Below are 72,089 nucleotides of genomic sequence, written 5' to 3' on the forward strand. Positions count from 1 at the left end.
GTTCATTTGCATAACTTTAGAATGACTCTGTCCTTTTTATTAATAGAATAAAAGTGGAACCATTTCTCATACTAACAACACTTTGGTTCAAATGTCCTAGTTCAGACTGATGCCCACTGAATCAAAAATAACCTCAGTCTTAATGAAGCTAATTTTGACTTGATGATCATATTGGTATTTTTTGGAAAACAGGGCATCACCCAAAAGTAGGGTTACTGCAGGTGAGGTGTGAGGGTGAAACTTCCTAACATCAAGAGGCTGTTAAAAGCTCCATGTTATGTGTAATAGAAAAACTTGCTTCACAGCAAACTAAGTGGTGAATATCAGTCCTTCTTCACTTCAGTAAATGATCCAGGACAATGCAAATTACAGCAGCCATGTCGTAGGATACAGAATGCCCTTGTTTGTTTGAATGATATGTGAACAAAAACAAAAAAAAAACAATAAAATGTGAGTGCAGAGATATGTAAAAGTTCAGGATTCTGGGAGATGCAATCCTGGCTCTGTTCAAGGACTCTCAGCTATTTTGCACCTGTGCCTACATTGGTAGGAACTGACACCTCTTGATAAATAGCAGACAAAGATGGAGATGCAAACCGGCTCTTGGCTGCAAGAGCTTTAGTCATCGGTCCCTCCACTGTGAAGAAGCCATTTGGGTCATGATGTAGAGACCCTATTGTTCCCTCAAAGCTCAGAATCTTATCACATGTTATTTCTGACTGTAGGCCTCTGAAATCTGTCTCTCTCCCTTTTTTTAGACCATTTCACTACAAATCTAATTGCAATTTGGTTATTCACAATTTTTTATCTGGTCTTTTGAATCATACCTAGGGGGGTTTGGAATCTTCTTACCAATATTGAGAACCAAAGACTGTCTGCCTTCAAGACTGGTCCCATTACTTTGATTTTTAATCTTCCTGGTGTGCCAGTCTGTGAGGAAGAGCACAAACCTACCTTAGTTGAAGAACTTTGCAGCCAAAACATAAAAGCACCTCCTGTTAAGGTTTTATGTCTAGTTTTGTTTTTCTTTGTCTAAAGTCAGTTACCAAACACACATTCCCATCATTCCTTTAGTTGTAAAACCTTCCAGGCTTTGTATCAGGAGTGTCTAGTTCTTTTTCACTGCCCTATTGCCTTTTCTTTAATAAAGTCTTATCTTTATTTTTAACTGGTTCCATGCAAGTTTCTCTTTAACATAGCCTCCCTGTCCCAGCTCATCAGGATATTTTACTAAAAGTGCCAACCCTTAACATATTTTCAAATCTTCCAATGTTTTCCTTAGCTTGTTAATTTTTTTTTAAACAGTTTGCAACTGTCTCACTCTCTTCTGAGTTGATGTTCACAGCAGGAGATGACCTGACTTCCCAGGTTTTTCTTGGACTCAGGTTGCATCTAATCAACCTTTCCTCAGAATCCAGGAGGACTTGCCAGCATGAAAGGGCAGATTTCCACAGTGCCCTTAGTATCAACAGTGCATTCATTCCACATATGTCTTCAAGAAAGGAGATTACAGAGATTTGAAAAGATATTCTGCCATTAACCTTAACTACTCTAGTGAACATGCAGGTCTCTGTATGTCAGACACCCACAGGCATGTACTGAATGAGCCTCCCTCAAGCCCTCTTCAATGTGCAGCTCAGGGCAGACATCAGAGTCCTCATTATTTGTGGGGGATTTTCTGTTGTTCTTTTTACAAATTGCTTGTGCCTGTCCTAAAATCCTGCCAGCATGGTTATGAAATTGAAAATAAATCTCTTCTCTGTTTTTCTTCCTTTCCTGATCCCTGTGGCCTCTGGTGTATTTGGGTGAGATCCTTGGGGACCTCTCCACAGGTGGACTGTGTGTGAGCAGAGGTGAACACCAAGTGAAGTCATGGAGGAATGGGGTCTGCTCAGAGTCAGATAAGAAATTATGAAGATTGCTATGTGTTAGTGTAACCGGAAAAGACACTGGCATTCAGGATGCCCATCACTACCAAATCCAATAAGCAATGACAGCAATTGAATCTTTTATGGAGCTTTATTCAGATAATGGCTGGTGACCCGAGAAGATGGAGGATTCATACCCTAACAAGCCATCCTATCTTCTCTTTCTTGGCAAGATTTTTTTTTTTTTATGAAGGATGTAGGGGAGGACAAACAAGGTGTGGTGAGGGATTTGAAATTCAGGGAGAATTAGATGAGCAAAGCTGCAGCCTTCCTGTTCTGGGCAGTTAGTTGTTCCCAAGGGCAGGGGTTGGTCACACAAAAGGCCAGGATGCCTCCAACATGTTCCCAGGCAGTAATAGGCTACTTTTCCTAGGAGCCAGGATGGGCCTTATCTGTAGTTTCTGAAACAAAAGCTAAACATACACATTACTTTTTAGACTTACAGCTTTTTACCTTAAGCTAAAATTTTGTATGTCTTGAGTCTGCTATAAATCTGACACATGAATCAGGGTCACAGGGCCCCTAGTTTTATCTCAATGGTCATGGATAAGATCATAACACATGTGTTCAGTTACTTCCCAGGAATTAATTCCCCAGGAGAATGAAGCTGTGAACACCATAGAATGAAACATTTTTATTAGCAGATTCAAATGTATCTTTTATATTTTCTGCAATAAGAATTCATAAGTGAATACACTTAGGTTGACAAAACAATGCCAATATTTTAACTGGTTTGGTAATATTTTATTTATTTTTTATCATTTTTTATTGTTCAAATTCAGGTGTCTCCATTTTGCCTCCACCACTTTCCCCCACCTCACCTATCCCCTCTTCCCACCCTCAATCCTATTTCCTTTGGCTTTGTCCATGGGTCCTTTATTTATGTTCCTTGAAGACCATTTCCCCTTTTCTTGCCCTCCTATCCCACATTACCTTTCTGGTCCCTCCCCTCTGGTTGCTGTCAGTTTGTTCTTTATTTCAAAGTCCCTGGTGATATCTTGCTTGCACATTTGTTTTGTTAATTAGGTTCCACTTATAGGGGAGATCATATGTTATATGTCTTTCACAGACTGGCTTATTTCACTTAGCATTTCATCCATGATGTCATGAAGGGTAGGAGCTCTTTCTTTCTTTCTTCTGCGTAGTATTCCACTGGGTAAATGTACCACAGTTTTTTGAGTAAACTGAAGATGGATACAAGACTTCAATATATGTGATACCATAAAAGCTGTACAGGAGAATAATGACAGGTAAATCTCATAAATTCCACAGAGCAATATTTTCCCTGATATGTCCCCTAGAGCTTGGGACATACAGGAAAGAATAAAAAAAATGGGATCAGATCAATGCAAAAAGCTTCTGCATGGTGAAAGAAAAAAAAATAGCAAAATGAAAAGGGAACTAACTGCATGGGAAAACATAGTTGTCAATGACAGCTCGGATACAGTTTTTTCTCCAGAATAAAAAGCTCACAAGACTCCACTCGACAAAGACAAGAGACCCAGTTAAAATGTGGGTAAAGGACCTGAACAGCTACTTCTCCAAGGTGGACATACTGAGGGTACCAGAAACATATGAATGGATGGTCAGCATCACTAGCCATCAGAGAGATGTATCTTAAAGATTTGGTGCTCACTAAGTTTAATTTATAACTAGATGTACTAGAACTGAGCTTTCAGTTTCAGTCTTATCCCAGACCCCACAAGAAGAAGGAGTGAATTTTCATTCACAGAGTTCATGGTCTGGGGGACACCTGCCTGTGGTTTCTGAATCCATCCGTCTAGGTCATGATGCTCTGGGGAACAAGACAAATGTCCTGTGCTGAAAGGAACAGGAAAACCCAGAATATGTTGTTGCTTTCATCTCAGAGGGGCTGAGATTTCTACAAGAAACGTTCTTCCCTTAACAGAACACACAAGATCCCTGAATGAGTATTCATCTGAAGATTCTCTAGCTCTTGAGCCTTGTGGGAAGACAGGGACACAGCTATGACTTATATGCTACATCTCAATATAGTGATGGTGGACACACAGGCCATTTTGGGGATCAGCCTTCCAGGAAAGTACCTTCCTCCAAAAGCCTCAGAAGAATCTTCACCAGGCCCTTCCTTTGAACATTTGAAAGCACAGAGCTCTGTCTGAAACAGTATATCTCCCTGGAGGGGCAGTTCTGACAATGGACTCATAATATTCGAAACAATGCCTGCCTTTTCACAGGCTCATCCTGCACTGGTAAAAAACCTGTGCATCACCTGACATTGGCTACAAGTCTACCTCTGTTCTCTAGGGAGCAACATCAAAACACACATGAAATAGACACATGAAAATGGCTTTGGCTAAGAAGATGAAGGAGGTTGATTTTCATCCTCTTCTTCAAGAGACATTTCTTGGGTCTTCTCTCCTGCCTGCTCTGTCCAGTCTGCTACTTCTAAAAACTGTTAACAAAAGGGGACTGTGTAGCTATTGGGAAATGCCCTGCCTGGTATCAGAAGCTGTAACCTCTGCCAAGGCTAAGGCTGAGGGAGCTACCTTGGACCATAAGCCACCAAGGAGACAAAAGCTTACCTCCCTGGCGGGAGCACCACTTCTGCTCCTTTTACTTCACCCTGTCTGGCTTCCAATGCTTGGTCAGTTAACCAATGATGGGTAAGATTCCCCAAGGGGGGAATGATCTAAGACAGGCACAATCATGTGAGAGGCCCCAAGGAAGGACTTAGGTGAGTACAGCAAAAGGGGATGATGGACCCTCACCCCTCAGCTTTGTCATAGTCTGAGTCCTCACTGTCTGTGAGAAAATCTCCTAATCTCTTGGCGGCCTTACTTCTCTTGCTCCACCTAAACCTGAAACAATGACAGAGGGTGGTGTAGCCCTGTGCTGGAAAGGGCAGGTTCCCCAGGTGGTCAGGCCTAAGAAAGAATATGTAAAATCCCATGAAACCTGCTTTGTTTAGAATGATCTCAATTATCTGATAAGGGTCCAAAGAAGGAGTAAGTTTGTTCCTTAAAGTTTTTTACAGCTCTTTAGCTATCTGACTTTGACTCAAAATAGGTCTTCAGAGTTCCTTGTTATTTGGTACTTACTTCATGGCAATAAGTAATGAGCTTTACCTGAATTCCTGTGTAAACGAACCCAATATAAGCCATTGAGGAAAAGGCTTTTGGTCCTTCTCCTGGGAGAGATCGACCACCTTTCCTCCCTAAGCAGATCATGTCTTGGTACACTTATTCTCATCCAAGGCAGAGAGGGGGCCCTGGGGGCAGAGCTCCCCTACATGTAGCAACACTCGCAAGCTCAGGGACCCACATGGAAGGTCTGTGAATCATCACATTATAATCTAATCTGAAGTTTCTAACTGGGCAGGGGATGGCAGGTTGCCACATTCCAGGCCTTCATTTTCCTTAGCACAAGTCAGTCTTTACCTTCAATGAGCACTGATGTCTTCTTTTATTCTTCTTCTTCTTCTTTTCCTATTGGATAGTATAACTTTGAAACATCAGAGGGATTTTATTTGCTGGGCCCTTCAAAAGCACAGAGTCTGCGACAAATGCATGAGAACACAGACTCTTTATGTTATCTGGTATCCCACACACCTTCTCTGTGTCCTGTAAAGGTGAATTAACCTGTACCCAACAATGAAAACAAACAAACAAACAAACAAACAAACAAATACATAGTAAATAAATAAATAAATATTTCTCCATTTTGTATTTTACCCAGTTCTAGAAATTTCTCTGCTATTTTTTTCTCTCACCTTCTAATCGATTTTATGCATCCTTGTTCACCTTCTACTTTGATTAAAATGTATAAAATAAGCTACAACACTGCCTTCACAGTATTTGATTTGACTTCAATTCCAGATATATGAGGTCAGTTTGGCTCAGATAATCTCATTAAATTGATCTATAGGTTGAGAATTTTTTTTTATTTTGACAGACTTTAGAGCACCTCCTCCTTCATGGGGTTCTGTGATGCTCCTTTCCTCATGACTGCCATCACCCATGGAAGAGAAGGTCGCCCAAGGAGAAATTAGAAAGCCATCCAAGGAGAAATTAGAGGTTCTTCCAACAGCCAGGCAGCACAAGGACAGGTCCGACAAATAGACATGGAGCTGGGTCATGTCCATGAAACTGTCCCCTAGAAAACAGGAGGCCCATCAACACTTAAATACCCCCACAGTCCTTTTTTTTTCCTGGGACATGCAGGACACGTCCCACTTCACAGCAAAAATCTGCAGGCCTTACCTAGACTCCTGGGTTTGCATGATTGTCCTGGGAAGCAAAAGCCAGTCTGGCGACAACTTGAGATAAAAGAAGGGTCCCCTCTGTAATTATCAGCAAGTGTGACACTTACTCACAGACAGAGTCATGTGTGTGACCTTCCTGCTAGGAGGAAAAAACACCTCAGAGCATCAGAACATGGAGAGGACCTAGGGCCCAGCTGGGTTTCTGTGTCACAAACAGAAATAATCCAGACTTTTTAGAACAACTGTGGCTCTCTGAGTGGTGCTGATAGTCCCAAGACCAAGTCTCAGCAGTGGTCAATGTTGGCCTTAGTGTGTCATACTCTCAGGGACACATGTGACCCCAACAGCATTGCTATTGCAAGTGTACCCTACAGGTAAATTGGATTAACCTCTCCTGACAGCTTCTCAGATGCAGAGTCATTAATCCACTGCACCTCAGAATCTGTAGTAAAACAGGATATGGAGACTTTCCCTGTGCACAGGAGAGTAGGAGAAGTTGTTCTAACTTCATATCAAGCCATCACAATTTGAAGGGGCACCCACATTACCTAGAGATCTGCTGAAGCTTCATTTTTAAGATTTCACCAGGAAATGGACATGTTGAAAAAGTTTCACAGAAGATCTAATGCACAGGATGTGTGACATCATTTTGACAGCTTTTTTCAGAGTTAGCTCTAGAAATCCTGCTCTGAAGGGAAAAATCAAATGTGAAAGAAAGAAGACTGTGGGGGAGGCTATTGTACACCTCAGAGGGAGCTGTGGGAAATGCTTGAAACCCACACACTCCAGGCTTTTGCTTTTCATAACACAACATGGGATTGGGTGTTTGTGTATGTGTGGTATTGAGAGACCTTAGAAGTTCCCAGGGAACAAAAATATAGGGGAGCATTACTGGTTAAAAGGTACAAGGGTGGCAAAAAGGAGGGCTGGGAGAGGGAGGGTAATGTGCACAAACCCCGCCCCTAGCCCACATGACAAGAATAGTAACATGCCCCAGAATAAAACTCAGCACAAATGTAGGATACACAGCACATTGCACCATTCTAGACAGAGGTGCCTGTGAGCCTTACACAACCACAAGCTTCTCTCAAAGAGGCAGCCACAGAAGGGACAACATACACCATGGGGTCTCTTTCAATCTCTACCCACAGAGGATTTGTCCACTGGCAAGGGCTCCTGCTGGTTGGTAAGTAGGAGACAATTCCTTGGGGTAGACTAAGGATCTGACACAGAGTTTGGCTGAGATCTGCTGAAGAGACCAGTGCTCTGAGAAAAGAGGGAGGCTTCTGATTGAACCTGAAGCTGAAGGACAAAGGAGCAGAGTAAGATGAGGAAGGGGGCTCATCTAGAGGGATATCTCATAATCTGGAAATGGAGAGATGTGGTGGGGGGAGGCCTCTGCCTGCAGGGCCCCTCTTCTAGCACAGATGAGAATAAGTCTACCAAGACATAATCTTCTTTGGGAGGAAAGGTGTCTCATCTCTCACAGGAGAAGGACCAAAAGCCTTTTCCTCAACGGCTTTTATTGGGTTCCTTTACACAGGAATTCAGGTGAAGCTCATTAATCATTGCCAAGAAGTAAGGATCAAAAAAATAGATAACAAAGAGCTCTGAGGACCTATTTTGAGTCAGGGTCAGATAGCTGAAGAGCTATAAAACTTTGAGGAACAAACTTACTCCTTCTTTGGACCCTTATCAGATAATTGAGAGCATTCTAAACAAAGCAGGTTTCACAGGGTTTTACATATTCTTTCTTAGGCCTGACCACCTGGGAAACCTGCCCTTTCCAGCACAGGGCTACACCACCCTCTGTCATTGTTTCAGGTTTAGGTGGAGCAAGGGAAGTAAGGCCACCAAGAGATTAGGAGATTTTCTCACAGACAATGAGGACTCAGACTATGACAAAGCTGAGGGGTGAGGGTCCATCATCCCCTTTTGCTGTACTCACCTAAGTCCTTCCTTGGGGGCCTCCCATGTGATTGTGCCTGTCTTAGGTCATTCCCCCCTTGGGGAATCTTACCTATCATTAGTTAACTGACCAAGCATTGGAGGCCTGGCAGGATGAAGTAAAAGGAGCAGAAGTGGTGCTCCTGCCAGGGTGATAAGCTTTTGTCTCCTTGGTGGCTTATGGTCCAAGGTAGCTCCCTCAGCCTTAGCGTTGGCAGAGGTTACAGCTTCTGAAACCAGGCAGAGTGGTTCCCAAAAATGAGAGGTAGAAAACCCTCATTTGCTGTGCATTTCCTGTTATATGTCATGCTGACATACAGATGTATCAGGAAGCACCAGAAAAATTTAACAAGGAGTGTTAGACATTGTCTTTATCACCAACCTTTGTAATGGGCCAATAAATCCCAGGATGTACAGGACACTGGAATCACGAATTGACTCACCCTAATGTATTTCCAGGCTGTTGCAGTCACTGGAGGTAGAAGACGAGACAAGCCCTGTTCTCATGGAGCCCATGTAGTATCTAGGAGAGAGGGACAAGGATGTATCTAGATGGGTCAGGGATCCACAATAGCCAGGAAAAAAGGGAGTAGGGGCAGGTAAGAAAGTGAAGGCAAAGAATCTTTAGATAAGATGGTCATCAAAGATGCCTTTCAAAAATGCCTGTGAGTACCACGTGGTGTCTGAGCACAGTGAAGGGGTAAGCAAGAGAAACATCTAGGAAAGAGTATTTGAAACTAAAATAATTAAAGCTTCAGAGGTGCTGAAGTAAAAAAGGCCATGTCTCTGACCTTGACCTGAGAGAAACAAACTCACCTATAGACCAAGGCTGAGACATAAACAGACTTGCTCAGGATTCAGGGACTCATCTTTCCATCCGAAAATGTAGATACTAATAATGATGCTTTTTTTTTAAATTTCCTAGTCTCACTCTTCAACTTCTGGAGCCACCCCACCACAGCCCAAGTGGCAGTTGAGTCAATTGATGCTCTCGAGGGGATGGATGTGGTTCTGAATATCCACCAGAGGCCACTGAATGCAGAATACTTCCTGTGGTTCAGGGGAACAACCGTGGACAGTTATACTAATATTGCTTATCTTGTAATAAGACCAGGAAGCCGTGTGAGAGGTGCTGTACGTAGAGAATTAAGAGTACAGGATGATGGGTCCTTGTTGTTAAAGAATGTCACCATGAACCATTCAGGATCCTACACCATAATGGTCCTACTTCAAGGCTGCCAAAAAATGATAGCATGTGGATACCTTACTGTATACCGTGAGTGATTGGTCTCTGACCTCTGGGTGTCAGGTGGGGTGAATTCAACTTCACATGCAGGACTGATGTACCCTGGACACTACCTCTATTCCTCTTGACACTTTGTTTCCGGGGTGAATTTTAGTGCTTCATGCGGCATACACAGATAATGCAGACAAACTTTCTAAGACCTCAGTTCCCTTTCGTATTTCAGCCTTGCAGACTGTCAATGAAGACAGAAGGATCGGGTTTATAGGAGTAACTTAGCAAAGGGAGACCAGATTCATTTTAGCTTCCTGAGCACCTGCCTATTCACTTGACCTTGAGATTGAATTTTGTACTTCATCAGAGAACACTCTGAGAAGTCCCCTGAAATTCTGACATAGCTCAGCCCAGAAAGTCCTCCTAAGAATCCTATCCCACTAATCTTTACTCCTAGGACCCTGGTGAGCCTGTGCTAGGTTGGGTTTGACCTCCTCAGAAGGGCTGAGTTGTAACAGTTTAATGGGTGCCCAAGTCACAAGGCTACTGAGGAAGTAACCAGTGAGGGCTCCTGACCAAGTCCTGCATCTCGCCAGAAATGGAGTTTGGTCTATCATCAACTGAGTTTTGTGTGAAGAGCAGAGGGACACAATGTCCTTGTAGAGAACTGGCTATCTTGGGGGTCTCAGGAAAGTTCAGAAGAAGGCCAGCATTCCCTAAAAGAAACTGAGAAAAAAAGATTTTCCTGAAAGCTCCTCATTCACCAGGGATTTGCCAGTGGATCTCTCTGGGAGTTGATCAATAACAGATTCCTCTTTTGAGCAGTTCTTCTATTTCGAGATTTAGATCACATCCTCTAAATATTTTACAGTCATTACACTGACACCGTGGCAGCCAAATATTCATTGAGAAGAAACTGAAAAACTGGGATATACGATCACTATGAGAGTCAAAAAGACTGTGAGCAGGTGATCAGGGCCACTAGAGTTCTGTTGTAGACACAGATTAAATTTGTCTACCTCTGGGGACTTATGAGGGAGTCTTCAGACTCCTAAACCAAAACAAAATAGTTCAGACCCTTTTCTCTTAGGTGTCTTCAGTCATAAGAATACATTTTGATCTGTGAATGGAAAAAAAATGTAGTCAATCTACTTTTACTCTAGAAAAACATTATCTTCAATAACAGAGTCACTACATAGATTACCCAGGCATCCCCCTCAAGTGGCCCATCCACACCTCCCTGCACTGGACTTGACATCACTTACTTGTTTCCTGTTCTGGTGCAGACTCTCCCAGCAGATGTAAAGGAAAGGACTTCTCTGTTTCATTCTCCACTGTACACCTGAAACCAACCCAGGAAGAACTTTTATCAAGCACTGAGTTGTTTTTGATAAGTTAGGAAGAACTAAATGGTAATTTAATGGACAAATGAATGAATGATCCACAATCTCTTCAGAGCCTGGAACCTGGATTCAGATTCCTTGGAATCCTCACCATTGGGAATGGGGTTTACTGGACCCAGGAACTAAGACCATCATCTCAGATCCTTCCTTTTCTCTAATAAAATAGGACTTGCTATTGGTCTTAGGCCCTGGAGTATTAATAATAATTTTTACATATAGAAAAATTTTAAGTTTTTTTTTCCAATTTCTGTCTCATAGTCACTGAACACAAATTGTCCACAAGTGCTAAAATTTCAGCGAGTCTATGCTTCCCATTTGCTCTAAGACACTGATTTTGCATTTGCACAAGTGCTCACCTGCCTTCAGTAGAGACAGAATGGCTTTTATGGTCAAGGGCAGAGCACATGATTCTGCTGCCATTATCAGCTTCTGCCTGTCTTTTTTCCTCTTTGCTAAATCATTTCTTGGACCCTGCTCTATCATTCATTGCGTCACTGGCTAATTTTAGTCTCATTCACCTGGAAAGGCCTGACCTATCTCTTTGTCCAGGGCCTGAGTAGTCAGCTTATCACTGGCTTGCTTCTGGTCTCTATATGTTATTTCTGCTCAAACCCAACCCAGTGTCTAGGATGTCCTGAAAAATAGTGCTTCATAGAAACACACCTCAGTTGGGCAATAGATGTCTGTGCAGCTGGAAGGAATGGCTTCTGGTGACACAGGCAACCAGAAGGTGGTCAGGGAAGAACCAGGAGAATTGCAGTGGTCTCTTTGAATCTCTTTCTTATGTCTTTCCTTAACCAACAGTAACACTGAACTGACACCTGAGAAAGTCTGTAGTTCCCCCTGACATATAGCTGGAGGAAATGCATTCTCTGAGTGCTCTGATTCCCAAACATGTTCTTGTGATATGCTGACCTGCCTTGTTAGTTCTAAGACTCAAGTTGACTAAGAGGAGAGAGGTACCAACTGTGCTTAAAGAAGCTTTTGGAGATATCAAAAGTGCCACACAGGGCATTTTTTTTTTCTCTTTCCTGCAAAGCAGAGTAAACCACAACCAACTTTACAAGCAACAAATTCAATCATGGGAGTTTTGATTTTCATTTGTGTACATAATAGTGGTGTTGAGCATTTTCTGCTGTAACTATGTGCCATCTGTATATATTCTTTGGAGAAATGTCTATTAAAGTGTTTTGTTCCATTTTTAAATAAGATCATTTGGTTTTGTGGTTGTTGTTGAATATAGATGTTTTGTATATTTTAGATATTAACTTTTAATTTTTCATATGATTTGCAAAATATCTTCTCACACTTTATGGGTCACCTTTTAACATGTTACATCTTTTTTTGATGAAGAGACTTTTTTCATTTTGAGAATATGCAAATTGTCTATTTTTTTACCTGTCTTCTTAGTGTCACATTTACAAAATCATTGCCAAATTCAATGTCATAATGCTTCCCTTGATACATTTTTAAGCATTTTAAAGGGTTAGATCTACCTTTTAGAATTTGATACGATTTGACTTATTTTTATTAGTTTTGCCTTGAATATGAAATTAATTTTTATACAATTTTGACTTAATTCTGTGTAGTATCAGTCAGGGATACACATCATTAATTTTCATGTGGATATTGGTGTTCAACACCATTCATTGTTAAGATGGCATTTTCCCAATTGAAATCCTGGCCTTTTCTCTTTTCAAAATTAATTATTTTTTATTGTTGTTCAAGTATGTCTCTCTATTTTCCTGCCACCACTTTCACCCACCCTATCTATCCCCAGCTCCAACCCACAATCCTTACCCCCTTTGGCTTTCTCCATGGGTTCTTATACATGTTCCTTGATGACCCTTTCCCTCTTGTTCCCCTGTTATTCCCCTCTTCCTTCCCCTCTTGTTACTGTCAATTTGTCTCTATTTCAGTGTCTCTGGGTATATTTTCCCTGAGGTAATCTGGGAACAGAGAGTGGTTGCAGCTCTTTCCTTAATATTGTTAACTGAACTTAGACAATTGTCCTCCAAATGCCTGGACCACACTCTGGTGAGCTTTACCTAAGTCACTGTGGCCTGTGAGTGGCTGAGGTCTCTGAGCAAGCTATGTGGCTGCATGTCTGAAGCCCATTCTCAATGAGTTACTTTCTCTGCTTCTCCACAGGACCTGTGAGTGTGCCCATCCTCCGAGCTAGCAAAACCACAGTTACAGAGAATAAAGATGCTGTGGTCTTCACCTGTGACACAAACAGTGAAAACATTGACTGGTTTTTCAAAGATGCACGTCTGCCACTCACAGAGAGAAGGAAGATGTCACTTGACCGCAGAAACCTCACCATAGACCCTGTCCTGAGATGGGATGCTGGTGTTTATCACTGTAAAGCCTCTAACCCCAGAAGTTCTGGCACAAGTGCTCCACTTAAGCTGAATGTGGAAGTTGAGTGACTCTTCTTTCCTCCTCCATGATGTTAAACTCTAAATAAAGTATTTTGGAACATCATAATTGATTCATTATGAGGGTGAATAGTTTTTAAAGATTTGCATTGAGTCAATAAACAGTAGAAAAAGTAAGCTGATGTGGTCATTATTCTTGACATAAGATAACATTTCAGACCACCCCCCACCTTGGTTTGGTTTCATGTGTACCATATCCACAGGGAGGGGTCATTGTGACACTGTGTCACTCAGGTGATGAGCAGTAGTTGTTTGATAACAAATGAGGAAAGGTAAGGAGCTTAGAGAATATGAGCTCTGTGTCTTGTCCCTGAACACATGTGGAGGGGACCTGTTGTAGACAATGGGAATGGACAAGAGGACAACAGTGTGAGTAACAGCACTAATTTTTGTGTTTTTCTTTGAGGTATCTCAAAATATTTCTAAAGTCTCTTGAGTATTCTTCCTTTTATGCCAATAAAATTATTTGCATGAGTTCAGTACATTTCTGTTCCATTCGTTAATGAGGTATATTTGGAAAATTTGGTAGTAAAACCAAAGCTTTAGTTCAAATGTTGTAGTTCACCCTGATGCCCATAGAATTTGAAATGACCTCATACTTTATAGAGCTAAGCTTGACATCTTCAGACTTTTGGTATCTCTTGCAGAAAAGACATCACCCAAAGTGAGCGAACTGGAGGTGAAGTGTTTGGGTAAAGCTTCCTAACTTCAAGAGGCTATTAAAACTCCCATCATATTTTTCATGAAAAAACCTCATCAGAGCAAACTATGGGGTGAATGTCATTTCCTCTGCACTTAGGTAACTAACTAAGCAGGCTAAATCAGGTGACACCAGCCATGTTGTAGGGTCAGGAACCCATTTCTCCCTTAGTGATTAATTTTGATGAATGGGATAGAAACTGCAGAGATAAATACAATGCCTGAATGGAATTCTCCAGAGGTAGAGTCTTACTAAGATATCAGGTTCTGGCTGTGTTCAGGATGTCTCAGTTATTTTGCACCTCTTTATAAATTGCAGGAACTAATGCAGATGCAAATTACGTCTTGGCCTCAAGAGATTTAGTTGTGTTTCCCTCCACTGTGCAGAAATCAGTTTGGTTATGACCCATAGACCTTCATGTTCCCTCAGAGTCCTTAGCTTCAGACAAGTTCTTCCTGTTTGCAGGACTTTGACCTCCAAATTTTAGAGAATTCTCTTTAGAAATGGAATTGCAGTTTGCAATTACTGATTTTTTGCCATTTGGAATATACATGAGTCCCCTTAAAATTATCTTGCTAGATATGATTCAGACAGTATCAATCAAAAAGGCCTATATCCATCTCATAAAATTTAATCATCCCGCTGTCCCTGTGTCTCAACTTCTGTGGGTCATACAAGTGTAACTTGGGTGAGGATGTGTACAACCATGATGTAAGAAGACCTGTGAAGATTTTATGAGGAGTTTTACGTTTATATTTTCTTTTAACTGTGGCTCAGTTTGCTTAAAATTATTTTAATTACTGACATCTTATCTCTAAACATTTTCTTTGATCTTGTTTTAATTATTGTTCACGTACAGTTGTCTCCATTTTCCTGACACCACTCCTCCCAGGCCACACATATCTTCTCTTTTACCCTCAAAACTAAACCTCTTTGTCTTTGCCCATGTATCCTTCATAAGTGTTTCCTGATGACCCTTCCTATTTTTACCCCATTACACCCCTCTCCCCTGCCCTCTGGTTACTATCACTTTGCTCTTTATTTGAGAATCTCTGGTTATATATTGCTCACTTGTTTATTTTGTTGATTAGCTTCCACTTATAGGTGACATCAAATGGTATTTGTCATTCATGGACTAGCCTATTTCACTTAGCATAAATGCTCTCCAGTTCCATCCATGATGTCATGAAGTGTAGGGGCTAATTCTTTCTGCTGTGTAGTACTCCATATCTTTAGAAATCTTTGGTAGTTTCAGTGTATACATCTTCCACCGCCTTCATTGAGCTTATTGCAAAGTATTCTAGTCTTTGTATTGGTATTGTAAATGGAACTGTTTTCTTAATTTATTTTTGAGATATTTGTTGTTGATACATAGAAAAGAAATGAGGCTGTTTTTCTCCTGCAACTGCACTGAATTTATTAGTTTTAAGATTTTTTGGTGGTGGGGAATGAAATCTTTAATGTTTTCTACATGTAACATTATGTTGCCTATTAAAATAGATAATTTTCTTTTTCACTTTCCAGTTTTGATACCTTTATTTTACCTTTCTGGCTAATAGTTTCAGCCAGACTTCCAGTACAATGTTGAATAAGTGGGGAAAGAAGCATTTTTCATATGGTTCATGATCTTACTAACATTTTTGGTGTTTCTCCTTACCACATTGTGCTACCTGTAGGCTTTCAAGCATGACATTTAACATATAGAGTAGATTCCTTCTGTGCTTACAGTGTTTGTCTCATATCAAAACCATAACCACTTATCTCTAGTGATTTTACTTGATGGTGACATTCAGTTTGTAGGCCCAGAAAGTAAAGTCATGTAGGATTGAGAAATTATTTAGATGAAACTTCTCAAAATCCAAGATTATGAATATTGGGTTGGTTCATCTTCTTTCCTCATAAAGTATTTAATGAGAGGTAAATGTCTTTTCAGTTACAGTGAAGTTTCATTGGTCCCAGAGACTCATAGTGGAGGTAAGCCTTCCCTCTTTGACATTCATGGAAGTTCACATGAGGAGAGTGACTTGCATAATTTTGAAGTCTAAGAAACATCTAGGAAAGAATCAATAAAAGCTTATGAGAAGAAAATTTTGTGTGATAATGTGGATGACACATGGGCCAGGAAGTGTTTTCCTGTGCTGGTACTACAGAGATGTTCACAGAACAAATCAGAAGTCACCCTGGAGTAATCTGGCATCAGAGAAAAGGTGCTGTCCACTTTGTATACATTGTTATCTCAATGATGACAATGGTCATTCTGCACAGGTCAGGACCATGCCCTGGTGAACTTTAAAGAGCCTACAATATACTATGAGTGGGTGACTTCTCTGAGGAAACTGCATGGCCCCAGGTCCCAAGCCCACTCTCAAAACGTTACATCATATGTATCTCTATAGAATCCATGGAAATGACTATCCTCCTAGGCAGCAACACTACAGTCAGAGATTACAAGGATGCCATGGTCCTGACCTGAGACATAAATGTGATCTCCACACAGTGATTATTCAGTGGCATGAGTCTTCAGTTCTGGGAGGGAATTAATCCGTCCTGGTGTTACAGACACAACCCCCACAGGGTCTTTTGTTACTCTAGGTTCTTCTCACTACTATATTCATGACTGTGGCTCTCAATGCCATAGTATGGTAAAAAGGAAAAGAATTGCTTAATTAAAAGACATACAGGTTTAGAATAATGTCAGAATTCTGCTACTAAATATCACTCCCTTCAGAAAGCACAGAGAGAATCACAAACACACCTTTGTACCCTCTTCCCTTTGTCTAGTGGGGCCATTCTCAGAGCATGCTAGTCAGAAGTACTGGCTTTCAGAAGAAAAAGAACAAAACAAAACTGAAGTCAGCAGATCACTTCTCCTGGTTCCTCCCCCTAATCGTGCTTGGCTGGGCAGGTATCCCTCAGTTTCCAATACCATCAGCTATGTCACTGAGATCTCCAGTTTTTAATCCAAAACTATGTGGGATTTCCTCTTGGCTGGCTGTCGAGAATCTTTTTCACCTGTTCCCCCCACCCCATGGTCCTGTCAGGTCTCTCCTTTTCCGTGTCATACATGGTAGACCCTCTTTTATTTAAATCCCAGCCTGGACCCTCCTCCATAACCTGATTTCCAAGTAGGTCCACGATTGCCTGCACCTGCTACCACTCTCATACTTTCTACCTTTCTCAGCTGTCATAGTTAATCCTGGCATGCCTAGCCTCATGACGCAGAACCTGACCCTTAGCTGCTGTCACAGGCTCACAAAGTCCCTCTGGCTACATGGAATAATGACTTAGCATCATGCCCATCTCTCTGGTTCTGCCAAGGCAATAGTTTTAATATTATTTCAACTTGGCCAAGTTACCCTGTTACACTGGCAATTCAGAAAATTTATCATAGACCCTGTCAATAAATAATGCTAAGATTTACCAGTGTGACATTTGCACACATCTGTTTCTTCCAATTAGATGTAATATATGAGTGACACACCTCCCTCCTCCATGTTATTGAACTCAGAATTCTTTTATCAGCAACTTTAATATATTTTTTGTTGAGATGGAAAGTCCTTAGGAGACTTTCACTGAACCAATAAATACTCAAAAATGTGAGCTGACATCGTCATTATAACTGACTGAAAGTCATATTCTACATTTAAGATGATCTTCACCATGGAAGTGACACTGTGTTCCTCCAAGGACATGCAGTGGTCTTGAGATGACTGGTAGGAGCACATGATAAGCTGACAGGAATTTGACCTCAGACCCTGCTGCTTGTGGATGTGTGGAGGGCACCTGGACACCATTTTAAACAATGGAAATGGACTAAAGGACACCCATGTGGGTAGAGACACTGATCTTTGTTTCAGTATTTGATTTCCCTCCAAATTTTCTAGTCTGCTTGAGGATTTGTTTTCACAGCAATGGAATTATTTGCATGAGTTCACCATGACTCTGTCCTCTTTGTGTCCTCTTTAGTTGTGTTCATGTACATTGTATGAAAAGCTGTTGTGTTAGGACCTAGATGGTTGAGTATTCTCTCAGATTTCCTAATCAATTGACAGGTACTTTCTGTCTATCAGCCTCTGAGTTCTCATTTTAAAGCATTCTCTTTGGAAACATACATGCAATTGGTAATTGCAGATTCTTGCTCTGCCCTTCTGAAATACACACAGGTATCTTTCAAAGCTTCTTGTTATTTTATCTGTTTAGAAGGTTTAGGTTCATTCTTCTGAAATGAATTCTGCTGGTGTCCCTCTGTCCCATTCTCTGAAAAAACAGAGAAGTCTAACTTATTTAGGAAACTTTACAACCAAGATGTTAAATGACCTTATGTCAGGGTTTCACAGGAAATTTTAATGTGTTTTTTTTTTGTGTGTGTGTGTGTGTGTAGAGACAGTTAAGAAACACAGATGCCTATGTTTCTTCTTAAATCCCTTAAATCCCTCTTCTTAAATCCCTTCCAGGCTTCTGTTTCAGAAATTTTGAGTTCATTCTCAGTGCCATATTGAGTGGGTTTGAATAATATTTTTCTTCAATTTTTAAATTGTTTTTTCTCCTGTTAAACTTGGGCAACACCTACCTGCAATTAGCTAACTCTGTCATCTTGCTCACTGTGTCAATCCTTCCTGTATTTTTCAACCTCCCATTTAATTTTTTCATCAGCCTACAATCTTTCAAATAAATGATTTCCATTTTCTTCCTTCACCTTTGACTTGGCATCCATATCAGGAAATATCCTATCAGCCCACATTCTTCTGCTGCCTCAGGTTTCCTCAAAGAAGACTTGGTGCCAGAATCTGAGAAGAGGCAGAAGCTGACATGGTGCACCTCCATGGGGACTAACCATCAACGGTGTTCTCATTTGAGATCAGTGTTCACTGCACCTTCAAGAATCAAGATTATAGGAATTTTAAACACTATTCTGTCACAAAACTCCACAAATCTAATGAAAATGTGCATCCCTGTGTTGTCAGCTGTCCTCATGCCCCAAGTAGGTGACCCCATTTTGATCTCTCTCTCTCACCAGGAGTTTAGGACAGTCATCAGTGTCCTCATTCTTTTTTGTTTCCCTTGTTTGTTTCACAAACCACATGCCTGTCCTTACATAGATCAAAACCAGAACTTGGGAAATGGGAACTAAATCTCTTGCTTTTTTTTTCTGGTTTCTTTCCTGCTTCTCATCACCTATGGAATGTTTGACTGAAATCCTTGGAGGTGCAGCAAGAAGTGGATTGTGGGTAAGCAGAGGTGGGTAGAAATAAGGGCCATATGTGGGTGGCCTCTTCAGAGACAGGATTAGATATTGTAAAATCTGAAGAGTTTGGGAGTTTTAGACACCATATAGGTTTAACAGGATGAAAGAATGCTATGCAAAAGAGCTCTTTGGGGGTTCAATTTGTTTTTGAAAAATATGAATTATTAACTGAGTACCTGTTGATCAAGGAGCAGCTGGAGCCGGTGTAGGAAAGTGGAGGTGCCCATCTTGCAGACTTGGATGGTGTGAGGTGTGAAACAGTTTTTAAATACAATGTGATACATTCTGTCATGGAACTAAATATTTCTAGTAAATAAGTCAATCCTTGTCACAGCACCCATGGGTAGGCCTGCAATTAAAAGACCCTATTTTAGACTCTCCATCATGGGGTGCTCAGACCAGAGATGAGTGTTTTGATTCTTTGTTGTTTTCACACACTCCTCATGCTTCTTCCTTAGAGTGTCAGAATGAGAACCTGGTAATAGGGAATGAATCTCTTCTGTAGCTCTGTTTTTTTCCTGCTTCCTGAGGCATCTGAGTTACTTGGCTGAAATTATTGAAGATCCACCCAAAGGTGGGTAGTTGGTTAGCAGATATATTCATAAAGGGGGGCTCCTGGAGGATGAGTTCCACATATAGTCAGGATGAGAATTGCAAACCCTGGCATGTTGAGGTTGTGAGGCAGTATAAGTTGAAGACAACTTCAGGGAACCACAAAGAAGGGATTCAAGGAGCCTTAGGATGAAGCTAAAAAGTGAGTAAGGGTCTGATGTATGGAGATGGTGCATTGAAATAGGGGTGCTATTGCCCCAAGTTTGGATGGGCATGAAGGTTGAGACACAATGTTGGGAGAAAAGGTAATGTCTTGGAAAGTCAGACAAATTCCCTGAAATTGGGACAAAATGAATCATCAGATGTACAGGTTGGTAGGAGACATGAGACAAGTGGGAGATGAAAATGAGCATTCTGTGGAGTGCAAGGAGTGTGGAAGGCAATAAAATGTTGTAGGAAGGGGGCAATCGAATACCTGCAAAGGAAGTTTGGGAATTTGGTTCTGGAATGTGGTTAGAGTGAAGGATAGTCAGACTACAAAAGGCATTGAAAAGTTGACTAAACAAGGTGGGGACCACAGGGCAGCCTTTGGGGTGAAAACCAAATTAGAAGGCAGAAGTGTTCATTTTCTATGTCTGGCCCAGTAGAGATGTGTGCTCGTGGCTATCACAGAAGCCCTGAGGACTGCAGTTGTTCCATGGACTGGGAAGCTTTGAAAACCCGAATTTCAGCCTTGTACCTCAAGACACCACCAAGCTGAGGAAAAAAGCTAACCATGTCCTAGAAAGTTTGTGTGTCAAGGACAAAGTCTGACTAGAAACCTAGGGACAACCAAGGAGGGGGCTGATGGATTGTGCATGTGAGGTGTGAGATTGAGGGTAAGGACAAACTTAAAGTGAGTTTAAGGATCCACTTTGAGTGGATCCTTTTTCTTCCAGTCAGAGTGGACTGCCTGTGATTCTACACAGAAGAGCTACAGGACAGGTCACAGTGCTAGAGAGGTCAAGCACAGCCACTTGTTGGTTACTCTGGAGGGTAAGTGCAGAATGTCCCATGCTATTGGAGCCATAAAAGTCTCATAGATGTAGCAAGTCCCTGAATGGTCATGGATGTGGTTGTTGATACAGCTCAAACTTTGCTTAAACTTCTGATCATGAGAGCTGATGTTGTCACTGGTGTCACTATCATCACTGATGTCATTTTCTCTATAGCATCATCATTAGCAAGAATCCATTTTTTTCTTTGAGAGAATATGTCTAAGGAATTTAAGAAACTACTTTTTGACATCTTTAGTAGGAAGGCATCTAGTTTGCACCATTAAGGATGACATCAATTGTAGGTGTGTAGGTGTTTTGTGGCAGTTTTGGGGACCAAATATTGATAGAGGTTGAACACATCCATTTCTAGTGCTGGAAAAGTCCAGCTTCATAGACTTATAGTCAGTGAAGTCACATAGAACAGGTTGTAGTAGGTTTAATCTCTGCTTCTGTCATCATACAATTTGTCATGATTTTGAACAAAGAGCCCTGGATTTTGGTTTGGTGCTTATTTTTTTCTGGTTCTGCTTCAAGGAGTTATCCTGGTGTGAAAAAAGATGGTTGGAGTTCAGCTGTGAGTGCAATTTGCAATGTGACCTCCAGAGGGTGATATGAACACAAGGAAACATGGAGGGAGTGTGAACGAATGTGGAGGAACATTTTGCTTTCCACTGTATTTTTGTCATTACAGGTGAAAACATTTTCAATGTTATTGTTATCATATTGATTTACTGCTAACTCTACTGTATCCATCAATGTAAACAGCTTATGTCTATTGTTTTTTTTTTTTATTTAGTCCCAGGTTTTTCATCTATTTTTCTTTCTCCAGACTCCCTAATCCATCACCAATAAATTTAGTGTAACCCCTATGATTTTTCCTTTGACTGAAATGTATAAAATGAGGTACAAAAGTGCCATTCTCTGGAGCACTTTATTGATTCATTGAGATATTTTTTAAAGTAAACTACTAAAATTTTTCTACATATTTAAACATTTCTTACATTAACATTTACTTCGCACATTGTGGCAGGATTCCAGAGAAATCCACCCAGGACCACCTTGCTAGACATCAGCTGGGGACTCATTGTGTCTCACTAGCTGTTGGAATTGTATTAAGTGAGCTTGTGGGAGTTTTCTCTCAGAATTCTGCACCTCCTTTTTTTAAAATAAAAGGCCTAAATTTCTTTGAGCATTTTTTAAAGTCCTCAATATGAACCTAAAAGTTAAGAGTTGAAAGAAACCAGGCTAACACTAAGAGTTGAAAACTCAGACAAAACAAAACAAAAAATAAAACAAATGATGGCTGTTTTTTTCACTTTGGCTTTCAAGTGGAATTGCTCTTTGAGAGTATGAAGAAAACATTTTGCTGGATAAATGGGAGACCACACTTCTTTGGCTCTGAAGACAAAAGGCACTTTTTTCAGCTCCATGTGTCCCTTCCCCCAACTCATAACTGTGGGGGGTGGTGAAGACATCCTATATATCTTTCTAATATTTCCTGGGCATGTTGAGTTCTGGACCCTCTTACAAATTCTTCTTTTGGGGCCTCCTGGCTTCACCCTCCTACAAAAATATAGAGGAGCAGTACCAGTAAGAAGGGACAAGGGTGGCACAAATGAGGGAAAATACTAGGAGAGTCTTATGCACATTCTCTGCCCCCAGCTCACATGACAAGAATGATAACCTTGTCCCAGAATAAAGCTCAGCGCAAAGGTAGGACCATTGCACCATTCCAGACACAGTTGCCTGTGAGCCTTACACAACCTCAAGCTTCTCTCAAAAAGGCAGCCGCAAAAGAGACCACATACACCATGGGGTCTCTTTCAATCTCTACCCACAGAGGGCCTGCTCACTGGCAAGGGGTCCTGCTGGTTGGTGAGTAGGACACAATTCCTTGGGGTAGACTAAGGATCTTACCCAGAGACTGTTTGGGATCTGCTGAAGACACCAGTGCTCTGAGAAAAGACGGAAGGCATCTGATAGGGCCTGAAGCTAAAGTACAAAAGAGCAGAGCAGGATGAGAAAGGCAGCCCAGAAAGAGGAAAATCTCATAATCTGGAAGTGGTGAATGACAGGAAAACCTCAATTGCTGCTCTCTTCCTATTATTCATCATTAAATATTAAATTATGAAAACAGAAAATAATAATAATGATTTATGTCAGGAAACACAGGAAAAATATTTAACCAGGGATGCTAGAAATTGTCTTTACCACAAACCTAAGAAATGGGTAAATAAACCCCAGGAGTCATTCATCCAACACCATGTACTTCTGTAGAAGGGCACAGCCAGGGGGCCCCAAAAAGAAGGATTTGTAATGGGTCCAGAACTCAAGGTTTCCAAGAAATATTAGAAAAATATATAGGATGTCTTCACCACCCCCCACAGGTATGAGTTGGGGGAAGAGACACATGGAGCTAAGCCATTGAGAACTGTTTTGCATAGCAACAGCTTTACAGCTAACCTCTGTTATGGTCATTTAACATATGGATAACCTTTAACTGGGTTCATAGGTATGTTAAATAGCTGTGGCCAAGCTTTGAGTCAGGGAGAAGGGTGTGACTTCCACCCAAGATGTAACTGGCAGACAACTACCCCTGGTTACAGCACCTGCGTGATAGCTTGGAGATGTTTGGCTCCATACCATGGGGCCATGCCTGCCCAGACTCACTATGGCTGCCCAGTAACACTGGAAAGATATGGGAGTGCTGGCAAATGTAGTCAATTGTGGGTGGAATCGGAAATCTGCCTGCAAAGGAAGATTGGCCGGGGGATTTAAACCCAGATGTGGCAGCCATTGCTAAGGATAACCACGTGCCTTTGGCACAGTGGGGCCCCCGCAGCCTTGGTGAGGGAGAACCACGTGTTTTTTGGCCAGAGTGGGGACCCCCCCACAACCATAAGAAGAATCACCACACAGCTTTAGTGGAGAACCACCACGTTGGGAACAAGGAAATTAAGAACTAAATTTAACCTTAATAGACAAGAACCACATTGTAGCTAAAAAGAAATGATAAAAGAGACAAAGTACAGTTAAGCAAACATCCTGTGTCTAGCAGATGCTCTCTCCTGGATAGGCTAGATAAGCAGTGCTTTGTAGTTTTTAATGAGAAAATAGAAAACTAGCTAGCTAGAGCCAGGAGATTACTAGGTTAATGAACAAACAGCCTGCCTTCCCACCTTATGCAAGAATGCTTGGTTTGAAATTCCCACACGCGGTCTCTGTAAGTGAATTGCTAACTGCCACGTCTGCTTCTGTATAATGCTTGCTTGCCCGCCCATATATAAGAACGTAGTGTAAGCACTCGGTGCGGCTCTCGTTTGCAGCTCCTTGTGGGCACTGTGTCACTGGACACTTTGAGAGTTCACCCCTGCGCAGGTTAAACTTGGCCAATAAAGTAACATCTTTGATACCCTGAAAGTCTCCGATATTTGTTCTCGCGTTTGCTGGATGCTACATTTGGAGGCCCCAGAGAGATCTCCCTTATAGGTGGAGATTCGGTTCGGAGACTGGACGGGCAGCTCAGCTGAGTAAGTATGTACCGAGGATCCTCTTTTGGTTTCTGGTTTCTGGGGTCCGGAGCAAATAACCCTGAGGTAGTAGGCGGGACGCTGCCAGTAGCCTACCCAGGGACTTCCAGAGGCGGGATGCCACCCCTGGAATTTGGTTTTGGAAATTAAGTAGTGACTGGTCACATCAGGTTCCCTTCCCTCTTGCACCGCCCCGCGCTGCGATTGAAATATTTAAGTGTGTGAGTGAACAAGCTCTTGAGTGACTGTGTTTGTAGCCCCCTGGGGAAACCTACGGGGCATGAGAGGGCCCTAACCTGCGGATCCTGTGTCAGATCATATGGCATAAAAGTTGGCAGTCTAACCCAGACTCTGATCCGGCAACCTTAGCCAAGATCGACATCACCTCGTGAGAGGACAGGCCAGGCGGGTGAGCGACTGTGTTCTGTGTCTTGTTTTGTCTGCACGTTGTGTCACAAGTTGACTTCTGGTCCCGAAAGGGCGTCTGTTTGGAGCTCCGTGGAGTTCCGTCTGGTAATATGGGGGGGAAACCCTCCGTTCTGAAAAACAGCCCACTGGGGTGGGTTCTGGTAAATTGATCGACATATAATCGTATATCGAAGGTGTGTGTTGTTTTGTTGTAGTACTGTTCTGTTTGTGTCCTGTATAATTTAGACTCAGGAGAGTGCTGGTCATGGAATGGGTCTTTAAATTACTGTATTATACTGAAACTAAAGTTGTTTTGTCAAAATCAGGGAAGTAGGACAAATTGCCTTACCTAGAAGTGTTTGGGTTTACATGATAAAGATACATGCAGAGTTAAAAAAGAGAGAAAAAAAGAGGAAAGTCAGTTAATGGCTCAGAGAAAAGCAAATTTACATATGAAAGATAGAAGGTCAGAGGAGAGGGGCCAAGAAGATCTAGGTATTAAGACTCCTGCAGGCTGGTCAGAGTTCCTGCAGTCCCAGGGGATCTACTCCTGTGAGTGAAATGGGAAAAGTGCGCCTGAACTGGCATCGCCATCTTGAATCGGTCAAGAAACCAGATTCAGTGGAGGAAAAACCCCTACCGGGGCAGGGCAATATCTTTTTTGGAGACTTTTTTAGTGAGAGTAAGGCCAGAAGGCCAGTCTGCTAGATGTTATCTGGCACATACTCTGTTTTGTACATTAGATCAGTTAAACTGGACAAGCTCAAACCCTTCTTATGGACATAACCCTGCTAAAATGACTGATTTGATTGTGTCAGTTTTTTGCCACTTATCTTCTCAATTGGGTAGACATAGGAGCCTTATTGAATTCTTTGCTTCAGTAAGGGGGATGAGCAGAGGCTGGTGTTGGAGAAGGCAAATGAAGAGGCTTGGAGGTTAAGCCAAGAAAATCCAGATGGTGCTCTGGGCCTTCCCAGGGCAATACCTATGACTGAGCCCAACTGGGACCCTTAAGGGGGTGGCCTTTCTCTCTTAGAGCATTATAAGAGATGCCTCCTTGAGGGAATGGGAAAGGCATCCTGAACAGAAAGTCTAAATAAGTGCAGGCCGTGCAACAAAAGTCCACAGAGGACTCTTCTCAACACTAGGAAACAGTTAAGGAGATTCCTGAGGATGGCAAGTGACTGCTGCATTTGAATTCCAAGCTTTGGGCTCACTGCTAATCCACTGTGTGAGGCTCTGAAGGGACCACAATATAGCCCTTTAAAGTGGACAAAGAAGTGCACTCACCGAGCGCAGAATCGGTGAGTGCCACATGCTGAGTCTAAGTACTGAGTTTAAGTATAATCCTTCCCAGTGTGGGAAAGGAACCAGGATTAAAAAAGATTAATGGTTAAATCTGAATGTGTAAAAATTATGTGTAAAGAATGTGAAAGTTTTAAACCTGGAGTAGAGGAAACTTGAATTGTTTTCTGGTTTTGTAGGAAACAAGCAAGATTTCTAACATTGGTGTTGTTTCTAATCAGAAACCTTCTGTACTTTAAGACCTAGGAAAAGTCTCCTATAACCAGTTGGGGAGGATGCCTTTGCCACTCGGGACCCAGGCAGGGTCATTGGGGCTGATAAGTGCTTCAGCCAGAGGCAAAGCAGCATGTCTCTGCCAAAAGACTGGGCCTAAAGGAGCATGTTTCTGTGCAAGAAAATGCCCCTACCTGTGTACTGTTCTGGAAACTCTGTGTTTTGGATTTTGCTCTGTATCTGCTCTAAAAAAGAAATTAAGAATTCCAGGGAAGGTTAAAACTTCACACTCTATAGGAAAGTAAATAGGAAAGTGAAAGATATGTAAATGAAAAAAGTGTATAAAAGAAAGAATAAAAGGTTTGTAAATGTTAAAAAGGTCCGTGGAAAACTGTAAAGATAAATGGAAAAGTGAAAGTTTTAGAAAAAAATTATGTGGTATGTGTTAGTAATGAAAGGTATAAGGCATAAAGATACAATCTTGGTGGATATCAGAAGCTGTATAAAATAAAGAGTTTGTGAATGTTGCAGAAAGTCTGTGGAAGTAAAGGTTTTAAGAAGCCCGATGGATATCAGAAGGGAAAAGATTTTCCTTCAGGCTTTGTATTTTTCTCCCTACCTGATCCCTCCAGAATTTAGCATTCTAAAGGAGTGAGTGATAATATAAGGTTCCTTTGCATAAAACCAATAAGACCGGTCCTTAATAGTGGTTTTGTTAACTGAAACTTTGACTGGAATGTCACGCCTGAAGGAGGCATGTATGGGTTCTGGTCATCACCAGAAAGCCCTGAGGAATTGGGATTGACTTGTGAAGCTAGCATAAGCCCACAAAAAAGCCTGGTACTTTGGTTGGTTGTGTGGTTCATGGCAGTCTTTCCAGGGAAGGAACGACGGTTGCTTTCATGAAAGATGGCCAAAAAGGAACCTGTAAGCACAATGGAAGCCTCAAGGATTTGAGTGAAACAACTGGTACAGGCGAAGCCAGATGGGAAATGTGTGACTCCTGTGCTCCAGGGGGGCGGACTGAGAAGTCAATCTAAAGGCTCCCTGTGTGAGTTCCAGCAAGGTAGACTCAAGGATCATAAGTGATCCAGGCTGCTCTTGGTGTGTTTATGCAAACAAACAGTCAAAATTAAAAGCGGGACTCAAAGTAGTCCCCGTAATAAGTGAGAGTGATCTTAAGGAGAAAAATTGTGGTTCAAGGAAAATCACAATGCTTAGTATTGGGCATCAGAATGGTGCAGCTAACTGTCTTAAAAGTTTGTTTTCATTTGAAAGTTGAAACTGGGTTTGTAATATCACCAAAGATGTACAATTTACAGGTATGGAGGACCTGTGAAATTGCCATTGCTAAATGTTATTGCAGGAAGGACCTTGCAATTGAGTGTCTTCCCAAAAGACAGTCTCATGGGCACAGAGACTGGTTTGGGGGTTGTTGTGTGAATTTAACCTGTATGTTCTTCTGTTTTCATAGGGCATATGCCTATGACTTCATTACCTGAGTAATTGGTTGAATGAGTGAGTGAATATAAACCTCGCTTAAGGAGCCCGTTTTCATCATCACCCCTGAGACTCAACGGTTTGGCTGAACTGAGTGGTTGGGTTGGTGAATGGTTTGGGAGGTCTGTGGGCTTCACTTTGGAACTAATTTTGCCTTTTCTGTCTTGATGGCTTGGACAGAAAGGGCTCAGGTATCTGAAAGGAGGGAAATCCTAACATATTCCCCTCAGCCTGAGTGAAGTATAGCGGGCCACAAGTTTTGGATAGGTGTAGCATGCCTTGTACACCTTCCTCCTGATAAGCCATTTCTTACTTAAGTCCCTGCCTTTGTCATTTAATGGTTATGATTTAATTGTGCCTTCCAACTCTTTCCAAATCTGTCACCTCTAGAATATAATCAGGATGCCAACTGTCCAGTAATGCCAGCCTTTGGACACCGAGCCTGCGACTTCCTGGTGACAGCCAACTGACCAGGATTCTGTAAGGTCCTTCCCCTTACAGGAAGGACTCCCTCCGTGCTGCACCACTCCCCCCTTCAGGGGACCCCTGACCCATGGGTGGGTAAAACAACGTCCATTTTCCAGCCAGAAGCAGTTACAAGAAGATGACACCTTCGTCCATTGTCCTTTAAAAGAATTTAAAGTGGGTATATCTAAAAGGAGGGTGCAGCCAAAGGGTCCCCAAATAGAGATTTGGAGGACAAAATCCCCAGAAAATCAATTAGAAGAAAAGTAGACTGGGCCTTAGGATATACTTCTGCTAGCAATCACTATAGGGCCCTATATTTTAAATAGGGTCATAGCCTTTATTAAAGAAAGAATAGAAGTAGTAAAGCTAATGGTTCTATCCCTGTTGGGAACCGCCCTGACTGGTATCAGAGGCTGAAACCCCAGCCTAGGCTAAAGCTAAGGGAACGCCCTTGGAACCGTGAGCCAGCAAGGAGACAAAAGCTTATCTCCCTGGCAGGAATGCTGCTTCTGCTGCTTTATTCATGACTGAACCCCCAAAAGCTTGTTCGGTTAGCCAAAGACGGGTAAGATTCCCCATGGGGGGAATGACCTAAGCCAGGCACGATCACTTTGGGAGGCACCCCAAAAGAAGGACTTGGGGGGCTGCAGCAAAAGGGGGGTGATGGACCCTCACTCCTCGGCTTTGACAAAGTCTGAGTTCTCAGCGTCTGGAAGAAAATCTCCTTATCTCTCAGTTGCCTTAGTTCCCTTGCTCCACCTAAGCCTGAAACAATGACAGGGTAGTACAGCTCGGTACTGAGAAGTGCGGATTTCCCGGGGTGATCAGGCCTAAGAAAGAACATGTAAATTACTGTGAAACCTTCTTTGTTTAGAATGCTCTCAGTTGAATGAGAAGGGTCTTAGGAGGAAGTTAGTTTGTTCCTCAGTCTTACAGCTCTTTGACCCCAACTCAATAGACCGGCAGAGTTCTTTGTTTTCTATAGTTCCTTACTTCCCCCTAATGAGTACTGTACTTTACCTGAATTATTATGCAAAATGAGCCCAATAAAAGCAGGTATGGACGGTAAATCAGCGTGCTCCCCACTAGGGGGGGTGGCCATTCTGTCCCTACTTCCCCACAGAAACTAGTTTGTCTCTGTGCATGTGTTGTTTTTTCTCACGTGTTTATCGTCGAGCCATCCACAGCAGTCCGTGGTCACTGCTGGCCGGTGACCCACGCGCAACATATCCCAACCCTATACTATGATTCCTGATGATGAAGAGTCAAGGGTTTGACAACTCCAAAGAGAAAATGGGAGAATGTTGGGAACAAGGAAATTAAGAACTAAATTTAACCTTAATAGACAAGAACCACATTTTAGCTAAAAAGAAATGATAAAAGAGACAAAGTACAGTTAAGCAAACATCCTGTGTCTAGCAGATGCTCTCTCCTGGGTAGGCTAGATAAGCAGTGCTTTGTAGTTTTTAATGAGAAAATAGAAAACTAGCTAGCTAGAGCCAGGAGATTACTAGGTTAATGAACAAACAGCCTGCCTTCCCACCTTATGCAAGAATGCTTGGTTTGAAATTCCCGCACGCAGTCTTTGTAAGTGAATTGCTAACTGCCATGTCTGCTTCTGTATAACGCTTGCTTGCCTGCCCATATATAAGAACGTAGTTGTAAGCACTCGGCGCGGCTCTCGTTTGCAGCTCCTTGTGGGCACTGTGTCGCTGGACACTTTGAGAGTTCACCCCTGTGCAGGTTAAACTTGGCCAATAAAGTAACATCTTTGATACCCTGAAAGTCTCCGATATTTGTTCTCGCATTTGCTGGATGCTACACACCACGCGACTTTAACTGGAGATCCTGGTGATGTAGCTAATTGTGCAAGGAACCGAGGGAGGCCTACCAGCCAAGCACAGATTACTGGAAAGAACCAGAGGCTGCCTTAGCCACAGACTTCTATTTCTTTTCCTGAGATACAGTACCACAGACTGGGCAAAGGGGGAAAGGAAGGACTGTGTGTGTTTTGGGGTGTTTTAAGGGACTTTGGGATTTTGATGAAGAATTTAAGTCATTACTCTTCAGTCTGTATAACTTGAATAAATAACTGCTTTCCTTTTTACCAATCTCTAACATAGAGAGCTATAATTCTCTAGTGTAGGGAAAGGTGAACCTATTACAGAGGGACCCCATGAGAAAGGGGGGTCAATTTGGTAACATTGTGGGACCCCCTTCCCTGGTGGCCAATCAGGGAATATCATGGGGGACCACATGTGCAGTAGCTTTAAAGTAGTATAACTACTTGTACATGAGCAGTAAAAAGCCCACCAGAACTAGCCAGGAAAGACCCACCCCCAAAAAAGAATAGAGTCTCCCAGCCCATGAGATCAATCTCTGCCTGGAGTTGGCCTGCTCCCATGTCCTCTGCTATAAACTCTGGGTGTTTGGTTCAATTATTTGTCCCAATCACCAAGAACCTGGTTACCCCAGCACACCTTTGACCCCTCCAGGCTGTTGCAGTCACTGAAAGTACAAGATCAGAAAAGCCCTGCTCTCAGTTTTATAGAGGAGAGCCCATGTTTTATAGAGGAGAAAGGGACAAGGAAAGATCTATATGTGATTTCAGGTACCCAAAAGTGCCATGAAAAAACAAACAAACAGAGCAGGGGCAAGTCAGAAAGTGAAAACAGAATCTTTAAAGAAGGTGGTCAGCAAAGGTGTCTTTCAAAGACACTTCTGAGTGTGGGAGGGAGTCTGAGCACACAGTGAGGAGGAGGGTGAGACAAAGACCTACAGAAGAGTATTTGTAATGGACAAAAATAACAGTTTCAGAGGTGCTGAAGTAATGGGGGCCATGCTGTTGACCTTGACCATGGAAGACAGACACTCACATGTAGACTAAGGCTGAGAGATAATGAGGCCTTCTCAGGATTCAGGGCCTCATCTTTTCATATCAAAAATTAGATATAAATATTGATCTTTTCTTTTTATTTCCTAGTCTCAGTCTTAAACTTCTGGGGTGTGCCCACCACAGCCCAACTCCCTATTGTGTTGACCACTGCTGCTAAAGGGAAAGATGTGCTTCTACATATATGCAATAAGCCTCCTTATGCTGTAGGCATCTTCTGGTATGGGGAGTTGGCCCACTCAGAAATGGTATAATTGGATTTATTGACTTAAGATCAAGGCAGCATAGAATAGGACCTACATACAGTGAACGAGAGATCATAAACTATAATGGGTCCTTCCTGATAGAGAAGGTCACCATGAATGGTGTAGGAATGTACACCTTGGTAGAACCTTCCTTCAAGATTAAAAAAAAAAAAGGATTGGAATGGCCTAATGCATTCAGTGAGTGATTGTTGTTTAACTTCTGAGTGTTGGGTGGGGTAATTTCTACTTCACACACAGGAGTGATAATCCTGGACTCTACCTCATTCCATTTTGTTTCTGGTTGAATTTTGACATTTAATGCAGGATTCACAGATAATGCAGACAAACTATGTAAGATCTCAGTTCTCTTCCTCACTTGTAGCCCTGCACAAAGAAGGATCAGTCTGATAGATATAACTCAGCACAGCGAGACCAGTCTCATTTCAGTGCTCTGAACACCTGCATATGAACTTGACCCTGAGAATGACCCCACAATGTTGTGTTAGAGTATAGTCTGAGAGGCCCATTGATATTCTTACAGAGCTCAGCACAGAAATCCCTCCCAAGAATACTGCCGCATGTATCCTGATTCCAGGAGCCCTGGTGAACATGTTCAAGGTTTAGGTTTGGCCTCCTTGAAAGGGCTGATTGTGTAACAGTAATGGGTGTCTGATTCCCAAGGCTCCTGAGCTGGTCACCAATTCTGGCTGAGGCCCAAGAGTTACATCTTGGTAGAAGTGGGGTCTGGTATCACTTGAGTCTGTCTGTATGTGGAGAGCACAGTTAGGTAGTATCTGTGGATATAGCTGACTTTCCTGGGGGCCTTAGGAAGGTTCAGGAAAATTCAGCATCCCCAGAAAGAAAGTGAGAGAAAATGATGCCCCTGGCAGCTTCTCACTCAGCAGAGATCAGCCCAGGGGTTCTTTCTTGGAGTCGATCAATAACAGGTGCCTCTTATTGGAACAGCTCTTCTCTCTGAAAATTTAGGTCAGATACTGTGAATATTTTACAATTAATCTACTGATAACCTGGCATCCAAATATTCATTGAGAATAAATTGAGGCACAGAGAAATTCAGTTACTAAAGCAAAATCACACAGAATATGAACAGTTGATCAGAGTTACTCTAGGTCTGTCTTAGCCATAGACTTAATTTCTCTACCTCTGGGGCCATATGAGAGTATCTTTGGATTCCTAAAGCAACATGTTGGTTCAGATACTTTCTTCTTAGGTCTCCTCAGCTCATAGGAATAGATTTTAGTCTGTGGAGTGAAAAAAAAAGAAGAAATAATATATCTTTACTTAGAAAAAATACCTGAATTAATAATCAGTCACTGCATAAAATACCCAGGCATCTCCCTCAGGTGGCCTAGCCACATCTCCCTGTACTGGACTTGATATCACTTATTCCCTGTTTTGGTGGGCTCACCACCACCAGATATAAAGGAAAGGACTCTGCTTTCTCACTATGCACTCTACCCCTGAAACATGTTACAAACACTCAGTTGCGTTTGATGAATCAGGAAGAAATAAATGGTGATTGAATGAATGAATGTGTGAATGAATGAATGAATGAATGAATGAATGATTTGAAATCTCTTCAGAGCCTGGAACCTGGAATTCATGCCATAAAGGACAGGCTTTTTCTGCCTCCAGGAACTAAGATTCACATATCATATCCTTTTCTTTTCTCTAAGAATATAGCCCTTCATGCAATTGGTCTTAGGCTGTGGGGTGTTAATAATAATTTTCACATACAGAATAATTAAGTTTTTCCCAAATTTCTATCTCATAGCCACCTAACATAAATTTCCCACAAGGGTCAGGATTTTAACAAGTCCATGCTCCTCACTTGCTATAAGACACTGATTTTCATTTGCACAAGTCCCCACCTACCTTTGGAAGAGAGAATGACTTTAATGATCGAGGGTAGAGCACATGATTCTGCTGCCATTATCAGCTTCTGCCTGTCTTTTTTCCTCTTTCTAAATCATTTCTTGGTTCTTGCTCTATCTTTTATTGGCTAACTGTCTCATTTCAGTCACATTCACCTGGAAAGACCTGAAACACACATGGCCTGGGGGCCTGAGTAGTCAACTCATTGCTTGGCTTGCTCCTGGTCTTTATGTGTTATTTTGCACAAACCCCAGTCTCAAGGACGTCTTTGGAAAAGGTGCCTCATAAAAACACACCACAGCTAGGTGATAGCTGAAAGGAAAGATTTCTGGTCAAGCAGGCTGTCAGCTGGTCAGTGAAGAATGAGAAGTACAGGGGTGTTGACTCCTAGTCTTATGTCTTTCAGTAACCAAACACTGATACTTTAATGACACCTGAGAAAGTCTACTTTCCCCAAGACCTATAGCTGGAGGCCACATATTCACTGAGTGCTCTGATTCCTATGAGTTTTCTTGTGATACACAGACCTGACTTGTTATTTCGAAAACTCAAGTTGACTGAGATGTGAGAAATGCCAACTCTGATTGAAGAAGCTTTTGGAGAAATGAAAGGTACCACACAAGGGAATTTTTTTTCTCTTACCTGCAGAGCAAAGTTAACCACACCAACATCACAAACAACACATTTGACCTTGAAAGTTTTAATTTTCATTTAAAAAATAATAGTGGTGTTGAGAATCTTTTTCTGTGCCTATTGGCCATTTATAAATATTCTTTCAAGAAATACATATTAAAGTGTTCTGTCCATTTTAAAATCACATTATTTGGTTTTGTTGTTGTTGAGTTGTAGAAGTTTTTTTTTGTATATTCCATATACTAACCTTTTATTTTACATATGATTTGCAAAATATTTTCTCCACTTCATAGGTCACCTTTCAATCTGTTGTGTTTTTTGATGAAGAAAAATTTTTCATCAAGCCCCAGTCTCTAGTATGTCCTTGGAGAAGGTGCCTGCATTCTTAGTGTCATATTGATAAAATCATTGCCAAATCAATGTCATAATGCTTCCCCCTATACTTTTTCTAAGCATTTTATAGTTTTAGGTAACCTAAAGAATTTGATCTACTTTAACTAAATTTTTGTGTGTAGTATCAGGCAATGATCCGCATTATTTTTCTGCATGTGGACATTGTTGTTCAACCCATTTGTTGAAAAAAACTATCTTTCCTCCATTGAATAGTCTTGGATTTTTCTTTGAAGCCATTTGATTGTGTCTTTTGATAAACAGACGTTTTCATGCCAGTTTTGCACTATTTTGGTTACTTTAGCTCTACAGTAAGCTTTGAAATTAGGAAATGTGTTACCTACAAATTAATTTTTTTAAAAAGATCATTTCAACAACTTGTCATCCATGGAAATTCCTTATGGAATCTAGGGTGGATTTTTCTATTTATGCAAGAAACACCTTCAGATTTTGTTAGGGATTGCATCAAATATGTAGATAGTTTTGTATCTTTTCCATTAAATGAACTTGTATGCTTTTTCATTGATTTGTGTCTGCTTCAATGTCTTTCAAAAATGTTTGGTAGTTTTCAATGTATATGTTTTCCATCTTGTTAATTAAGTTTATTCCTACATATTCTAGTCTTTGATGCTATTGTAAATGGAACTTTTTTGTTAATTTCATTTTGAAATTCTTCATTGTTGTTGAAAAAACATGATGCTAAGCATTGATTTTATCCCCTGAAACTTTGCCTTATTTATTTATTTATTTGTGTGTGTGTGTGTGTGTGTGTGTGTGTGTGTGTGAGAGAGAGAGAGAGAGAGAGAGAGAGAGAGAGAGAGAGATGGTTTTCTACAAATAAGATTATGTTGTATTTTTAGAAAGGATAGGTTTATTTAAACAATTTTGCATACAACTTATTTCATTTTCTTGCATAAATGTGGTCAAAACTCCCAGTACTATGTTGAATATTTGGAGAAACAGCATCATTTTCTTGTTCATGATATTAGTAAAGCTTTTTGAGTTTCTCCATGGACTGTTGTGTTAGCTCTGAGTTTCATATATGGCCCTCATTATAGCAAATATTTTTCTCCTGTTTCTGTAGTCAATGTGTTTGTTAAAATCATAACCACTTCTCTCTAGAGCTTAATTTCACCATGATATGAAAGAGTAGGCTAGAAAATAAAGTCTTGCCCATACTGAGAAGACTTTTAGATGGAAATCTTCCAGGTCTACAGCCATGAAAGCTGAATTAGACCATCTTTACTGCCTCGTAAGTTATTTAACCAAAGGTAAGTGCTTTTCCTGTTACTGTAAACTTCCCTTGGCCACAGAGATGGAAAAATGTAGTAAGCCTTCCTTCCCTGACACACTTAGAGTTTACATAAGGGTAGGACCTGATGTTTTGTGAAGTGAAAAAAAAAAGTCTAGGAAAATAATAATAACAAGTCATGAAAGGAAAATTCTATCTGGTGAGTGTATAGGACATATGGGCTGGGAAGGGAGTTTGTGTGCTGGTAACAAAGATCAGTGAGGGAACAGGTATGGAATTACCCTGAGGTTATATGGGGTCAGAGAGGAGTTGCAGAGAGGAGTTCTCCTTACATATTATCACCTGAACTTAGAAAACTGTCCTTCTGCAAATGTCAAGACCACACTCTGTTGAACTTCACATAGTTCACTGAGGACTGTGAGTGCCTGAGATCTCTGAGTAAGCAGCATGGCTCCATGTCTCAAGCCCATTCTCAAGCAGTCACATCTTCTGTTTCTTCACAGAGCCTGTGATATTGGCCACCCTCATAGCCAGCAACACTACAGTAGCAGAAAATAAGGATGACATGGTCTTGACCTGCTATAGAAATGCAGCCTCCATCAAGTGGTTTTTCAATGACATGAATCTGCAGCTCTAAGAGAGAATGAAGCTGTCCAAGGACCATCAAAGACTCACCATAGACCCCATCAAGAGAGAGGATGCTGGGATTACCAGTGTGAAGTGCAACCCCATCAAGACTATTGGAAGTCGGCCCCTTGAGCTAAATACGAAATTTGAGTGACCTTCTTTTCCCCTTCTATGTTCTTAAACTCTAAGTAAAGTTTTTTTTATATCATAATAGATTTGTTCTGAAGGTGAATAGTTCTTCAAATTTTGCATTGAGTCAATATACACTAAAAAATGTGAGTTGACATTGTCATTATTGTTGACTTAAGGTCACATTTCAGACCAACCCCTGCATCGGTTTGGTCTCATTTGTACCATGTCCTCAGAGGAGGTGACATTGTGTCCCTCAGAGAATGAGCAATGGTCCTGTGATAACCAATGGGAGTAGGTGATGAGCTCACAGAATCTGAGCTCAGTCACTTCTCCATGCAAACATGAGGAGGCACCTGGTCACTGTTGTAGGCAATGGGAATGGACAAGAGGACAACCATGTGAATAGCAACACTGCTCTTTGTCTTTCTCTTTGATGTTTTTTTCAAAATATTTCTAAAGTTTCACAAGTTTTCTTACTTATACATAAACAAAAGTATTTGCATGAGTTCAGTACATGTCTTATTTTTTGTTAATAAAATATAATAGAAGACTTTGGTAATAAAGCCAGGGATTTAGGTCAAATGTCTTATTTCAGATTAATGCTCATGAAAATGGAAATTACCTTATACTTTATGATGCTAAATTGACCTCTTTGGTCTTTTGGTATCTCTTGGAAAATAACACATCGCCAAAAGCTAGAGAAACTGCAGGTAAAGTGTGAGGATGAGTCTTCCTAAGTTCAAGTGACTGGTAAAACTCCCATCTTATGTTTTATAGAAAAAAACCTCATCAGGTAAAACTACATGGTGAAAGTTGGTTCCTCTGCACTTAGGTACTAATCAAGCCAAATCAAGTGACACAAGGCAGGTTATAGGATAAAGAATACCCTTCTTAAGGATTACCCTTTGATAAAAGAGAAGGTGACTGTAGAGAAAAATAAAATGTCTGAATGGAAATTCCAGTATCACAGCCTTCTGGAAAATTAGACCCTGGCTCTGTTCAGGGAATCTCAGTCATTTTGCACCCCAATAAATTGCAGGAGCTGATATAGATCCAAACTGAGTCTTGGCTGAATGCGATTTTGTTGTGTTTCCCTCCACTGTGGAGAAAGCAGTTTTGTTATGACCCAGAGGTTTGAATGTTCTCTCAGAGTCATTAATCTTTAGACAGGTTCTTCCTGGTTGCAGGCCTCTGATCTCCTTATTATGAGCATTTTCTTCAGAAAAGTAATTGCAATTTGTAATTGTAGATATATTTTTTTTGCCTGCTTGAAATACACATGAATCTCCTTAAAAACTTCTTGCCAGTGTTACAATTCAGAGAAGATCTGTCACAGGGGCCTGTGAGCATTACTTTAAACTTAATCCCCCTGGGTCTTTGTGTCTCATCTCTATGGGAGGGTAAAAGTCTAATTTTGGTGAAGACCTTTAAAACCATGATGTGAAAAGACACTTGGGGAAGATTTTATGAAAGCTTTTGCTTTTCTCTAAGGTCAATTAGCAAACAGAGTGCCTTTGATTCTTTCTCTTGTTCTTAAAGTCTTCTCAGCCATCTGTTTCAAGGGTGTTGAGTTCTGGCTCACTACATTAATGTATGGTCTTTATTAAAGTCTTTCTGACCTTTTAAAATTTGTATGATACATGTTGACTTTGACATTCATTACCTGCTTATATTTAGCTGATCTTGTTATCTTGCTCATGGTGTCCATCCTTATTATATTTTCAAATTTTTAAAATCTAGCTTAAATGTTTGTAAATTTACAAAATGTTTTGTAAATGTAAATATTTACATTTACCAAGTAAATGTTTTCAGTTATCCTGACTCCCTTCTCAATTGGTGTCCACAGCAAAGATGACCTGACTGACAGATTTTCTGGGGACCACATTATGTGGAGCCCTTTGTCTTACAATCTGAGAAAAAGTGCATGTTTAAAATTTTGTACTTCTGCAGTGGCCTAGTCATCAACAGTGTTCTCATTATACATGCATTTTCACTCACCTTCAAGAAACAAATTTAAAAATTTTAAAGGACTTTAAAAATTTAAAAGAGACTTTAAAAATTTTCCTTTATTGAAATCCGAAAGTCTAGTAAACCTGTAGTTCCTTGTCCCATCATCCCCTGCAGGCCTATACTGGCAGGCCCTGTTTTGTGTGTCCTGTGCCTGGAACTCAGGTCAGATATCGGTGTCTTTATTGTTTGATTTCACTGTTGTGTTTACAAAATCCATGTGCTTATCCTTAGAGATTCTGCAATCAGAATTTGGGAAATGAGAAAATAAATCTCTTTTCTGGTTCTATTCTTTTTAATCCTCCTATGGTCCTCTTAGGTATTTGACTAAAATCTTTGAAAAATTGGTCAGTGGTGGATTGTGGATACACAGAAATATGTGTATAAGAAGGTCAAAAGGAGATGGAGCTTGCTCAGAGACAGGATGAGAAATTATAAAGCATGTGGATTTGGTGTATTAGGCATTGTGTGGATTAAAATATGCCTAAGAAATACATGCAGGGGAGTGTTGTTAAGGAAGCTCAGAATGGGGCTGAGTCATTGCAAGTAAGAGGTTGACCTAAGGGTTGATAGAGGAACCAATGGAGTTGGTCAGTTAAGAGAGGGGTGTCATTCTCCCAGATTTGGATGGACATGTGGGGACAGACACAGGTTTGGATGAAATAATAAGTTCTTGAAGACTCAGATTTGTGTTCTAAGAATGGTGCAACAAGGTAAACCACATGTACTAAGCAACAAAAGTTATGAAACAGGACACATGGGATAAGAATCAATGAAAAGAAGGAGATGATCATCCCATTGGGGACTAGAAGTCTAAAGAATGATGAAGATTTGTAAGACTGGGGACACCATGAATACAGAAGATTTAATCAGGGAGTTGATGTGCAGGGTAGTCAGACTAGCAAAGGGGTTGGGATGGAGTCTGGGAAAGATGTAGAATGCAGGGCAGGCTGAGGGTAAGGACCAGGTTAAAGTAAAGAGTTTTCCTGTCTTTGACCTGGAGTAAACATGTGCAGCAGGCTCTCAAAGTGTGGTCCGAGGGCCACAGTTTCTATACATCCTTGGAGAACTGTGAATAGCTAAAACTTACCACCATACCATAAGATGTGCCTCAGATGAGTCAACAAGTTAGCCATGTACCAGGGGACTTGTATGTCAGTAAGGCTGACTAGAAGTCTGAGTAGGGGCAAAAAATGAGGTTGTTGGTGTGTGTGATTGGGAGGGGTAATTGAGGACTGAGATAAACTTGGAGTGGAGAATTTTACTTCTTTGTTGACTAGTGAGAGTGAAGTTCTGTGTTTCTGTAGTGAAAGCTACATGACAAGTCCTAGGGCTGAAGAAGTAGGTGTTAATGGTCTGGGCCACCTGTGTTTGTCTCATCCAGATCTATCACTTCCATTCATGATGGGTGCTGCTTTTCCCACTTGACCTTATGTTGGTGAGTGCAATAAAACCCAAATCAGCCCTGGCTGATGTAGCTCAGGGGATTGAGTGAAGGCTGTGAACCAAAGGGTCACTGGTTCAACTCCCAGTCAAGGCACATACCTGGGTACATACCAGGTGTTCAGTGGGGGGTGGAGTGCATGCAAGAGGCAACCACACATTGATATTTCTCTCCCTCTCTTTCTCCATCCCTTCCCCTCTCTCTTAAAAAAATAAAATCTTAAAAAAAACAAATCATGATGAAGAATTTTGTCTAGCTTGTCATATTACAGACCACATTCACACACTTTGACTCCTCTAAGGATTAAAAGCCAGTCAGGAGCTATTGCAGTATTTTTGTAGAAGGCATGATCTTGTCCCAAAGCCTAGAATTCTCCATGTAATTCTCTTATTATGTCCCACCAGAGAATTCACAAAGCACCTTTTGTTCTTCTAACATTGATTAGGTGGAGGTACAAACAGAGGAACTTGTCTTTTACTCTGGAGGATATGACCAACATGGCTCAGAATATTGGAGCCATAAAAGCCTCAAAGATGTGTAAGATCCCTGAGTGGTCATAGATGGGGATGTTTCTACAGATCACATTTTATTTAAACTGCCCATATTACAGCTGATCTTTCACTGATGTCTTATAGCATCAACATTAGCAGGCACCTGCTTCCACCCTTCAAAGCACATGTGTCTTACTAAGGCATTTAGAAAACTTGCCCTTTTGATCAATTCTAGCAAAAAAGCCTGTAGTTCAAACCATTAAGGGTGACACTAGTAGTAAGTGTGTATGACTTTTATGACTTGAGTTTGGCATGAAATGGACTTGGAGGATGAACACATTCATTGGCCCTACTGGACCAGGTCAGCTTCATGGGTTCACACTCTGTGCAGTCACTGAGAAGAGCTACCGGTAGATTTAATACTCTGCCTTAACCATCCTGAAAATCTTACTGACTTTTCAGTGAAGAGCCCTGCATTCACTCAACTATGACTTTTTCTGGTGACACTGGGTTGGAAAAAATTGACCTTATGGGGAGGTGTCATTTATAGTGTGATCACCAGAGGGCAGCACCAATGCAAAGTAACCAGCAGGAGTTGAGGAGGGATTGGAGGAGTTTTGGGCTTTATCTACACTATTTGTGTCACTACAAGTGTCCAATGAGCAGAAGAACTACTTCACCCTCACCTCTACTGCTCACAGAAGGGTTATTCATCTCTGATGTACTTTAAAGATTCAAATTTAAATAAATCTCGGTTACTTGGCTGAAATGTGAATAGCATTGAACATGTACAATATCCTACACTAAATATTGTTCTTTAGACAAATACAGGAAAGACATAATGGGAAGTGTGTGTGCGTGTGTGTGTGTGTGTGGTGGAAAAAAACATACACCTGAGACTTTGTTACAGAATGGACCCATGGTGGGAGCATGATACTGTTACTGAATCGACCACCCCTCCCGGGGTCCCCTCTAAGGGACCCCCCTCTGTTAGGGTCTCCTTGCCCACCACCAGGGAATTATGGCTCTCAATGCCAGATTTTGGTGAAAAGGAAGGTAACTATTTATTCAAAAGTTATACAGACTTAGAGTATGACTTATTTTTCATTAAAATCCCAAAGTTCCTTAAAACACCCACAAAAGCACAGTGTCCTTCCTTCCCCACTTTGCCCAGCCAGGCCAGTCAGGTATACTGTATCTCAGGAAAAGAAATAGAAGTCCTTGGCTCAGGCAGCCCCAGGTTCTTCTCAGTCATCCATGCTTGGCGGGGCAGAACTCCCATGGTTCCCATACCATCAGCTGTGCCACTGCTGGGATTTCCAGTTCTTAATTCAAACCTACGTGGAACCTTCTCATGGACCACCAGCAAGAGTGCTTTTACCCCTTCCTTTCTACAAAGACTCTCCTGCAGTCTTCCAAACTGCTAAGAGAGAGCTTTGCATCGCTGCTACATCTTGTTTTCCTGCTTCCTAAGCCTTGTGGTGAAGGTGTTACAGGGTGCAGCCAAGAAGGGGGCCCCAAATAGGAATTTAGAATAGGGTCCAGAACTCAAGGTGTCCAAGAAATATTAGGATGTCCTCACTCCCATCCCCCATAGGTGTGGGTTGGGGGAAGGGACACATGGAGCAGGGCCATTGTTTTGCATAGCAACAGCTTTGCAGCTAACCTCTGGCATGGTCATTTAACATATCTGTAACCTTTAACTGGTTATATAGATATGTTAAATAGCTGTGGCCATGCTCTGAGCCAGAAGAATGGAAGTAACTCCCCCTCAAGATGTAACTGGGAGGCAACTCCCCCTAGTTACAGCACCCATGTGCGAGCTTAGAGATGATCGGCTCCATTGACATGGGGCCACAGGTGCCCAGACTCATGATGGCAGCCCAATAAAGCTGGAAGGATATAGGAGTGCTGGCAAGTGTAGACAATTGTGGGTAGAATCAGAAATGGGGCTGCAGAGGAAGATTGGCTCGGGGATTTAAACAGAGATGCAGCAGCCATTGGGGGAAGAACCACATGGTTTTCCTGCAGCCATTGTGCAGAGAGGACCAGGTGGCTGTGGCAGAGCAGAGAGAGGACCACTCACCTGTGGCAGTGCAGAGGGAGTACCACAGCCCTGTGAGAGAGAATCACTATGTGGCCACTTGGCTTTGGCAGAGTGGCAACCCCCCTCCCTCGCAGCCATTGGAGGGAGAACCACGAGGCTTTTCCAGAGTGGGGACTCCCATGGCCATTGTGCAGGGAGGAGCACTCAGCTGTGGCAACAGAAAGGAGAGCCATGCAGCTTTGCCAGAGTGGGGACCCCTGAAGCATTAGTAGGGGGAACCACTGCCTAGCTTTAGCAGAGATCCCAGCGACACAGCTGATGGTGCAGGAAAGCGAGGGAGGCCTACCAGCCAAGCACAGATTACTGGAAAGAACCAGAGGCTGCCTGAACCACAGACTTCTATTTCTTTTCCTGAGATATAGTACTCCATACTGGGCAAAGGGAGGGAAGGAAGAACTGTGTATGTTTGTGGGTGTTTTAAAGGACTTTGGGATTTTGAGGAAGACATTGGGTCACTACTTTAAGTCTGTACAGTATTAAATAAGTATTTCCTCTCCTTTTCATGAATCTCTGGCATTGACACATGTCTTTCCTATAAGGCGGTGGGCATAATGAACCTGGGGTGTTCCTTTCAGTAATAGTATATGCCTTCCCCCCTTTGTGTTCTGTAACAAAGGGAGTCCCAAAACTGCAGGGTTAGCTCCCCAAACCACACTGTTCAACACCTTGCCAAAACTGCGTGGCTCCAACCCACTTGGCTGCCGCTCCTGGGTTAATCCCAGTGGGAATCTTCCTCTGCATCTCCATTTCTGACTCCCCCCACAATCAGCTACACCTGCCAGCATTCCCCTATTTTTCCAGCTTTTCTGGGCTGCCATAGTAAGTCTGGGTAGGTGTGGCCCCATGCTGTGTAGGCAACCAACTCCAAGCTCTCACACAGGCTCTGTAACCAGGGGGAGCTGCCTCTCAGTTACATCATGGCATGGGTTGAAGTCACTTCCATCTCTCTGGCTCAAAGCATGGCCACAGCTACTTAACATATCTATGAAACCAATCAACAGTTATAGATATGTTAAATAACTATTTTTGCAATTATTTGCAAAATTGTTGATATGCCAAATAACTCTCAATGGCCCTTCTCTATGTGTCCCATGGCCCAGTTCAGGCCTGTGGGGGTGAGGATATCCCATATGTTTAATATTTCCTGGACCCCCAGAGTTCTGGACCCCATTACAAACCCCTCTTTGGAGGGAGCCCTTGCTGCACCCTGTTACATCTTCATCTTTGAAGAAGGAAGACCTTGTAATACATAATGCATGAAAGTGAAAAAAAAATTGTCCTAGCTGGCATAGCTCAGTGGATTGAGCGCTGGCTGAGAACCAAAGTGTCACAGGTTCGATTCCCAGTCAGGGTACATGCCTGGGTTGCAGGCCATGACCCCCAGCAACCTCACATTGATGTTTCTCTCTCTATCTCCCTCCCTTCCCTCTCTAAAAATAAATAAATAAAATCTTTAAAAAAAGAAAGTGAAAAAATTAATAAGCAGGCTCAAAGAATGTAATGTAGATAAGACTCTAGTTCTGCCCAGAGCAATGTCTTAGTGTGGGGCAGATGTCCTCAGTGTGGACATCTTTGAAGGGTGGAAGCAGGTGCCTGCTAATGTTGATGCTATAAGACAATTACGTTAGTGATAACAGTGACATCAGTGAAAGATCAGCTGTAATATGGGCAGTTTAAATAAAACGTGATCTGTAGAAACATCCCCATCACAGAAGACAGAGCCTTCCTGTGTTCACTTTGAGCAGCACACACTGAGATACAGGGATTACCACAGCAATGTCCAGTGTTGTTGTTACAGAACAAACAAGGGGGGCCTGGGACAATAACTATTATTGAAAGAAGCCCCCAGGTCCGTTATATCTGCCGCCAGAGGAAAGACGTCTCTCAATGCCAGAGATTCGTGAAAAGGAAAGGAAACATTTATTTAATGCTATACAGACTTAAAGTAGTGACCTAATGTCTTTATCAAAACCCCAAAGTCTCTACAAACAGACACAGTCCTTCCTTCCTTCCCCCTTTGCCCAGTCCAGAGTACCATATCTCAGGAAAGGAAATAGAAGTCCATGGCTCAGGCGGTCCTCTGGTTCTTCCCAGTTAGTACTCCATCTAGACTGGGAGACCTCCCTGGGTTCCCGGCACCCTCAGCCGAGTCGCTGGGATCTCTGCTAAAGCCAGGTGGTGGTTCCCCCTTCTAAAGCTGCGGGAGTCCCCACTCTGGCAAAGGCACGTGGTCCTCTCTCCCAAGGCTACAGAAGAGTCTCCACTCTGTCCACTCTGTCTCCACTCTGCCGAGTGGTTCTCTCTCTAATGGCTGCTGCATCTGGGTTTAAATCCCCATGCCAATCTTCCTCTGCAGCCCCATTTCCGACTCCTCCCACACTCAGCTTCACATGCCAGAACTCATATCCTTCCAGGTTTACTGGACTGCCATCATGAGTTTGGGCAGGTGTGGCCCCAAGTCCTGGAACCAATCATCTCCAAAATCCCACACAGGTGCTGTAACTCGGGAGACCTGCCCCCCAGTTACGTATTGGTGGGGTAGTTATTTCCATTTCCCTGGCTCAGAGCAGGGCCACAGCTATTTAACATATCTAAGTGACCAGCCAAAAGCTATAGATATGTTAAATGACCATGCCAGAGGTTAGCTGCAAGGCTGCCCTGCATGTTCTTGCTCTGTGTGCCCTTTTTCCCAACTCACACCTGTGGGGGAAGGGGTGAAGACATCTTAAATTCTCCTGGACACCTTGAGTTCTGGACCCCATTTCAAATGCCTATTTGGAGTCCCCCCTCTTGGCTGTACCCTGTAACATTGTCACAAATACAAGAAAGAGTATTTAACATAAGGTAGTTGGAAACTGGCTTTGCTCACAGTATGAATATCAAACACAAATTAATATTTTAATATTTTAATATTGTGTGAGTCAAAATCTACTTAAGGCTGTAGGTATGAAACCAGAAAAGCCAGCATTCATGCTGCCTGTCACACACCAAACCCAATAAGCAGACAGGGGTTGAATCATTTATTATTATTATTATTATTATTATTACTAATGTAATTCTTGGTGTGATTTATTTTTTTATTTTTTTAATTATTCTTCAAGTACAGTTTTCAGCCTTTTACCCCCATCCTAGCCCACCCCCAGCCCTACCCACCTCCCTCCCATTTGCACCCCACCCCCTTGTTTTTGTCTGTGTGTCCTTCATGCTTGTTCCTGTAAACCCTTCCCCTTTACCCCTGAAATTCCCTCCCCTCTCCCCTTTGGTCACTGTCAGCCTGTTCTCTATTTCAGTGTCTTTGGTTATATTTTGCTTGCTTGTTTGTTTTGTTGATTAGGTTTCTGTTAAAGGTAAGATCATATGGTATTTGTCTTTCACTGCCTGGCTTATTTTGCTTAGCATAATACTTTCCAGTTCCATCCAAGCTGTTGCAAAGAGGAGGAGCTCCTTCTTTCTTTCTGCTGCACAGAGTTCCATCGTGTAATGCACCAGCGTTTTTTGATTCATTCATTTACTCATGGGCACGTAGGTTGCATCCAGCACTTGGCTATTGTAAATTGTGTTGCTATGAACATTGGGGTGCATAGGTTCTTTTGGATTGGTGTTTCAGGGTTCTTAGTATATAATCCTAGCAGTGAAATTGCTGGGTCAAAAGGAAGATCCATTTTTAGTTTTATGAGGAAGTTCCATACTGTTTCCCATAGTGGTTGTTCCAGTCTGCAAAGAGATTGAATCTTTATGGGCACTTTATTCAGATGGCTGGCAATATCAGAAGACGGTGGGTTCATACCCCAATGGACCATCTTACATTTTCTTTCCAAGCCAGCCTTTTTATAACAGAAAAGAAAGTGTGATTAGGGGTTTTGAAATTCAGGGAAAATTAGATTTAAAAAAGCTACCACATTCTCCCTGTGGGCAGTTAGCTGTTCCCCCAGGTGGACAGGTGGTGTCTGTCTCTCCCTGGAACCCAATGGCTCAGAGGTCTCCAGCTGTGGCCCAAGAGATCAGCTGTTCTCTCTTGGGAATCAGGATAGGCCTTATTTGCATTTCCTGAAACAATAACTTTAACATATGCATTACTTACTAGGCTTATAACTATTTACCTTAAACTAAAATTTTCTAATTTTTGAGTCCCCTATCAGGTGTTCACAAAAAGCTCTGACTGGCAGGGCTTCCCTGGCTGGCATGGCTCAGTGGATTGAGTGCTAGCCTGTGAACCAAAGGGTCACTGGATAGATTCCAGTCAGAGCACATGCCTGGGTTGCAGGCCATGTCCCCAGTAGGGAGCACATGAGAGGCAACCCAGCAAGGGCAGATAAATTTTTTTAAAACCAATTCTAATTATTTTTGGAAGAAGTGCATATATATGTTAGCAGTACTGCACTTCTTATATATACATATACAGATACACACACACACACACACACACACACACAGATTGACACAAACAGCAACCTGATAGTTTCATTTTAAAAACAATTAATATTCTGAGAATATTGGGAATGTCTCAGAGCATTACAATGTTACTTAGGAAAAAATGTGAGAGAAAATTAAAATATAGAGAAAAGAAAGCTCATGAAATAGTGAGCAAATTGTAAAAGTCATAGAGGATTCAATTCATGGATATGCAACTAAGCTTGGAGATGATATTTGTATCATATATGAACAGCTAATAATTGCAGCCCTAAACCATGCCTAGGATAAATTCACAATGTTTTGACTTCAGGAGTTGAGAACACAGTTCACTTGCAGTCACAGAGTCAAGTGACCAACTGGCCTGACTTTGAAGCCATGGAAAGATAAGATGATGCTGTATAGCTATATGATCAAATTGTACGTAAAGATCCAACTAACACTGCTGCAAGAAATCTTAAAATTGCTACTTGAAGTGTTCTGGGGAACAGGTGGAAACCATTCAGTAATTGAATAAATGTCTAGAACAATTTATTGGAGACCAAGAAATCTGGCATAAGCTTATAGGGATTTATATCACTGAACATGACTGTTCTAAAGCAGCCTCTTATTTGCAGGAGTTTACGATGACTTATTGACACAACTACTTATACTGTTAGCAGTACGCTGAGGTTAAATATACCCAAGGTGGGCTTGCAAATCTTGAACTTTTAAGAAATTATTTTGCACAAATATTGAACCTGAACAATGGAAATATGAGAACTTTGTTGGGGCTTTACATATGGGCAAGTCATACTGTTTCTAATTCGAGAGCAAGTGCAAAAACAAAAAAAATGGTACAACATAAAATATGCTAATTGTGCAACTAGTCAAATAAACAGAGCTTACCATTTTGCATATAAGGAGGTAATCAAATACTCTCTTAAGACAGTCGAAGACATGTGGAAACAGAGAAGATTATCCACTCTAAGGTTTCAAAGCCTTTTTCATGTTATATTTCACAATTGCACAATTGAACTTATTGGTCTGTGACTTACCTACTAAATGCCTAGTGCTATTTATATATTAATTTTCTGTTTAGGCATTTGTAAAGAAATTATTCTTTTAAAACAATTTTTAATTGTTGTTCAAGTACGGTTCCCTCCATTTTCCCACCACCAACCCCCTCTGCCCCACCCATCCCTACCTCTCACCCTTGATCCTTGACCCCCCTTTGGCTTTGTCCATGGGTCCTTTATACATGTTCCTTAATGACCCTTACCTCCCATTATTCCCTTTCCCCCTCCCCTCTGGTTACTGTCAGAAATTGTTCTTATAAATTTAGAAACACTTTTCATTGCTAAGCAGAAAAACGGAGAAAGTCCATGAAATAAATATTGAAGAGGAGTCTTATTGGTTGTACATCATTCTCTTTAAATCACACACATATAGCTGCCTTTAAACTACAGCCTGACATAGAAATTACTTCATTAAATAAAATATAAAAAATATATAAATAAATGATAATTATTGTTAACCATGAGACTGGTACAAAAATGCAAAAACCTTAATTTATAATAATTGGAATAAGTTGAATTCATTCATATGGCCAGAACTTTTATTGATTTTTAGAGAAGAATATTAAGATTAGTAATTTCCCATGGTAAAATTTTATGAAAGACATGGAAGAGGGTGTGCTTCTTAGGTAACTGATCCTTTTAGCCTTATTAAAAATCTTCCTTTTGACAATTTTTCTTTGGGCTTGTTTAGAATTAGGCAATATGGACTGTGTTTTTACCCCAGTTTTCTTTAGGAAGGCCTTGACAATTGTTGATAAGACTTTAGAAATCCTATTAGGAAAGGATAATTAATCACCCTGCTCCCATCACCCAGATAAAGAACTGCTGACTTGAGTTTGCTCACCTCGTTCACCTGGGTGCACTGCTCACATCAGAACCACTGATGTGCTCACACGATGTTGTTTCAACCCATCTCTGGTAGTTGGGCATTTGGTCTACTAAGTTAATTATTGTAACTGGCTATTTTTTAAAAGAAAAGCCACTTCTCTTTTTTGCCACATCACATATTTCCATAGATTCCCCAAATTTTATTGTCTCCCCAAAACCTGGCCTTTAACTGCACCAGCAGGGGCAACATGCTGCAGTTCAGAGAACACACACTGTGTGTTCAAGCAGATGTGCTCAAATTCTGTCATCGATGCTCCACTCTGTGAAATCAGATAAGCAAGAAAAGCTGCCCAATTCTCTTAAACTGACAGGTTTCTCAGGGCTCTGTAACGGAGGGGGCCTCTGTGCAAAAGAAAACCCAGAGTTGCACTTGTTGCTAAAACTGACATGTTTTCCGTTTTTTGTTATTGTGGTGGTGGTGGTCTCATTTTAATATCAGGAGCATAAAATTTAAAAATTATAGTCCTTAGGTCATGAACCAGAATCATTGCTACTTTAAAAATGGTATTTTTTAAAGAAAAAAATAAATTATTTAACTTAATCATTATTTTCTAATATGATGGCCATTATTTTAAATGATGGCCATTCTGACCGGTGTGAAGTGATATCTCATTGTAGTTTTAATTTGCATCTGTCTGATGACTGGTAATGTTGAACATCTTTTCATGTGTCTACAGGCCCTCCATATGTCCTCCCTAGAAAAGTGTTTGTTTAGGTTCTATGCCCATGTTTTAATTGAAGTGCTTGCCTTCCTGGTGTGGAATCATGTAAGTTCTTTATATACAGTTGTCCCTTGCTATATCACAGTTCACTTATTGTGGCTTCACTGTATCATGGGTTTTTTAAAAAATATATATCTAATGCTATATTGCAAAGTTTTCACTATATTGTGGGATTTTGCATTATATAGGTATTTATATAATATTTATGATTTTAGTTATTTTTGCCTAAAATTTAAAACAATATAAAAATGTTAATTCAAATATATTAAAAGAATATTAAATTGAAATAAAATACAGTATGTACTTCATCAGTGGATGCATACCATACTGTTCACAATGAAAATGCCGTACACTACTACCAATTGGGCAAGTTTGCCAATGTGAGATTGTACATGGCATACTATTGGCTGGTGGAATGGATGGCAACCAACCATAACACTGATGATGTGAATGACCTGATCAATGTCCACTCACAATCACTGACAGACGTAGATGTGATGGAGATGACAAAGTCAGCAAGTGAAGAAGAGGATGAGGAACAAGATGAACTATGGGTTGGGAAGAGAGGGAGGCTGGCCTAACACTCGATCATCTTGCAACCATGGTCAGAATGGCCAAAAAACTTCAGAGTGGCAGAAGAATGGGTCTCCCAGATGCTTTGTTGCACTTCGTAAATACAATCAAGAGTGGCATGTCAGTTTATAAAAACCTTCTCACTGAGAAGAAAAAGCAGTGCCAGCAATGCCCCATAACTATGTTCATTACTTGGACAAAGAGATCAGTTACGCCTATGCCTTTAGCAAGGTGAACATACTGCACCACCTGATGAAGCGCCTGATGAAGTGGTGCCTTCAGAAGAGCTATAATGCTCTTCTTGGCTATGCAGTACATTCATCTCATTGTCATCACCTTTGTCAGCATCAGTATTGCACAGCTGCATAAGTTATGATCTTCATCATTCAAGTTGCAGTATACTTCATTGGTGAGTACCCATGTAGAATTTTATACGTTGTTAAAATTGCATAGGTTTAAGAGTGTAGAAAGTGTTTAAAAGCATGTGAAGTGATTATAAGAGTGTGGGAAAGGTTAATAAGAGAGTGGGAAAGGTTTATAGGAATGTGGGAAGGGGTTATAAAGCTTTTATATATATTTATGTATATATATATTATATATATATATATATATATATATATATATATGAGCGCCTGATGAAGCACTAGGCGCTTCATCAGGTGGTGCAGTATGTTCACCTATATATATATATATAATATAACACTGCTACTTTGCAGATTTTCACCTATTGCAGGGGTCTCTGGAATGTAACTCCTGCCATAGGTGAGGGATCACTGTACAATTATTATTATGACTAATATTAGCAGACAGGTAAATACATTCAAATTTACAATGTTAAATATCAATTTGTAGACATAAAAGTTTTGTTGATGTCTTGGGATACCCATATATCTCTGATATCAGCAACTTGCATCCTCAAAATAGCTTTGATTGTAAACAGTAGAATCAAGTATCAGAGGTAGGGGTAGGTGTACATTGGCTTTTGGGGCCCTGTTAAGGTTTTTTAAAATATATTTTATTGATTGTGGTATTACAGTTGTTCCAATTTTTCTCCCCTTTATTCCCCTGTGCTCTGTACCCTCCTCTCACCATTCATGTCCATTGGTCATACAGATAAGTCCTTTGGCTTTTCCATTACTTATACTATTCTGTTGCGCGTGGGTCACCGGCCGGCAGTGATCACGGAACGCTGTGGATGGCTCGACGATAAACACGCGAGAAAAAACATGCACAGAGACAAATTAGTTTCTGTGGAGAAGTAGGGACGAAATGGCCACCCCTTCTAGTGAGGAGCGCGCTGATTTACAGTCCATACCTGCTTTTATTGGGCTCATTCTGCATAATAATTCAGGTAAAGTACAGTACTCATTAGGGGGAAGTAAGGAACCATAGAAAACAAAGAACTCTGCCGGTCTATTGAGTCAGGGGTCAAAGAGCTGTAAGACTGAGGAACAAAATAACTTCCTCCTAAGACCCTTCTCATTCAACTGAGAGCATTCTAAACAAAGAAGGTTTCACAGTAATTTACATGTTCTTTCTTAGGCCTGATCACCCCGGGAATCCGCACTTCTCAGTACCGAGCTGCACCACCCTGTCATTGTTTCAGGCTTAGGTGGAGCAAGGGAACTAAGGCAACTGGGAGACAAGGAGGTTTTTTTCCCAGATGCTGAGAACTCAGGCTATGTCAAAGCCGAGGAGCGAGGGTCCATCACCCCCTTTTGCTGCAGCCTCCCAAGTCCCTCTTTTGGGGGGCCTCCCAAAGTGATCGTGCCTGTCTTAGGTCGTTCCCCCCTTGGGGAATCTTACCCGTCTCTGGCTAACCGACCAAGCTTTTTGGGGTTCAGTCATGAATAAAGCAGCAGAAGCAGCATTCCTGCCAGGAAGATAAGCTTTTATCTCCTTGCTGGCTTACAGTTCCAAGGGCGTTCCCTTAGCCTTAGCTAGGCAGGGGTTTCAGCTTCTGATACCAGTCAGGGCGGTTCCCAACACTATTCTTAATCTCCTCCTGGATCTTTTGTAGCTACCACATATGCTTCTTATTCCCTGTACCTTTTCCCAAATTTTCCTCCCACCCCTCCCCACTGATAACCCTCCATGTGATCTCCATTTCTCTGAATCTCTTCTTGTTCTAGTTGCTCACTTAGTTTGTTTTTTTTTTAGTTTCAGTTTTTGATAGTTGTGTTGTCCTTTTTAGGTTCAGTTGTTGATAGAATTTGTTGTCATTCTGCTATTTCATAGCTTTGATCTTCTTCTTTTTCATAGAGAAGTCCCTTTAACATTTCATATAATAAGGCCTGGTAATGGTGAACTCCTTTAACTTGACCTTATTTGGGAAATACCTTATCTGCCCTTCCATTCTAAATGATAGGCCCTTCCATTCTAAATTATAGCTTTGCTGGAGAAAGGAATCTTCAATCTAATTCCTTGCTTCTCATGGCTTTGAATACATCTTTGCAGCCCCTTCTTGCCTGTAAGATTTCTTTTGAGAAATCAGCTGCCAGTCTTACGGAAACTCCTTCGTAGGTAACTGTCTCCTTATCTCTTTAAGATGATCTCCTTATCTTTAATCTTGGGTAATGTAATTATGATGTGCCTTGCTGTGTGCATCTTTGGGTCCAACTTCTTTAGGACTCTCTGAGGAGAAGCTCTCCATTATTTGTTCAACTATGTTTTCAATTTCTTGCTCTTTCTCTTCTCCTTCTGTCACCCCTAGGGTTCATATGTTGGAGTGTTTAAAGCTGTACCAGAGGTTCCTAAGGCCTCTCCTTGTTTGTTTGTTGGCTTATTTGTTTTGAATTCTTATTTCTTCATTCTGTTCTGGTTGAATATTTATTTCTTCCTTAGGGTCCCAACTGTTGATTTGATTCCCAGTTTCTTTCCCTTCACTGTTGGTTTCCTGTATATTTTCCTTTATTTCAATTTTCATGGATTTCACTTTTTCCTCTATTTTGTGACCATACTAAACCATTTCTGTGAGAATCCCTTTTACCAGTGTTTTGAACTCTGCATCTGATAGGTTGCCTATCTCTTCATTGCTTGGTTGTATGTTTTCTGAAACTTTGATTTGTTTTTCCATTTGGGTCTATTTTTTTTTTTTGTCTCAGCACACCTATCACATAGTAAGGGGCAGAGCCTTAGGTATTTACCACGGTGGGAAAACCCCCATAGCTGCATTGAGGTGCTGTATGTGGGGGGTGGGTCTAAGAGGGAACCATGCCACTTGCTCACCTCTCTTTGGGTTCACATTCACTTCCCCACTACCCACAAGCAAATTGTGCCCTTCTGGTGCTGATTTCAGGTGGGTGGGCTGTATATGTTCAAGGGCCCTATGGGTCTCTCCAACTATCTCTCCTGTGAGGCTGGGGGTTCCTCCCACTGTCTCAACCCCCACAGGCTTTTTCCAGTCAGAGGTTTTGAGGCTTTATTTTCCCACACTGGAACTGTGGGTTGTGCAGTCTGTCTCACTCCCCAGTCACTCTTCCCAATTTATGTGTATACAAATGTGGTACTTTCCTCTCTTCCATTCCCTGGCTTGCTCACCCTGGTCCTCCAGCTGCCTCCTTGCCACAAATACTCTCCACCCTGGCTACTCATCTGGATGAATGTTTCTTCTTTAACTCCTTGGTTTTGGGGCTTCCATACAGTTTGATTTTCTGGCAATTCATGTTATTTTTTGTTTTTAAATTTATTTTCCTTCTTCTGATTGTGCGAGGAGGTAAAGTGTATCTATCTACACCTCCATCTTGGCCAGAAATCCTCCTGTTAAAGTTTTTTTTTTTTTTTTCACCAATGTTGGTGAGTGTCATTTTTTTAATGATTTTTTATTTGTTTGTTTTTAGAGTTATGGGAAGGGAGGAATAAAGAGATGGAGAGAAACATCGATGTGTGGTTGCCTCTCACAAGCTCTCCAACTGGGGAGATGGCCTGCAACCCAGGCATGTGCCCTGACTGGAGATCCAACCTGTGATCCTCTGGTTGGGAAGCTGGGGCTCAATCACAGAGCCAGACTAGCCAGGGCAGTGAGTGTCTTTATATGATGCCTTTTTCATTAGACACAGTATGCCATTGCTTTGAAGTCATCATTTTTGCCCATGAGTCTGCTTGTGAAATGAATATCACTAGTTATCAGTTCTGACATTTTGATTAATTAGTTTTTTTATAATAATGCAGACTGACATCTTTTAGTAAGATTGATCTATAGGTCCCTTTACTAAGATGCATATGGTGACCACTGACTGTTTAATGAGGAGAAAAGCTATATGTTTCCCTAAATAAATAAATTTTATGTTAAAAAGCTCTTAGCTAAGGTGAATTAAAATCTGAAAATTTAGTGAGTTAGGTTAAAATTGTACTTTTTGTATGTTTCACCAACCAGATACTTAGAGTGATGGGTGCATGAAAATATTGTAAAATAGGCCAAATACTAGAAAAGTGTTGAATTATTTACCAGTGAAGTTAGTCGCTCAGTTTCTATAAGTCACAAGGAATTCCATAGTTGGTATTAGTTTCTCATAATAATAATTTAACTTTGTTAATTAAGGCTGTTGCTAATGTAAGAAAATGACTCAACCCAGTTAGTAAATATACAGTTTATACACAACACATATTTGTATTCTTGAGATGGTAGTATTTATAGAAAATTCAATTACCATATTTCAAGTCGGTCTGGGGAAAGTGGAAAATATATTTGGAAGTAGTTGAATGATTTTCTACTGTCATATTTTGACAGATAGAGCATCTGCTACAGATTGCATGAGCTATAGTAATTTTCAATAATATTTTTTTAATTTTTTAAACATTTTATTTTAATCATTGTTTAAGTACAGTTTTCTCGCTTTACTCCCATTCCAGCCCGCCCACCCATCCCTCCCCAATTCCCTCCAATTACCACCCTCCCCCTAGTTTTTTGTGTATGTGTCCTTTAAATTTGTTCCTCTAAACCCTTCCCATTCTCCCCTGAAATTCCTTCTCTCTCCTCTGGTTACTGTCAGCCTGTCCTCTATTTCAGTCTCTTTGACTATATTTTGCTTGTTTCTTTGTTTTGTTGTTTAGGTTCCTTTTAAAAGTGAGATCATATGGTATTTGTCTTTCACTGCCTGGCTTATTTCACTTAGCATAATTCTTTCCAGATCCATCCATGCTGTTGCAAAGGGGAGGAGCTCCTTCTTTCTTTCTGCTGCATAGAATTCCATTGTGTAAATGTACCATAGTTTTTTGATCCATTCATTTACTGATGGGCATCTAGGTTGCTTCCAGCACTTAGCTATTATAAATTGTGCTGCTATGAACATTGGGGTGCAAAGGTTCTTTTGTATTGGTGTTTTAGGGTTCTTAGGATATAGTTCCAGCAGTGAAACTGCTGGGTCAAAAGGCAGATTCATTTTTAGTTTTCCGAGGAAGTTGCATACTGCTTTCCATAGTGGTTGTACCAGTCTGCAGTCCCACCAACAGTGCCCTAGGGTCCCTTTCTCTGCACAACCTCTCCAACACTTGTTGTTTGTTGCTTTGTTTATGATGGATGGCCATTCTGACTGGTGTGAAGTGGTATCTCATTGTGGTTTTAATTTTCATCTCTCTGATAGCTAGTGATACTGAACATATTTTCATGTGTCTCTGGATCCTCTCTATGTCCTCCTTGGAGAAGTGCCTGTTCAAGTCATTTGCCCACTTTTTAATTGGGTTGCTTGTCTTCTTAGAGTGGAGTCATGTAAGTTCTTTATATATTTTGGAGATTAACCCTCGTCTGAGGTATGATTGGCAAATATGTTTTCCCATACAGTTGGTTCTTTTTTTTATTTTGATACTATTTTCTTTAGCTGTGCATAAGCTTTTTATTTTGATGGGGTCCCATTTGTTTATTCTTTCCTTTATGTCTCTTGCTCTAGGGGACATGTCAGTAAAGAAGTTTCTGCATGAAATATCTGAGATTTTCCTACCTACATTCTTCTCTAGGACTTTAATGGTGCCACGGTTTATATTTAAGTATTTTATCCACCTTGAATTTATTTTTGTATAAGTTGTAAGTTGGTGCTCGAATTTCCTTTTTTTTTCTCATGTAGCTGTCCAGTTCTTCCAACACCATTTGTTGAAAAGGCTATTTTTACTCCATCTTATGTTGCTGCCTGCTTTGTCAAATGTTAATTGAGTATACAGGCTTGGGTTTATTTCTGGGCTCTCTGTTCTGTTCCATTGGTCCATGTGCCTGTTTTCATGCCAGTACCAGGCTGTTTTGATTACAGTGGCCTTGTAGTATAGTTTAGTGTCGGGTATTGTGATCCCTCTTACTTTACTCTTCTTTCTCAAAATTGCAGCAGCTATTTGGGGTCATTTATGGTTCCATATAAATTTTTGAAGTGTTTGTTCTATGTCTGTGAAATAAGCCATTGGTATTTTAATAGGTATTGCATTGAATGTGTAAATTGCTTTGGGTAGTATGGACACTTTGATGATATTAATTCTTCCAGTCCATGAACACGGTATGTGTTTCCATTTGTTTGTGTCTTCCTTGATTTCTTTCCTCAGTGTTATGTAGTTTTCTGAATACAGGTCTTTTACCTCTTTGGTTAGGTTTATTCTTAGGTATTTTATTTTTCTTTTTGCTATTTCAAATGGGAGTTTTTTCTTGATTTCTGCTTCTGCTGATTCATTGTTGGTGTACAGAAATGCCTTTGATTTCTGGATATTGACTTTGTATCCTGCTGTTTTACCAAATTCATTTATTAGGTCAAGCAGTTTTTTGGTGGAATCTACAGGATTTTCTATGTACACTATCATGTCATCTGCAAACTGTTACAGTTTTGTTTCCTCCTTTCTGATTTGGATACCTTTTATTTCTTTTTCTTTTCTGATCGCTGTGGCTAAAGCTTCCAGTACTATACTGAATAGAAGTGGTGAAAGTGGACAGCTTTGTCTTGTTCCTGATTTTAGTGGAAAAGATTTTAATTTTTGCACATTGAGTATGATGCTGGCTGTAGGTCTCTCATATATGACCTTTATTATTTTGAGGAATGCTCTCTCTATTCCCACTTTGCAGAGTGTTTTTATCATGAATGGGTGCTGTACCTTATCCAATGCTTTTTCTGCATTTATTGATATGATCATGTGGTTTTTGTCTTTGCTTTTGGTTATGTGATGTATTACATTTGCTGATTTGCAAATATTGAACCATCCTTGCATCCCTGAAATGAATCCCACTTGGTCATGGTGTATGATCTTTTTAGTGCATTGTTGGATGCAGTTTGCCAGTATTTTGTTGAGGATTTTAGTGTCAATGTTCATCAGCTATATTGGCCTGAAGTTTTCTTTGTTTGTTGTGTCTTTATCTGGTTTTGGAATTAGGATGGTGGTGGCCTCATAAAAAAGAGTTTGGTAGTCTTCCATTATTTTAGATGTTTTCGAATAGTCTGTGAAAGATAGGGGTTAGCTCTTCCTTAAATGTGTTGTAGAACTCTCCTGTGAAACCATCTGGTCCAGGGCTTTTGTCTGTTGGGAGTTTTTTGATTAGTGCTTCAAATTATTATGCTGTTACTGGTCTGTTCAGGATTTCTGCTTCTTTTTCATTGAGTTTTGGAAGATTATATTTTTCTAGAAATTTGTCCATTTCACCTAGGTTTTCAAATTTCTTGTCATACAGTTCTTCATAGTAATTTCTTACAATCCTTTGTATTTCTGTGGTATCTGTTGTAATCTCTCCTCTTTCATTTCTGATTGTGTTTATTTGGGTTCTCTCTCTCTCTCTTTTTTTTTTCTTGATGAGTCTGCTTAAAGGCTTGTCAATTTTGTTTATCTTCTCCAAGAACCAGCTCTTGGATTCATTGATCCTTAAAATTGTGCTTTTAGTCTCTATGTCATGTAATTCTTCTCTGATCTTGGTTATTTCCTTCCTTCTACTTGCTCTGGGCTGTGTTTGTTGTTGTTCCCCAAGTTCTTGTAGATGTAGGGTTAGGTTGTTTGTTTTAAATATTTCTATATTTTTTAGGTATGCCTATCACTCTGAGCTTCCCTCTCAGGACTGTCTTCACTGTGTCTCGGGTTTTGGGTTGTTGTGAGTTCATTTTTGTTTGTTTCCAGAAATTTTTTGATTTCTCCCTTAATTTCATTCTTGACCTATTCATTGTGTAATAGCATGCTACTTAATCTCCATGATTTTGAGTATTTGGGGTTTTTTCCCTTGGGTTTAGTTTCTAGTTTCAGTCCCTTGTGATCCAAGAAAATGCTTGGTATGATTTAAATTTTCTTGAAATTGTTGATGCTTGTTTTGTGTCCTATCATGTGGTCTATCTTTGAAAATGTTCCATGTACATTTGAAAAGAATGTGTACTTAGCTTTTTTGGGATGGAGGGCTCCGTATATGTCAGTAAAGTCCATTTCATCTAGGGTATTGTTCAATGCCATGATATCTTTGTTGATTTTTTTTTGGAAGATCTGTCCATTTTTGACAGTGGGGTGTTAAAATCCCCCACTAAAATTTTGTTGCTGTCAGTATCTTCCTTGAAGTCCTCTAAGATTTTATTTACGTATTTGGGTGCGCCTATGTTGAATGCATATATATTTACAATATTTATGTCTTCTTGGTGGGTTCTTCCCTTGAGTATTATGAAGTCACCTTCTGGGTCTCTCTTTATGGCCCTTTTTTTGAAGTCTATTTTGTCTGATATGAGTATTGCTACCTACCACAGCTTTTTTTTTTTTCATCCATTTGCTTGGAAAATTTGTTTCCAGTCCTTCATTTTCAGCCTGTGCAGGTCTTTTATCCTTAGGTGGGTCTCTTTTAGGCAGCATACATGTGGGTCATGGTTTCTTATCCATTAAGCTATTCTATGTCTTCCAATTGGAGCATTTAATCCATTTACATTTAAGTTTATTATTGATAGGTAGTTATTCATTGCCATTTGTGTACCTATGTTCCTGTCTCTCCCTATCTATCTCTCTCCCCCCTTCCTTTCCTTAGATCAGTCCCTTTAGCATCTCTTGCAGAGCTGGTTTGCTAGAGGTATATTCTTTTAGACTTCTTTTGTCTGGGAAGCTTCTTATTTGACCTTCTATATTGATTGAGAGCCTTGCTGGGTAAAGTAGCTTTGGTTGCAAACCTCTGGTTCTCATTACTTGGAATATTTCTTGCCATTCTCTTCTGGCTTGGAGTGTTTCCATTGAGAAGTCAGCTGCTAGCCTTATTTGGGCTCCCTTGTATGTTACTTCCTGTTCTCCCTTGCTGCCTTTAAGATTCTCTCTTTGTCTTGAAATTTTGCCATTTTAATTATGATGTGTCTTGAGGTGGGCCTCTTTGGGTTCCTCTTGATTGGGACTCTCTGTGTTTCCTGGATTTGTGTGACTTTTTCTCTCATCAAATTAGGGAAGTTCTCCATCATTACTTTTTCAAATAGGTTTTCTATCCTTTGCTCTTCTTCTTCTCCTGCTGGTATTCCTATTATACAAATATTATTATGTTTCATATTGTCTTGTATTTATCTTAATGCCTCTTCATTCTTTCTGAGCCTCTTTTCCTTTTCTTGCTCTTTCTGGGTCTTTTTTTCTACTTTGTCCTCTAGCTCGCTAATCCGATCTTCTGCTTCTTCAATCCTGTTTTTCATTCCTTCTACTGTGTTCCTCAGTTCAGAAATGGAATTCTTCATTTCCTCTTGGCCCTTTTTGAGAGTTTCTATTTTCTTTTTCATGTTGATGTAGTTTGCAGTGAGATCATTATAGTTTCCCTGTAGTTTCTGGTAGCTCATTTTGAGCTCATTAAGCTTCCTGATAATCATTGTTTTGAACTCAATATCTGATAGTTGAGTTGCCTCTATTTCATTTATCATTCTTTCTGAGGCCTCTTCCTTTCCCTTCATTTGGGGATTGTTTATTTGTCTTCTCATTGTTCATGAGGCTCTTTTTGTTAGCTTCTGTTTCTTAAATTGATCTGTTCTTGTTCCCTGTGTTTATGGTGTGAACTTCTTTGGTAGAATAACTGTGAGATTCAGTAGTGCAGTCTCCTAGGAGTATCCTGGTGTTAACAGCTTCCCCCTACTCTTTTTTGTGATCAGTTGGAGGAGTAAGGCAAAATGGTTTAATACATCAAGACACTATTCTATGATATTTACAGTAGGAGCCAGTAGAGAAGAGATGGGAAATCCTTGGCTATTTATAGTGTTAACTGTGATCGTCCACCCCACTAGCCAAGTTTTAGAAAGGATGGAAAGAAGATAAGACTCTTATTGGATAGGAAAAGATTGTTAGTTGGATGTAGAAAGCTATGAGGTTGTGAGAGGTCAGATTCTGAGGTAGGGTGGGAATAAAGAATAGTAAAGAGGAGTAGTGTGTAAAAGAATAGATATAACCCCTACAATAATAGAGTTCAGGAAATTGCAAAGTGGGCTGAGATCTAGGAGAGGTGTTGTGTAGTATTACAATTGTATGAACTATGTCTTATTTACAGTAATATTAAAGCAACAATCATGTGGCAGAATCTATGAGATCTATATAACAATAATAAGGAGTATAGAACCTTGAGAGGTGTACTAATGGAACACAGATGAAGGACAGTAAATTATCAACACACTGTGACTAATACAACAGGTGGAACCTATCAAATAACAGTATAACCAGCCAAGCAAAGAAGATTATACAGAAAGAAAGAGAATACCAAAATACTATTAAAATAAAAAATGTCAGAAAAGTGAGAAAAAGGTAACAGGAATTTAAAGTAACTTGCAGGCTCAAAAAAAAGCAGAAGATGGATTGCAGGAGAGATAAATTTGGAGTGGAAGAAATAGCACTAGGATGAAAGGAAGAGAAACACAAAGAATTGAGAGATATAAAAATAATAAGAATTAAAAAATAAAAAAATTACTTAAGAAAACAAGATAAAATCAATCGAACAACAACAGTCAAAAAACAAATAAACAAACAAAAAACAAACAAACAAACAAAACCCTCTTGTTGGTTTTTAACTGGCCAAACCAATTTTTCTGGTCTTGCTGGCTTCAGCAGACTGAGAAGCAATTGGAAAACTTTTACTCTTCCCAGTCAGAACTCAGTCAGTCTCTTGCATACTGTCCCCAGAGCTAGCCTCGTGGTCTCCCTAGAGCCCATTGGATGCTTTGGGTTCACTGTGTAAGCTCTGGGGATCACAAGGGGTCACACCCTTCCCCCTATTTCTTCGCAGCAGGCTCTATGTTCCCAGGAGCCCCACGTCTTTTCTGGGTTCACAGTGCAGGTTCCGGGGATCAGGAGGGGTTGCGCCCTTCCCCCAATTTACCCACTGAGGGCTCCAGGAACCTGAGAACACCCGTGCCCTTTCCTTGTTTGGGGCTGTGGGGTCTCGGTCTTCCACAGAGCCACACTCTAACCAGGTTGGGGGTGCGGGCACATGGCCAGGCCCCCCTTGGTCATATAGGCTGGGCCACTCTTTTCAGGGCTATGTGTGGGTACTTGCAGCCCCTGTGTGATTGTCTCTCAGTCTCACTCCCCTTTCTGTGCCTTCAAGCAACAAGACCTCCCCCGGTGCTGCTCAATCCTTATTGTCCAGGGAGGGAGCAGTGCCTCCACTCTCCCAGGTGCCCTGAGGCAGACCCATGAGGACTGGGCCTAGGGGCTGCAACCTCCCTGGTACCTGCGCTGATCCCTGGGCCCTTATTATCCTGAAGCAGTCTCCTTACTGTTTGGTGTTTCAATGTCTGCTATAGTTTTTGATGTCCTCTTTTCATAAATGTTATGATATTGTTGGCCCCTTGCTCTGTTCCTCCAAAGATCATCCAGTTTCTCTCCCGTACATAGGGGAAGGAGATTATGCTCCCTCCAACAATGCCACTATCTTCCCACTCCTTCCAGTAATATTGTTTACTTCATGGAATCATACTTTTAAAACCCAAAGTGTTAGTTTGTATATACATTAAAGTATCAATAATTGAGTCCCTACAAGTAAGATTGGTTTCTGTTTGATTCCATATATGTTTGTGTGGTTTAAAGTTGCCCCATTTGTTGCCAAACCCCCTTTTCTTTTTCTTCAGTGCTCTACTAGAACTGGGAAAGTGAGTCTTTCGTTGATTTAATAGGAAGCAAAACAAATTCTCAGTTCAAAGTAATTTGGCTGTTTAATACTTCCCTTCTAGCTGCAGCATCAGCTAAATGAATTTCATTTGCTTTCATGATAGCAGTTTTAGAAGTCTTCAAATTCTGATAATTGTCAATTGTTTCAATATTGGTATAACATCTAATAATTCTGCTACTGATTTTCTCTCTTTAATGTACTTCTATGAGAAAGTTCAGAAGCCTTGCTGCTTCCACAACATCGAGAGTTTATACCACACCAAGGGCATAGGTACTGTTAGTGCAAATATGGGGAATTTAATTTTTTGAAAATTGAGAAGCCCAAGTTAGAACAATTGTTTCAGATTGTTTGGAGTTTCTTACTCAAGGAAATAAAAACCTTTAGTCATGTCCATCATAGAAGTTATTGCCTATCCAGCTTGTTAACATCACTGTTCATCATTCACAGAGTCATATGTAAACCACATTAAGTCAGCATCAGCAAGGAGTTTCCTGTGAACCATTCCTGGAAACAGAGAGATGGCCAGTGGATAAAATGAGCCATGGGTGTCTTTATTCTGCAAAGAAGGGAGTAAACTTGCTATGATAAGACTGTTACATCAAGTTGAAAACAGTCAGTGAAGAAAGTGAGACACAGAAGTTTTGAGTATTGATGGGGATTCGATGGAGATTCAAAAGAATGAAAACATAAAAAATGGAGAGCCCATAGCTATCCTTTCTGTTTCTCCACATAATGTCTCTATAGCCGAAAGGCGTGTCAAGCAAGGAAAGACCTCCTTTGCTTCTGAATCTAATTGCTACCAATAATATTCTATAGGTCTATGATAATCACTATGTATTATAGTTAAAATTTCCAAAGTATTTTTGTATAAAAATTTAGAAAATCTGTACTAAGTATGTGTCAGGATGCTAGCTTTATATAATTATTTAGAGATTTTTCATCTTGCTTTCCTTTAGTGGGGAGAAAGGAGGCAGGTTCCACGAATTAGATAAGGTCAATTTGACTTTGATAAGACATATAAAAACTTGAAAAGATTTAAGCCTATGTAACAATATCCAATGACACATAGGATCCTTAAATTATTTCCCTATTTTAAAAGAGGGAAAATACATTCCATTGAGTCTTTCCAGGATAGTTAATATCTATCTTTAGATATAAGATGGATAATCTATTCTACTTGAGGTTGCAAAATGGAAGCTTATCCTTTGAGATCTGATGTCCTTTTCTTGGTAGCTATTGTAACAGGAAAATTTTGTTCTTATATAAATGTAATATTTTCCAAGCTCATAAAAGTAAATCAAATTGTAATATCTGGGAGAAATATGTGGGGTTCTCTGTATATCCCTGGGGAAGTTTATTTTAAGTAAAATAGGTAATCTTCCCAAGTGAAGGCAAAGAAATATTGACTGTACATTATTTTTTACTGAAGTGCTGAACAAGGTACTACATAAATTTATTACTGAAAGATGTTCACTGTCCACAGATGTGGGTGATAATTAAATATGTGGATTTGGAATCACAGGATATCTGGAAATACCTATTTTATTTATAGCTCTGAGAATATATACAAGTCTCCATTCTATTTATTTGGTTTCTTTACTGGCAAGTTGGGAGAACTACAGAAGCTTCTATGTAAACTATGTCTCCTTTTAAAGTAATTGTGTGTAATATGCTTAATTTCAGCTAGTGCATCAGGTCTTCAAGTAAAATGGAAAATGTTAAGCAGAGGCAAAGTATCATCAATAGTTATTGTAATAAGCGTGGCTGATTGATCTTGGCAACATTTGTACTGGAAAGAGCTCAGAGTTCCATTGGAACATCCTGCAAGAAACATTTAGTCTTAAGATTTCTTCTCTTCTTTTGTAAGTTCTTGTATAATTATTATTTTCCCTAGTGTTTCAGTATTCAAATGCATTTTACACTTCCAGGAACAAATATGTGGGTGCCATGAGTTTAAACAAAATCTCTCCCTGTCAAGTGAACTGAGGCTGATTAGACCAGTAAATTCATAAGGTGCCTCCTAACAGTTTGTAGTTGGAAAGGGACAGATGGTGATTTAAGAACAGTCATTAGTTGAAAAGATATCCTTGATATTTGCACTGAAACTTCACTGTTAATTGAGCCAAGCAAGTTTACAGTAAGCAGAAAAGTATTTAGCTTTTGTTAAATAATTTATTAGGCAGTAAAGACTGTTCAATGGAGAAATGACAGTCTTTTCAACAAATGGTATTGCACATCGAAATTCGAATGCAGACAAGTGATATGGATCATTGTCTGATCACACACACACATTAAATAAAACTGATCAAATTCTAAAGGTTAGACCCCAAACTATAAAATGCTTAGAAAAGTATAAGGAGAAGCCTCATGACATTGGTTTGGCAATGAGTTTTATGAATATGACACTAAGAATAAAGGTGAATAATAGACAATTTGGATTTTGTCAAAATGAAAATTTTATCTTCCTTAAGAAACACAGCAGGTTGAAATGTGACCCATGAAATGCAAGAAAATACTTTGTAAATCATATAAAAGATAAAAGGTTACTATCTAGAACATACAAACAGTCTTCTGCAATTCAGTAGCCACCACAAAATCACACACTAACTGACTTAAAAATGAACAAAACACTTTAATAGATATTTCTCTAGAGAATATATGTAACAGGCCAAATGTTGCAGAGAAATGCTCAACGCCACTATTATTTACAAAAATGAAAGTCAAAATTCTCCAGGTTGACTTTTTGCTTGTGATGCTGAGTGTTGTTAACTTTGCAGGTAATAGAATAAAAATTGCCCTGTGTAGTACCTTTTCTTTCTCCAAAAATTCCTTCAAAGAGAGTTGACACCTCTCACATTTCAGTCAACTTGAGCCTTTGAAAGTACCCAGGAGGTCTGTGCATCACTAGAAAATGCATGGGAATCTGGGTGCTCAGAGAATGTATTACCTCCAGCTATATGTGTAGTGGAAAGTACAGACTTTCTCAGGTGTCATTTAAGGATCAGTGTTTGGTTATGGAAAGATATAAGATTGGGAGTCAGATACACCCCTGTAATTCTGAGTCTTCACAGACCAACTGACTGCCTGGTTGACAAGAAGTGTTTCCTTCCAGCTGCACAGACTTCTATTATCTAGCTGATTCATGTTTCTATGATACACCATTTCCTAGGATATCTTAGAGCCTGCAGTTTGTACAATAATAACACACAGAGAGCAGGAGCCAGTGGAAAATAAGTTGACTACTCAGGCCTCTGGGCCAAAAGGTGGTTCAGGTCTTTCAAGTTGAGTGAGACTCCAATTAGTCAGTGTGCCAAAAGGGTCAGTGAGTCAAAAAATCAGAGCAAAATCCAAGAAGTGATTTAGGAAAGAGGAAAAAGGACAGGCAAAAGTTGATTAAGGCAGCAGAATCTAGTGCTCTGCCCTTGACCATTAAAGTCCTTTTTTGTGTGAAGACAGGTGCAAATGCAAAACAAGTATTTTATAGCAAGTGGTGTCATGGACTTGCTGAAATTCTGGACCATGTGGGTGATTTGTGTTAGGTGGCTATGAGAGAGAAATTTGGATAAAACTTAAAATTCTTCTGTATGTGAAAATTATATTAACAACCTTGGACCTAAAAGCAATTGCAGAAAGACTATTTTATTAGAGAAGAGAAACTTATCTGACATGATAGTCTTGGTCCCAGGAGGGAAAAAAATGCCTGTCCCTCATGGTAAGGATTTAAAGGGTTCTGAATTCAGAATCCAGGCTATGAAGTGATTTTGGATCATTCCTTCATTCATTCATTCAACCACCATTTATTCCTTCCTAATTCATCAAAAGCAACTGAATGTTTGTTACATGTTGGTCCCTGAGTTTGTTTCAGTCATAGAATGGGGAGTGAGAAGGCAAAGTCCTTTGTTTACATCTGCTTGGGGTGACACTACCAAAACCAAGAAGCAAATAAATAAGAGATGTGACATCCAGTGCCTGGAGGTGTGGATAGGCCATGTGAGGGGAAGGTTGTGCAGTGATTCTGATTGTTACTACAGGTAATTTGTTCTAGAGTTAAAATAGATTATTTCTCCTTTGTGTCACTACACAGGCTAAAAGGTATTTCTGTGAGATAAGCATGCCTAAGAGAAAGGAATCTGCACCAATTCATTGGTTTAAAAATCCAAAGACACCATCATATGGTTTTTAAAGTAGAGGAATTAAATCTAAGGCCACAGACAGACCTTGAGAGGCTCTGATCATTTTCTCATTGTTTGTTTCACTCTGCTGTAGTGACTGTATCACTGGGTGCCTCAGTTTATTCTCAAGGAGTATTTGGCTGCTAAGTTGTGAGTGTACAGACTTTACAATATTTCCAGTATCTGACCTTAACCTGGGACAGAAAAGTTGTTCAAATAAGGGGCATCTCTTATTGACTGACTCCAACAGAGAATCCCATGGGCTGATCCCTGGTGAATAAGGAGCTTCCAGGAACATCTATTTTTCTCAGTTTCTTTCTGGGGATGCTGACCTTCTTCTGAACCTTTCTAAGACCCCCAGAACAGTAGGTTATACATAAGGACATTATCTAACTGTGATCTCTGCACAGACTCAGGTGAAACCAAACTCCATTTTGCTAAGATGTGGCTCTTGGGCCTGAGCCCTGACTCATGACCAGATCAGGATCTTTGTGTGTTGGGCACCTATTTAACCGTTTCTCACTCAGCCTTTTTCAGGAGCTCAAATACAACTTGGCACAGGCCCACCACTGTCCTTGAGTTCAAGATCCCTGGGACAATGTTCTGGGGAGGAATTTCTGAGCTGAGCTCTATAAGAACTTCAGGGGGTCTCTCAGACTATTCTTTGACCTAGTACATCAACATCATTCTCTAGGTCAGGTTTATAGGTAGGTGCTCAAGGGGCTGAACTGAGTGGGGACTCCCTCTGCAGAATAGCTTCCATTACAATGACCCTGCTGTCTACAGTGACTCTCTACAAAGGTGCAAGTTGGGAAGGGAAATGATAGTTTAGGAAATTTGTCTACACAAAATCCAACCTGAAACAAAATGTGGAGAGGAATGGAAGCAGAACTCAGGGATGTCTGTCCTGTGTATGAAATAGAATCTACCCAACTTAACACCCAGTGGTCAGAAAACAACCATTCACCGTATACGGGAAGCTACCCCAATCCAATTTCTTTTATTACATCTGTAACGTAGACTACCACGGTGTACATTCTTGCATCATTCATAATGACATTGTCTATCAACACGGATCCATCAGAGTTTATGCTCTCTCATCTGCTGTATGCCGGACCTTTTATATCATGTCTTAAGTATGTTATAAGAAATGCAATCACATGATTTCTGCCCCTGCTTTGCCCCCTGTACCATACGTAGGCTGTAACATTGGGAGGCTTATTATGGAGAGGTAGAAGTGCAGCCTCCCTTTTAGCAATATAGGTCAACACAATAGAGACTTAGAGCTATAGTGGGCTGGTAACAGAAGTTGAAGAGTGAGACTGCAAAAGAAGGAAAAAAAAAGACCTATGTTTATAGGTATATATTGTGATAGAATGATGAGGCTGTGAATCCTGAGAAGGTGTCTCTATTTCTGAGCCTTGGTCTACAAATGAGTTTGTGTCTCCATGGTCAAGGTCCACAGCATGGCCCCGATCATTTCAGCACCTCTAAAACTGTTACTTTTTCTGTTTCAAACAGTCCTCTCCATGTGTTTTCTTGGTCACCCCCTCATTATGCTCAGGCTCCTTCTTACACACAGGGACATTTTGTGGAAGACATTATGCTGTCAAACTTCTCTAAAGATTATCTCTCTTCACTTTTTTTCCCCCATGGGTCTTGTGCATACCTCACATGACACCTAGATCCTTCCTTTTCCCTCTCTCCTCTTGAACATAGATTTAAATAAAGCAGGGCCTTGTTGTATCTTGTACCTCCGGGAACTTCAACAGGCTGCAGGTACTTGGACTGGAATGAGAAAGCAATCCCAGGGTTGTACCATACAGGGTATATTCGAGCATTTCTCAGGTTGGTGGTAAAGACAATGCCTAGCACCCCTGGTTAAATTTTTTTTTTTCTGGTGTTTCCTGACATAAATCATTAGTATTATTATCAGTTTTTATTCTTCATACTCAATGGTGGATAACAAAAAAAGAGCAGCAATTGAGGTTTTCCAGCCTCTCACCACTTGCAGATTATGAGAATTTCCTCTTGCTGAGCTACAATTTCAATCATACTCTGTTCCTTGTCCTTCACCCTCAGGTCCAAATGGATGCCTTTCCCCCTTTTCTCAGAGCACTGATCTCTTCAAAGGATCCCAGAAAGCCTTTCTGTCATATTCCTAGTCTACCCCGAGAAATTGTCTCCTACTTACAAATGAGCCAGAGCCCTTGCCAGTGGTCAAGTCGTCTGTGGGTAGAGATTGACAGGGATCCCATAGTATAAGTTGTCTTCTCTGTGGCTGCCTCTTTGAGAAAAGTCTGAAGTTCTGTAAGGCTCACAGGCACCTCTATCTAGAATGGTGCAATCTGGTGTGTGTCTTACCTGTGCACTGAGCTTTATCCCAGGACATCTTTACTATTATTGTCATGTGGGCTGGGGTATGGGTCTCTGCACAGGATCCTCCCATTCCCTGCCCTCATTCTGCCAGCCCCAGTCCCTACTTACCAGTACTGCTCCCCTACCTGTTTGTTCCCTGGCAACTCCTGAGGTTTCTCAACACGACACACATGCACACATGCATATAAACACACTAACACAAACACATACTCTCATGCTGTGTTTGGAAAGCATTAGACTGGTTTGTTTGTATTTCAGACTTTCCCAAGAATTTCATGTTAGGTGCCCATCAGCCTTTCCCAAGGCTCTCTCTATCAAATTTGACTTTTCCTTTCAGAGCAGGTGTTCTGAAGCTAAGTCAGAAAAACCTTTCTCAAGGATATCCACCCAGCTGTGCATCAGATCACCTGTGAAACCTAATGAACATCATAATGCCCTGGTGACACCTTAAAAATGAAGCTTCAGCAGCTGTCCAGCTAATGTGGGTGTCCTTTCAAAATGAGATGTCTTGATGTGAAGGTTGAACCACTTCTGCTCTCCTCTCCACAGGGAAAGTCTCCAGATTCCCAGTGTTAAATTGCAGATTCTGAAGGGGAGACAGTGACCTGGAGACTCTGCATCTGACAAGCTTTGAGGAGAAGTAGATCTTTCTGCCCTGTAGGGTACACTTGCAATATTGAGGCTAATGGGAGCACATTTATCCCTGAGAGGAGGACCCACTCATGGCAGCACTGACCTGTGCTGTGTCTTGATCTGTGGTATGTCAGCAGAGCACAGGGAGTCCTGGCTGTCCTCATAATATGGGGATCATTTCCGTTTGTGACACAGAAACTCAGGTGGGAATCCAGTCTTCTTCATGTTTTCAAATGCTCTGAGAGGGTTTTGTTCCCTCCCAGCAGGAAGGTCACAGAGTGAATCTGGCAGTGAAAAGAGTCAAGCATGGTGATAATTGCATAGAAGACACTTCTTCTATCTCACATTGTCACCAACTGGATTTTGCTTCCAGGGATCAAGATTAAAAGCCAGGAATCTCAATAGAACCTGCAGTTTTGGGGTGTGAAGTAAAAGGTGCCCAGTGTGTCACAGGAAAAAAGGACTTTGGTTAAGGGAAGAAAGGGCCTGTGGATTTCCTGGTACTCCAAGGAGAGTTTCATGTCTCTCCATATTTGTTTATGGGATCTGTCCTTGAGCTTATTACTGTGGAACAACCTCTGATTTCTGCCTGAGAGGCTTTCTTGTGGTCACCAGACTTGCCCAAGGATGATGCCAAGCATAGGGTTGAGAGCAGCACAGAAATCCCTGAGAGAGGAAGTGCTCTCAGGCCCTGTCAAAGTAAGAAACTTTCAAGCCTGGAAGCAATGCAATGAGTTTATCTGAGCGAAACTGATCTCATATGCCTAGGAGAAAGGACTCAAATCCTTTGAAGAAAGGCCATTTTGCTGCTTGTTTTGTACATGATAGTCAAAATACAAAGTGAAAATATTGTATAGAATCCGTTAAAAGGTGAGAGATAAAATAGCAGGGAAGTATTCAGAATTGGAAAAAAGGCAAAAGGGACAAACATACTTTCTACATTGATGGGTACAGGATTATTCAAATTTACAAGATAGAAGGTATTCAGAGGACCAGATAACATAAAGGGTTCTGTGTTGTCATACACTTGCTCTAGATTCTGTGCATTCAATTGGTCCAGGAAAAGAAATCATTGTGATCTGTCAAAGTTATCCTTTCCAGGATGCAGGAAAAAAGGGATCAGGTCTTATTCAAGCAAAACACGGAACTTGCCTAAGGAAAATGTAGGTCTAAGATGTGGCAACCTGCCATCACCTGCCTGTCTAGAAATTTCTGATCAGAATATCCTGAAAGGCTTGTCAGGCCTGCCATGTGGCTCCCTGAGCTTCTCAGGGTTTCTGCACAGTCCCTTTTGGTTAACAGTCTCTAGAGGTAGCAGGTGGGACAGAGCAGTCAAGAGGGAGGGCCTAAGAAAAGCCCATTGAAGTAGGGGATGAAAATTAAGCTCCTTCTCCATTTTCTTAACCAAAGCCAGGTTCCTGTGTCTATTTCCTGTGTGTTTCAATGTTGTCCCCTAAAGGACAGAGGTAGAACTGCAGCCAATGTCATGAACTTTCCAGGGACCCTTATCAGTGCAGGGTGAGCCCAGTGAAAAGGCAGGCATTATTGAGAGTACTGTGAGTCCAGTGTCAAAAGAACAGCCCCACCAGGGGGATGTGCTATTTCAGACAGAGCTTCCTGTTTTCAAATGTTCAAAGGAAGGTCCTGGTGAAGGTTCTCCTAAGACTTTTGGAAAGGGTGCTAGAGTGGAGGTTTGATCCCAAAAATATCCTGTGTGTCCCCCATCACTACACTGAGATGTCACATATGAGTCATTTCTGTGTCTGTCTTCCTACAGGGCCTAGGATCTGGAGCATCTCCAGGTGAATATTCAACTAGGGTGCTGTGTGTTCTTTTATTAGGAGAAGAGAGGTTTTTTAAGACCTCTCAGCACCTCTGAGATGGAAGCAAGCACAGATTCAGGGTTCTCTTGTCCTATTCTGCATGGGAAGTTTCCCTTTTTCCCAGGACATCATGACCTAGAGAGATGTCTTCAGAAACAACAGGAAGGTGCCCCACACACAGGAATTTTGGGAATAAAATGTCTTCCCTGATTCTTATAAGGTCAGTGTGTTTTCTTTCCTCCCCTGACATTAACTATTCCAGGGGTTGAAGATCCTGAATTTCTGTCAAGTCAGGTTTCTGTGAGAACAGGAAAAACACAGGCCTTGGGTGATGAGACATAACTCACAAGGTGGGCCTGTGGAGGGCTGTGATTTTGGAGGAATAATATGCATTCCAACTTGTCGCCGTTAGAAGAACCCTTCCATTACTCCTGAATGTATGAGAAGTAAAAGCCTGAACCTAGGAAGTCTCCAAAGGGGTCGTGGCCTCCTTTCATGCTGACACCCAGTATTTTAGTTTTAGAGAAACGTAATGTGACTACAAGTGTCACACAGAGTGACAAGCTTCCGTCATGCAGTTTCCCTTATTGATTTAACAAGTGTTCACAGAGCATCTGTCATGTGTCAGGCTCTGAGCTGGGCCCTGGAATCTCCGAAGAGAATAAGACTTGTCCGGGCCCTGTGCTCATTGACTTTGCCTTGTAACAGCAACTGGCTCTCAGATAAATCATGGCTCTAAGGAATTAACCATAAACAAATGAAGGGTCATAAAGGAAAACTCCTGGAGCATTTACAATACGTACCTTAGCCTCACATGGTCTGGGGATCACAGAGAGCACTTCTGAGAAAGGACTCTTGGCTGAGACCTAAAGAGTTAGTGGCCATTTTGTACTTGAAAAACAAAGGGTGTTGAAAAAGTTGCCTGCAGAGGACTGGCCTTTGATGGGCTGACCCTAGGCTGGTTGGAGGAGTAGCCACAGTCCACGTGGGGAGCTTGAGGAGTTAGGAAGACTGTGTAATGATTGATGCAGATGAGGTTGGACTCTGCTGTTCTGTGGGTGCTGATGATGTGGGCAGATCAGTCAGGCCCAGAAAGACTACTGCCTGCAGAGTA

At 40.9% G+C, this 72,089-nt stretch overlaps 1 protein-coding gene and 1 pseudogene across 1 annotated transcript; both read left to right on the plus strand.

Moving 5' to 3' along the window:
* Positions 1-7,200: 7,200 nt before the first annotated feature.
* Positions 7,201-13,316, plus strand: LOC123817912 (carcinoembryonic antigen-related cell adhesion molecule 21-like). Its single transcript, XM_045837699.1, has 3 exons — positions 7,201-7,357; positions 9,044-9,394; positions 12,910-13,316. Exons 1-3 carry the CDS (start codon positions 7,294-7,296, stop codon positions 13,188-13,190), a joined length of 696 nt encoding a protein of 231 aa, XP_045693655.1. The 5' UTR covers positions 7,201-7,293; the 3' UTR covers positions 13,191-13,316.
* A 23,250-nt stretch (positions 13,317-36,566) lies between these two features.
* Positions 36,567-47,716, plus strand: LOC123817917 (annotated as a pseudogene).
* Positions 47,717-72,089: the final 24,373 nt, after the last annotated feature.

The sequence above is a fragment of the Phyllostomus hastatus genome, unplaced genomic scaffold (genome assembly GCF_019186645.2).
Source record: "Phyllostomus hastatus isolate PE091 unplaced genomic scaffold, TTU_PhHast_1.1 phas_contig_236, whole genome shotgun sequence".
NCBI classification, from domain to species: domain Eukaryota; kingdom Metazoa; phylum Chordata; class Mammalia; order Chiroptera; family Phyllostomidae; genus Phyllostomus; species Phyllostomus hastatus.

Bases quoted from the DNA above. Each gene is read 5' to 3' on its own strand.
- LOC123817912 (XM_045837699.1), top strand. From the start codon at position 7,294: ATGGGGTCTCTTTCAATCTCTACCCACAGAGGATTTGTCCACTGGCAA. The intron at 7,358-9,043 runs GTAAGTAGGAGA...TAAATTTCCTAG, and splicing joins GCAAGGGCTCCTGCTGGTTG to TCTCACTCTTCAACTTCTGG. The intron at 9,395-12,909 runs GTGAGTGATTGG...GCTTCTCCACAG, and splicing joins TGGATACCTTACTGTATACC to GACCTGTGAGTGTGCCCATC.